General features: G+C 38.5%; 4 protein-coding genes and 1 pseudogene across 4 annotated transcripts; 2 read left to right on the top strand and 3 right to left on the bottom strand.

Annotated features, from left to right (window-relative positions):
- Nucleotides 1-15,868: 15,868 nt before the first annotated feature.
- Nucleotides 15,869-16,258, bottom strand: LOC138908090 (protein MAIN-LIKE 2-like). The gene has a single exon (XM_070198730.1). It carries the CDS (start codon nt 16,256-16,258, stop codon nt 15,869-15,871), a length of 390 nt encoding a protein of 129 aa, XP_070054831.1.
- Nucleotides 16,259-23,947: 7,689 nt separating this feature from the next.
- LOC138908089 (secreted RxLR effector protein 78-like) lies at nt 23,948-24,304 on the top strand. Its single transcript, XM_070198729.1, has one exon. It carries the CDS (start codon nt 23,948-23,950, stop codon nt 24,302-24,304), a length of 357 nt encoding a protein of 118 aa, XP_070054830.1.
- Nucleotides 24,305-24,593: 289 nt separating this feature from the next.
- On the top strand, nt 24,594-25,843 carry LOC117276177 (uncharacterized). The gene is made up of 2 exons (XM_033655505.2): nt 24,594-24,826; nt 25,744-25,843. Exons 1-2 carry the CDS (start codon nt 24,594-24,596, stop codon nt 25,841-25,843), a joined length of 333 nt encoding a protein of 110 aa, XP_033511396.2.
- Nucleotides 25,844-33,022: 7,179 nt separating this feature from the next.
- LOC138908088 (uncharacterized) lies at nt 33,023-35,606 on the bottom strand. Its single transcript, XM_070198728.1, has 5 exons — nt 35,440-35,606; nt 34,818-35,331; nt 34,315-34,420; nt 33,887-34,065; nt 33,023-33,133 (listed from the first exon to the last, which is right to left on the bottom strand). The coding sequence occupies exons 1-5, from the start codon at nt 35,604-35,606 to the stop codon at nt 33,023-33,025; spliced, it is 1,077 nt and encodes a 358-aa protein (XP_070054829.1).
- Nucleotides 35,607-47,700: 12,094 nt separating this feature from the next.
- On the bottom strand, nt 47,701-48,978 carry LOC138908773 (uncharacterized; annotated as a pseudogene).
- Between the last annotated feature and the right edge of the window lie 23,111 nt (nt 48,979-72,089).

The raw sequence follows: 72,089 nt of genomic DNA, 5'->3' as shown, positions 1-72,089 counted from the left end.
CGATTATTGCTCGGCCGGCCGACTGATTTGGAGCACTTCCGTCCCGCTCATGTGCCTCGATATTGTGGATCATCATGCCACAGAGAGGGTACTTCGCCAGTTTGGCCGTCCGCAGTATATACCGAGGGGGCCTATATGGGAGGCCACACATTATCAGCAGGATGATCGTTCCAGGGCGGACGACACATATGTAGCATGGCTAGAGGCGTAGGTCCATACTTGGGACGACCGAGCTGACCTAATTCCGGGCCCCCTTCGCAGATCCAGACGGAGACTATTCAACTCTATATGTCCTGGTACCGCCATGTTACCCGACTTTTTGTCGGGAATCCCATTCATCAAGCTGGCGGTCGGTACGTTCCATACGTCGGGCGGCACGAGGCCCTGGTATGTTTTCTGTTATTATTAATTATATAACTGTAACTTAGTTTTTTGTAGTTTATATTTTATACGTTGTGCAGGCTATTGGCCTACATATAGTCTACCAGATGGGACTGCAGATGTAGCAGCATGCCGGCGAGGGAGCAGGCGCTTTGCACGATTATGGCCGGCAGGTTGCAGAGGTGGCTGCCGGACACTGCAGCGAGCTCGAGAGGATCAGCGCTTGGGACATGACCCTGCTTATGTGGCGCCAGAGCAATACCAGCGAGGTAGGGGTGTCGCACGAGGGAGGGGTGCCCCACGAGGCAGGGCTGCCGCACGGGGTCGTGGTGGGCGGCGAGGAGGTGGTCCCCAACAAGGGGGCGTTGAGGCCCCTATTGATGATGTTAGTGCTGATATGCCGAGTGACCTACATGAGCCGGACGAGTATCCTACCAGCATGTCGTGATACAACCTTGGGATGCAGCTCACTCCAGGGACTTCGCAGGTGACCCCGTCAGGTCCGCTATTGATCACGGGCACGGACCTTACCGGAGAGGATTGGGAAGCATACTTCCCAGGGTCATCGATCGCTGCTGAGGATCGGCCGACCCGAGATTTGGATAGTGGGCGCCGACTGAGTTATGGCTCATCATTACAGGTGCAGGTATGTTTTTATTAGTATTAAATTTAAATTTATTTTTTTCTTTTCTCATTTATTTTCCATAACTTTATTAATTTTCTTATTAAGGTTTCATCCCCGCCCGTCACGGAGGCCCATTTGTGCGATGCTGACATGGCTGCGACTGATGATTATATTCAGGAGCCTGACGAGACCATGGTAAGAGAATTTAAATTGTTATGACTTAATATATACTTTCCTATACTGAGCTGACTTATTCTTCTGTAGGTTTCTACTGGACCAACGGCCCCTTCCACCGATCCTGCCAGCACCACTGATGATTATGCTGCAGTGCATCCTGCTATAAAGAGGCGCCATGATGATGATGATCCTGATAGCATAGCAGGGCGGGATGGGATGCGCCTCAGGCCAGCGGCTGCATTGAAGCACACAGGTTGTGGGACACATTTTTTTTTGTATTTTATGTAAATAATAACAATAAATTTTTATGTTTACATAATATGCACATTATGTTTTTATTTCTCCGGTCCTTCTTTATTTTAATACTACAACACAAACACAAAACATAACAACTTAACATAATTTAAATTCAGTACAACTAATGAAAATACATGACACGGGAAACATAAAGATAAGTAGTAGTACACTCAACACATACATGTCATTGTTTAGTCACTGCCGCCCATTATTCTCTGCTCCAACCACTTAAATTTCTCTTCCATCTTATTTTTTTCTAATTCTGCCTCTTTCAGTTTCTCCTTCAACTCCGCAATTTCTCGTTTATATTCTTTTTTATATTCACATTGTTTTAAGGTCAAATCATGAAGATACTGCAAAGATCGTTTGTAGCATTCCTGCTTACAGGGTTCATCAATTCATACCTCAAAATTGCAAAAAGGTTCGTCGGAAACCCTATAAAACTTGTCCACACACATCCAGTAGCGGCGTCCAACTTTACCATCATCCCAACAGTCATTCATCAAACATTTTTTGCCGCATTGGCACCTTGGTACATAAAGGCATTCAGACATTTGTTAAAGCGTTAAAAAAAACCTTGTTTTTATGGAAAGTTTTGTTATTGGTTATTGTTAAGCGCAGAAAATAACTAGAATGCGCCCGTTATTTATGGGCAAGGCAACACACATAACGTCATATTTAACTGTGCTATATATATATTCACATAACGTAGTATTTAACTGCGCTATGCTTTGCGTGTTAAAGATGATTACGGATACAAAACAACTTTTTTTCAGATGGGTAACTTTTCAGTTCGACAAGACAATACACATAACGTAGTATTTAATCGCGATATATATTCACATAACGTAGTATTTAACCGCGCTATATATATTCACATAACGTAGTATTTAACCGCGCTATGTGTATTCACATATTTATTAGAAATCTACCTTTAACTCAACTATTTTTGAACTATATTTATCAACTATATTTATCAAATGTATTCACATATTTTTCCGTTTTTTAATCCAATACTATTTTTGATTACATGAAAGGGAGGGAGAAATACATTAATTTACTCAACTTAAAAATGTTAAATATCAATAAGATTTAACAACAATGGAAACATAATTTTATTTGATACATCTTGCAACATAAACAAAACATCTACTTATTACAACATAAACTCATTGATAGTTGGGAACATTAGAAGAACACCCACCACGAGCTTGATTACCACCGCCACCCAAACCAGCCGAAGGACATTTTCGACTGTTGTGTCCTGTTTGCGAGCATATACCATATTTGCGCGCATAAACAGTATCGCTAATATCTATTTGGTTCTGTATACGTGTTCTCTTCTGCACCTGTATTCCACGCAAATAGTCCTTGTTACACACCATTTTAAATGGTTCCGGCGGCCAATAATGCTCAGCACCCACTGGCTGCAACTGCCCACTATAGGTGTTTAAGTAAGCAACAATACTATATTATTTATCAACGTAGTTGGTTGGCCATAAAACTGTATGTTGAAAGCACCTGATGGCATGTGAGCATGACATGTGGTAGATGGACCATTTCCCACAAGAGCATAACCTTCTAGATTCATTTATGGTATGTACATTATTCCCCCGATTTTGATGGATAGCGGTGCGAACTTCAAAAATATTTATGTCGTGATCATACTGCAAAAATCAATGCTAATGTGCTCGCCGCCTGCATTTCTCAAATCTCTTCATCGGCAGTGGCATAAATTCAACACCTCTTTCCATCAATGACGTTGCAGCTGCAGTCCTTTCAACAAACCTCTCCGCTATCTGCTTGAACGACATCCGCACCTTGGTAGTGACAGGCAATCCTCTTACCGACTTCAATAACCCGTTGAAAGACTTTGACACGTTTGTAGTCAGAAATCCCCATCTTCTTCCACCATCCGCATGCAAAGTTCACTTCTGAAGCTCATGTCGCATCAACCAATGATAGGCTCTCTTGTCTTCCTGCCTGATAGATTCCATGTGCCTCCGGAATTTATGCTCTTGGTGGTCTGTTGCTGCCATCCACATCAAATCATGCAGATCCTTGTTGGGATGTGCCTTCTGGAAATTGGCCTTAAAGTGCCTCACACAGTAACGATGGTAGGCATAAGGTTCTTGCCATGCAGGCAAGTTATCTACATAAGTTAAGATACCACCATACCGATCAGATATTAGACAAATGTCGGAACACTGTTTGATAACGTGCTCTTTCAAATGGTTCAAAAACAGCATCCATGTCTCTTGGCTTTCATTGGCACAGATAGCAAACGCTAGAGGAAATATTTGTCCATTAGCATCTACTGCAACGGCTATCAATAGCTTGGTATCATACTTTTCCATAGACATGAGTGCCGTCTATGGATATTACCAGCCGGCAATGCGAAAAACCATCAATTGCTGGTTTAAATGCCCAGAACACGTAATTGAATATATATTCTGATTTTCCTGGATTACGCTCAAACTTCCATTCAACAACCGTCCCGGGGTTAAAGTGTTGCAGTGCGGCCATGTACTTGGGTAGAGCTGCAAATGACTTATCCGAGTTACCATAAATAATTTCAAACGCACGTTTGCGCCCGAGAAATGTCTTTCTTTTGGTAATGGTATGACCATATTCCTGGTGGACTGATGTAACGCACTCTTTGATTTTATACCTTATGGACGCTTCAAGGTGTGGAATAAGGACAAGAGAAATCAAGTCAATATCCAAGTTGTAGTGATTCCCATTGAATGTGTCCATTTCACATCTGTGAGTGGGAATATATTTACTCACTTTCCACAGACCTGTATTCTTCTTGCTCGCACGCAACATCCAATGACAACCCGTAAACCATCTGCGACAAACAACCTTGTATACATCCAGACTTAACTCCCATACCGTCATCTCACGACATTCTTTTACGCTGTACATTTTTTCCGCCCTGCTTAGGCGCACTTTATCAGGAAAAAGCATGCCCTTTGCCAGTACCGTTGGTCTAGAATCATCCCACATTACTGTCCGAATTTCATCAAAATCCATTGTGAGAGCATCCACATCCGGCATACTTGGCAAGTTATCAAGGTAGGGAATCTTTCTTGAATGAAATGGCACTTGGGACTCGTACACTCTTGGTCTAATGGGGGGTGGAGCATACTCCCTCGTCAAATCAGGTCATTCATTCTCTTCCTCCTCGTCACCATCCTCACGAGGGAAGGGTGTGTCGTCTTTGGAATCATCGGCATTGTTGTCATAATCACTATTCTCTTCCTCATTCTGTGCATCTGCCATATCCCGATTTAATATGTCGTCTTCGGGCAATTGAGTGAGGACAGGTGGTCCAACTTGCTCGTTTTCACTGCACAAACAATAAAATAATAAGCTACTAAAATTAATAAATACTTTCCATATAGCTGTATCACTTCACTTACAAGTCGTAACGTGTTGACATTCCTTGATGGATATTATCATATTGGTGATGACTCCCGGATGGACCACCACGATCCAGCACACCAGAACTATGCATATTTCAACTGGGTGTGGGTTCATAACTTGTAAAAGTCATATCTGGCCGGTATCCCATATGGAATATATGAGTGTTAATACAAATTCAATACAACAAAAATATACATCGTAACACTAAGAAAAATTGAAGTTTACCACTCGTCTTGTAGATTATGTAAAGCAGGAGAGAAATTATTTCCTCGCTCCTCATTCGCCCGTGGTGATAAGTTTAAATCAGGGCAAATTCTTTCATCCGGAACCTGTCCGGCAAAAACTGCTCCAGAATAACCACCCGATGACTGAGGGTTATCCCAACTATGCGCAACCTCATTATTGCGAACGTCTTCGATCTTGACGCACATTTTCAACATTTTTATCACAAGAAATTCCCGGTATTCATCAGGAGTCCTCAAAAAATCCCTCAAAGTTTCATCATCATCGATGTTAAACTCAGCATAACAAGCGACCCCTTGTGGAGTGACGAAATACGGATATCTTCCGGTTACTTTAAGGTTCACCGAATGTTTCCTCAAACAACGATACCAATCTATCGTACTCTATTGTAAGTGGCAACTTAACATGACACTGTGGAGATAAATTATAGCTCACGGAATTATTCGCCACCACAACCTCACCCCCCAATATAATGAAACCCTTACTTTTCGCTCTTCGGACATTATGAAAAAATGCTTGAGAATTTAACAAGAAGAAAAATTTGAACGAGAGTTAGGAATATTTTTGAATGAATTTTTGTAAAATCCTAACGCTTTTAAATAAGGCAATACCTAGCTCGGTGGGCTGAATTATTTTAGGTATAGCGCTCTTTTAAAGTCTTCATAGCATAAAATATGTAGTTTTAATTATTAAACTAAATCAATTGTATCGGATTTTAAATTTATAAATCAAACCAAACCAACATAATCGGGTTTTTCAATCTCGATTTTTCTCGGGGTTTTCGAGTTTTTTTGGGTTTCTAGGTTTTTAAAGTTTTCATAGCATAAAATATGTAGTTTGTGCTCCAAATATTTCTTAAGTCCTAGTAAAATATAAATATATAATATATTTTCCAAGAAATTAACACAATAATATGAGATAAGTCATAGCATTATACTAAAATATTCAATAACAAAGATAAAATAATAAAATCACATAAAACAAAATATTGCTAAATAATAAACCATAATAAAAATTAACATAATCTAAAAATACGGTATAGGTCATGCTAAAATAAGTATAGCTAATAAGTACTAATATTAATTACATAACTAAGCACCAAAGAAAAAGATAAACTAAGTTATGCATTTTCTTTATAAACCAATGTAAAACTAAATTAATTATCCAACATTATCGTTATTCCTAGTATTGAATTGAATTTTTTTGTTAGCATTAATATTGATTTGAACTTTGTTTGAGTTATTACATTTATGGGTTATAAAATTTATTTACCATTCAAGAATGTTAAGTCTAAACTTGAAATAATACGTTAAGAGATAAAACTGTGAAAAAATGTAAGAAATATTTATAAATTACATTACAATAAATATTTATATGTATAAAATATTTTTAAAAATTGTATAAATGTACTATTGGGTTGGTTTGGTTTCGATTTGACTTTTTTTTAGTTAAAATCAAACCAAATCAAACCAAACCATATTAATTTTTTTTTTTCGATTTGACTCAAATTATCGATTTAGTACGATATATCGGTTTTTTGTACACCGCTGATTGCCACACTCTTTTTACTCTTTCACCCAATATATCTTTTTGTATTTTCTTTTAGCAAAACAATAGAGAGTACAAAGATATATAGTACATGTTAGTACTACATAACAAGAAAATATAAGTGTAACGTCTCAAATTATAAGGGACATCGGCAACAACAAATTATGCTAACAATAAGGCACATCAGCAATAATTGCCAGCCGTTTTTTCCTCTTTATTACACTAGTAGCATTAGTCGATTATTTTGGGAAATTTTTTGTTAATATTAAATTTTCAATAGTAAAATTAGTAAATAAATTATATGAGATCTTTGCAGTATTATTTTCGTAACTGAGCATAGAAACTACTTTATTTTTTTTTTTTGAATTTTTAGGAAAGCCAATATTTTTATGAAAAGTAAGTGGAAATAAACCTTAAAGCTTTGAAGAGTGAAATTAAACTCACCAAGGGAAAACTTGGAGCAATAATGTTATTTTTGTATGATCTACAAGTTGCGAATTCGAGTTGTGAAAACAATCACTAATATTTGTATCAAAATTGACCGTCTATATCACATCTTTAGGAATACGAGTGGATGTGAGATATTTTGCGTCCCAACCTGTTTTTTTATGTGCCCGGCGATGCAAATACTGCACATAAGAAACAGTAATATGTGTGGTTCCCTCAGTACAGCTAGCTTGTAAATATGATGAGATGGTGCTGATGACAAAGCCTGCTTGCTTTTATCACGTAAACAATTGCATAAATGAGACCATAGGACAAAGGTTGTAACTTGCACGTTTAGATATCAAAAAGAAAGATAATGTATTGCAGCACAGTGGGTGATCGTTATCTCCATAAATACGCAAAAAGTGCCATAAACAGAAGCTAAAGATGGATTCTGATATGACTTCGCTCTGTTCTGCTTCTGCACATACAAAAGCTGGCTTCCCTTTTTTTTTCTTTTCTTCCTCTCTCCCCTTTTTAGACTCAAACGATAAAAATAGATGATAAAAAATTAAGTATAATTTTATATATAACGCGGTTATTCACCGCGCTATACCTTAATGGCACGTTTGTCCGTTAAGGTATAACGCGATGAATACCTCCGTTATATTTGAACGTTTCTGCCTAACCAATAATTCATCTGAACTTTACTGACCCACCAATAATTGAGGGTATATGGCATGTATTACACGCGCTACATATATAGCGCCTATTATGCATGCGCTATACCCTCAATTATTGTAACCCGAACTGATTTTTTCTTATTTAAGGAGTTTCAGAATTTGGTAAAAATCCATTCAGGATCCTTCAGGTGTTCCGAAATATTTATTCATTAACTTATTTTGCATTTTGTCACAATGTCCGAAGAACCAAAAAATAGGGTTTCATTATATTGGGGGGTGAGGTTGTGATGGAGAATAACTCAGTACGCTATAGTTGTTCTCCACACTGTCATGTTAAGTTACCATTTACAATGGAGTACGATAGATTGGTATCGTTGTTATGCAAAAAACTGAATGTGAGGAAACGTTCGATTAATATTAAAGTAACCGAAAGATATCCGTATTCTGTTACTCCGCAAATGGTTGCTTGTTATGCTGAGTTTAACATCGAAGACGATAAAACTCTGATAGATTTTTTGAGGATTCCGGATGAACACCGGTAACTTCTTGTAATAACAATAATAACAACAACAACAACCCAGTAAAATTCCACTAATGGGGTCTGGGGAGGGTAGTGTGTATGCAGACCTTACCCCTACCCCGAACGAGTAGAGAGGCTGTTTTCGAAAGACCCTCGGCCAAAAAAAAAAAAGAAGACAAATATTGGAAATGTAATAAAAATATTGGAAATGTACGTCAAGGCGGAAGACGTTCGCAAAATAGGGATATCCCTCAATCATCGGGTGATTTTTTGGAGCAGTTTTATCCGAACAGGTTTCAGGTGAAAGAGTTTGGCCAGATCTAAACTTATCTCCACGGGCGAATGAGGAGTGAGGACATAATTTCTCCCCAAGTTTACATAATCCACAAGTCGAGTGGTAAACTTCAATTTTTTTTTGTGTTACGATATTTATTTTTATGTATTGTATATTTATTAACACTCATATATTTCGCAGGGGGTACCGGCCAGATATAAATTTTACAAGTTATGAACCAACGGACAGTTAGAATATGCATAGTTTTGGTGTGTTGGATCATGATGGTTCATCTAGGAGTCATCAGTAACAGGATAATGTGCATCATAGGATATCAACAGATTATGATTTGTAAGTTAAGTGATAAAGTTTATATGTAATGTTTGGATGAATTTGAGAAACTCATTATTTTATTGGTTGTGCAGTGAAAATGAGCAACTTGAAGGTCTTGTCCTTACTCAATTGCCCGAATACGACATATTAAATAATGATCTGGCAGCAGTTGCGTAGAGTCAGGAAGATGACAGTGATTATGACAACAATGTTGATGAGTCTGGAGATGACACACCCTTCCATGATGATGGGTGATGATGATGAGGACGAGAATGATGAACCTGATTTGATGAGGGAGCATGCTCTACCTCTCGTTAGACCGAGAGTGTACGAGTCACATGTGTCATTTCATTCAAGGGAGATTCCCTACCTTTATCAATTGTCAAGTATGCCGGAAGTGGATGCCCTCACAAGGGATCTTGTCGAAATTCGGACAGCAATGTGGGATAAATCTAGAGCAACGGTGCTGTCAAAGAATATGCTTTTTGTTAATAAAGCGTGCCTAAGCAGGGTGATGCGAATGTACAATATAAAAGAGTGTCGTGAGATCGTGGTTCATGAGTCTTCTCCAAAAGTATACAAGGTTATTTGTCGTAGATGGTTTTAAGGTTGTACATGGATGTTGCGTGCGAGAAAGTTAAAAATAAATATGTAGATTGTGGGAAAATACATTGGCACCCACACTTGTGAAATGGACACATTTAGTGGGAATCATTTTAACTTGAATGTTGACTTGATTTCTCTTGTCTTAATTCCCTACATTGAAGCGTCCATAAGGTACAAGATTAAAGAGTGTATAACATCTGTCCACCAGGTATATAGATATACCATTAACAAAAGAAAGGCATTTCTCGGGCGTAAACGTGCGTTTGAAATTGTTTATGGTAACTAGGATTAGTCCTTTGTCGCTCTACCTAGTTACATGGCTGCATTATAACACTTTAACCCCGGGACTGTTGTTGAATGAAAGTTTGAGCGGAGTTCGGGAATACCAGAATATATATTCAAATATGTGTTCTAGGCATTTAAACCAGCCATTGATGGTTATGTGCATTGTCGGACGGTAATATCCATAGACGACACTCATGCCTATGGAAAGTATGATATTAAGTTGTTCTGTTGCAGTAGATGCTAATGGAAGTATATTTCCCCTAGCATTTGCTATTTATGCCAATGAAACCAAGAGACGTGGACATTTTCTTTGAACCACTTGAAGGAGCACATTGTCAGACAGCGTTCAGATATTTGTCAAATATCTAATTGGCATGGCGGTATTTTAAGTTCGGTACAGAATTAGCGTGCATGGCAGGAACCGTATGCCTACTACCGTTACTATGTTAGGCACTTGAAGGCTAACTTCCAGAGGGCTTATCCGAACAAGGACTTATATGATTTAATGTGAAAGGCAGCAACAGATTACCAAGAGTGTAAATTCATGAGGCGAATGGAATTGATTAGGCAGGAAGACCCAGAAGCCTATCGTTGGTTGATGCGACATGAACTTGACAAGTAGACTTTGCATAAGGATGGTGGTAGAAGATGGGGAATTTTGACTACAAATGTGTCAGAGTTTTTCGACGGGTTATTGAAGTCTGTATGTGGATTCTGTGTCACCGCCATGGTGCGATGTCATTCAAGCAGACAACATAGACGTTTGTTGAAAGATCTAAAGGTGCATCGTCATTGATGAAAGGGGGTATTGAATTTATGCCACAACCAATAAAACGATTTGAGAAATATAGGAAGCGAGCATAATGGCATACATTTTTGCAATATTGCAGCGAACGAAATATTTTTGAAGTTTGTATTGATCTGCATCACACCCACGGGAATAATACACATACCGTAAATGAATCCAGAAGAATATGCTCTAGTGGAAAATAGTCAATCTATCACTTTCCATGCTCACATGCCATGAAGTGCTTTCAACATATAGTTTTCGAAGCAACAAGGTACGTTGATAAAGAATATAGTGTTGCTGCATACTTAAACACCTATAGTGGACAGTTGCATCTAGTGGGTGCATAACATTATTGACCGTCGGAACCATTTAAAATGGTGTGTAACAGGGATTATGTGCGTCAATGGCAAGTGCAAAAAAGGACGCTGATACGGAACTAAATGAATATTGGTGATACTGTTTATTCGCGTAAATATGGCATATGTTCTCAAATAGGACACAACTGCCGTAAATGTCCTTCAGCTGGTTTGGGAAGATGTGGTAATTCATCTATAGGTGGCAGTTCATCGAAGTTGCCCAATTATCAAGGATAAACGTTATATTTTATTGCAGTACTTTTTGTTGTACTAATTGTCTGTAAATGTTCAGTTTGCAAATTTTCTGAAATAAAATTATGCTTCCAATGGGGTTAAATCTGATTGATATTTAGCATTAAAGATTCAATACAACAATTTAACATACACTCCAAGAAATAAATAACAATGTTCATTCGCCATTATAGTCATTGTCTGACACTATTTCATTGTCACTGTCTTCCTCTTTTTCATCAACATCTTTTACGCACCCTCCCGGACCGAGGTCATAGTAATCTAGGCCCCAGTTGACACACGCTTCTTGTATTTCATCACTATTATCAATAAGACCACTTGCTTGATTTCTACAATAATATGGGATTCCTACGTCCAACGTCTGTGGTAGAAACTTAGGTAGTCCTTCCCACTCGACAACTGTTGGAAAAACAGGATAATCATTGTCTCTATGTTATTTTTCATTTTCTAATAAATCCCAATACTGATCCTCCATTCCTTCCAGGTAGTTAAGATAATCCAGTGTATGATGAACGGCTAGTGCCTTTTTTATCTCTAAAATCTCCTTCATCAAATGCCGAATCACTTCTTGTTCATCTTTGTGTACTTTAGTTTGGAAGGTTGCAGATAGTGTTTGTGGTACAACTAGCCCATGCCAGTAACATAGTACTTCATAATCACACCGTTTTGAGTAAAATGGGAACCCATTGTAGTTTTTCGCCCCAAATGCGCATACCTTCAGTCTTTGTAGAATGCGCTCTCAATAATGTGCCCTGCAAATTTGAGATCAGTGTGTATATTTATAGGCTTATTTTCCAAGTGACGTAGAATATTATACCACTTGTCATCAACCTCATCAATATAGCAACCTAGCATATTATTTTCAAAGTATGGATCGATTGTGTTATGACGTGTTCCATGTAGATCTGTTGAACTACCTTCGCCTTTTTGCCTCTTCTTAAACCATTTATTAAATGTTAGTGGCATTTCTGAAATGGATGTTGTAATAGTTCTTCAAATGGTCTTTGGATACTGATCTCTTGGTTCAGCTTAAGAAGAACTAAACTGCACGAACTTGTATATTAAACGTAGCGCATCACCAATATGCGTTATGTGTATTGTCACGTCGACCTGAAAAAGATGTCTACCTGAAAAAGCTGTCGATCATAAAAGCTGGACCCACTTGTACCCTAAAGAATCATTATCACGTGAATTATATTGTGTCACCAATATGTGTTATGTGTATTTTCATGTCGAGCTGAAAAAGTTGTCGACTTGAAAAAGTTGTCGATCTTAAAATATGCATCCACTTGTACCCTAAAGAATTATTATCGCGCGAAACATAGCGCGTCACCAATATGCGTTATGTGTATTGTCATGTCGACCTGAAAAAGCTGTCGATCTGAAAAGTTGCACCCACTTGTACCCTAAAGAATCATTAGCACACGATACTTAGTGCTTCACCAATATGCGTTATGTAACCTAAAATCACTCTTAGCTGCCTATAAAAACCTCACGCATTTTAGTTATTAGTTACGTTGTAAGGAAACGAATAAAACAACTTTCCATTAAATTTTCATTTTCGAGCATTATGACATGTCTGGTCGTAATGACATACCAATGTGTTACTGTGGCAAACGTGCGATTTTGAAGGCATGTTGGTCAAATTGCAATCTGGGGCGTAGACGTTAAATGTGTAAACAAGTTGTAAGTTATTATTTTTTGAAAAAATGTTAGTTAATAGTTTTCATATAACATGTTAATTAATATTCTTGTGTTATCATCCCATTTATAGGACGAAAATCAATGTGGTTTTGAAGAATGGTACGATGAACCCATTAATCAGAAGTACTACAAATCATGTTTGCTAAACATTTAGAATCTGACCGGTGAATACGAATTCTAGATCTTTAAACTACAAGAACTTGCGGCAATGAAGGAGAAACTAAAAGAGGCAGAAGAAGAAAAAAATCGGTTGGAAGAGAAATTTAAGTGGTTGAAGCATAGAATAATGGGCGATAGTGACTAAACAAACACATGGATATGTTTGTGTAGAATTTTATTTTTATGTTGTACGTGTCATGTATTATCTTTATTTGGTAACAAATTTAAATTTATGTTAAGCTTTTTTTTTTGTGTTATATTGTCAAACTAATAAATAACCCTAAAAATAAAAATTACATGCGCAAATTATGTAAAACATAAATAATTTTGCTATTATATATTTAATGTCATATATACAACTAAGAATACATATCAATGAGTCCCACATCCTGTATGCTTTAAAGCATCTGCTGGCCTGAGGCGCATCCCATCCCGCCCGGCTACGCTATCAGGATCATCCTTATCACATCGCCTCTTTATCGGAGGATGCGCTACGTCATGATCGCCAGTAAGGCTGGCAGGCTCGGTAGAAGCGGTCGATGGGCCAGCAGTAACCTACAAAATAAAAAAATATTTTAGTTTATGAAATATAAAATACTAACGTTCGTGTTAACAAGAACTTTTAATGGACATACCATGGTCTCAACGAGCTCGTGAATAAGATAATTCGTCTCCGGCATGTCAATATCGCACAATGTGGCCTACGTGACCGGCGATGATGAAATCTTTTAAAAACATATAAACACTTTAGATATTACTGAATAATCTATAAGGTAAAAACACATTGAAATAATAGTAATACAAATAAACCTGCGCCTGAGTAGAGACACAATGCTCTGTCGGTACATGGCACATAAGTAGCCTCGTATCCTAAGAGCCCATACTCTCGGGCATGTCTCAATGTGTCAGCAGCAAGATCAGTAACCCAACGGCCAAACACGGGCAAAGCTACCGCTCCCTCGTTTGTATGTTATAGCATCTCCAGTCACTACTGGTAGAACTAGTGTAAGCCTATAGCCTGCATAACATATAAAATATTAATTACGGAAGGATAATGTAACGTTATAAGTAAGTATAACAAATAACATATCAATGCCTCATGCCTCCCAGCGTATGGAATGTTCCGACCACCAGCGCGATGAACGAGATTCCCGACGAGAAGTCGGGTAACGCTGCGATACCAACCCATGTACTCATGCTCGCCCTCCATACAGTTAGGTGGAGGGTATGGCGGAATTAGTCCATACCTCATGTCCCAAACCTCAATCTGGGCCTCTATCTAGTCCAAGTATGTCTGTCAACCTTACAACAATCATCCCGTTGGTAATGTGTCCTGTGCCAAGTGGGCGGAATAGGTACAACCTGCGGGCGACCAAAATGGCGAAGGACTCGCTCGGTGGCATGATGCTCGACTATATCGAGACATATCAGTGGAATGGAAAAGCTCCGCATAGCTCGGTCGCGGGAGCAATAATTTGGCAGGAAATGAATGGTGAAAACTTGGCAGAGTGGGTTTTAGCCCTTGAAGGGCGAGGGTACTGGAAAAGAGAGCTCGAATTTGAGCCCTTACACTTGGAAGAAAGAAAAACACCTCCAGCTAAGCCGTCAATTGAAGAGTCACCACAGTTGGAACTAAAACCGTTACCTTCTCACCTCAGGTATGCTTTCTTGGGACCTAAATCCACTTTACCTGTTATTATCTCATCCAGCTGGTTAGATGTGTAGGCAGAATAACTTTTGCAGGTGTTAATGGAGTGCAAGACTACAATTGGCTGGACCATTGTAGATATTAGGGGGATCAGCCCGACATTTTTTATGCATAAGATTCTATTGGAAGATGGGCACAAACCTTCCAGAGAACATCAAAGAAGGCTAAACCCCAACATGAAAAAAGTGGTAAAGAAAGAAGTGATCAAGTGGTTAGATGCGGGAATCATCTTCCCAATCTCTGACAGTAACTGGGTTAGCCCAGTTCAGTGTGTGCCAAATAAGGTTGGAATGACTATAGTTCCCAATGATAATAATGAGTTGATCTCAACTCGTATAGTTACGGGTTGGCAAATTTGTATGGATTATAGAAAACTGAACACAGCCACCCGGAAAGACCATTTTCCTTTACCATTCATTGACCAGATGTTGGATAGACTGGTAGGGAGGTCTGACTTCTGCTTTTTGGATGGATATTCGGGGTACAATCAGATTTTCATAGCCCCTGAGGATAGAGAGAAGACATCATTCACTTGCCCGTATGGCATCTTTGCCTTTCGGATGAGCGCACCGTTGTATGGCCTTCATACGAACTATTTATTAAACACAAGAATCGTGAGTAAACGCAACACATATCAAGCCAGGCCAAGTAAACTTAAGTATATATGTACTTGCGCGCCGTCAAGTAAATCTAACAAATCCCTGTAATAAGGGAGATGATGTCGAGCCTCGACCTCGCGGGCGTAGCCTCGCCTATCAACCCACCTCCAAGCTAAAGGGAGAAACGGTGGAGATGGTGCATCCGAAGCTATCGGTGGCAGAGGTGGCTGGAACCGCTCCCAGGCCCAAACCTAATATAGATTGTGGACGTAAAATTTAAGGCATTTTTACTATGTATGTTATAATCATGAAAAGAATTGACTATGTTTTCACTTACAGCAGCGGTAAAAATTTGGCAACGTCTCTCTAGGTGCCCATGCACGCCAACACATCTGCCTATACAGGTAACCTAGAATAGTTGCACCCTAGCTGTAACCAGATAAATCATCTAGCAGCTCCAGATGATGTAGAAATCACAAGCTGACTAGGTTTTCCGAAGTGTTCGGGAACAGTATACCACCAAACATCAGCATCAACAATAGTCTCGTGTCCCTGTCGATATTCTCTGGCGGTGAATCATCCGTAATCTCCGCGTCCATCGCCATCAGATGCTGCTGAACGGGCTTTAGCTGCAATCGACTGGCACCACTCAATGCAATCGGCCACGCTGGCTGGAAATCGGTGAGCCGCTTCAATATATGAATGTAATCCACTCCCGTATAGTCTCTAAGAGCATGCAGGTAAGATACATGTATACCATCAACTGGCAGCCCGAAAAGAACCTCCATGTCCTCAAGCGTGATGGTAGCCTCGCCGATGGGTAGATGAAACGTGTGCATCTCTGGTCGCCACCGCTCTATCATAGCCGTGATCAACGCCTAGTCGAACTGCAACCGACCGATCTCTATGATCTAGTAGAAACCCGTATCCTGAAAGCGTCTAACTATATGGGGATACAGTGGGTGGTCCCTAATGAACTCCCACATATCGTCTATACGTCTGGGGCGGAATGTCTGGGACAGACATTGCCCATCCCAGATGTGTGAAGACCTATGGTTGCCCTATAATAACAGTAGCTCTCGAGATGCAGGTCCGGGATGCACAGGGGGAACCTCCATGATGATATCTGTAAATTGAACAATATTAATTAAAGTATTTTTCTGTTTAATTGTTTAACATCTTTAAATATATTGCAATATCTTTTATATTAATATTTAGTCGATATGTTTTCTATATTATTACTTAGGTTGGTACATTTTCTATATTATTATTTTATATGTCAGTTTTTATATTATTTTATATATTTATTTCTTACTCAGTTATTTTTGGGTATAATAGAATTAAATAATTAATTTTCATAACTATACATGATATAATTAATATGTATTCATATAAAAAAGTTAGTTTGACAAATTTTCTATATTGTTATTTTTGTGTTATTTTCTTACATTTGTTGACTAAAATTCGAGAGGGTTTGTGTTTGAACTATCATATTTTTTTCAGATATTTTTGGGGTTAACAGAGAATTAAATGATTAATTTTAATAACTAAAAAGATAATTAAGTAATTATTCATATGACAAATACTTAGCATGATAAATGTTCTATATTAATATTTCATATGTTAGTTGGTTTTGTTTGAACTATCATCTTTTTAAAGTTATTTTTGAATTATAACAGAATTATATATTAAAATTTCATAAATAATCAAGATATATTCAATAATTAATTATATAAAAAATACTACAAACTTAATAGTAAATAATATTGAATTTACTTCATTCGTAACGATTTGTTTGTTAATTATCATAGTTTACTCAAATTTCCCGCTAACTGATTATTTTATGATTCCTATCTAATATTTGATAATTATCTACTGATACATTAAATCCATAATTGAGTACTTTATCCGAGTTTGTTATGGAGAGCACGTAGTTTTATTCTACACAGTAGAATCTTAAAAAGCACTAAAGTAACACTACTCTAAATGGCAATAAACAACGTGATCAACTGCCATAAGCTAAAATTTATTTTCAGTTTTGCCACGCTAAAGGGCACTACATAACAATTAAGGGCACAACATAATATTAAAGGGCACTAAACAATAATAAAGTCACATATTAATTTACGTACAACAATAAAATCACATATAACAATAATTATTCATAAAATAACAATATATCTTTTTTACTAGATTTTAGCACATAAATAAACTAATCCGGATAAAAAATAAAAAATTAATTAAATCACAAAATATTCACAAAAAAACATATACCACAGTAAAAAATAACTAATAAGCATTTTATATACATAAGTTTTACCAAAAAGTAAGTCGGAATATCTCGATTTAATATTTTTGAAATGTGAAAATTTGATGATTTGGGAGCCGAAACGAGCAATAGACGAGATCCACTATACGACAATGCCTTAGATACGGTGTTAGCTTACTAAAATACGGAGAAGACACAATTTTTGGGAGAGGGGTGGGCTCCAATGGAGTTTTTTGTTTAAAAAAGGGAGGGGGGGACTATTTTTTGTGTTGATGCTTCTGTCTGGTCGGGGAAGGAGACAAACACGTTTTTTATATAGGTATAGCACACATATATGAGGCGCTATAGTATAGCGCCTTCTGCATATGCGTTATACCTCCCGCCAACTTAAAATTCAAATATAGCGGATTTTTTCACCGCGATATACCTTAACGGACAAACGTGTCGTTAAGGTATAGCGCGGTGAATAACCGCGTTATATATAAAATGTTACTCAATTTTTTAATATTTTTTATCGTTTGAGTTCAAAAAGACCACACTTTGGTTCCGGGCTCCTCTTACCTTTCAATGATCTATTCAACATTAAGAAATCCCCTTTTAAGAAAAGATATCAGTAAAACACTTTGTTATTAAAAATTAAATTATTTGTAGGAAATCAAAGATAATTTTCGTAGAAACTTGTGTGGATTTCCTAGATATTAGACTGCACATGTCACAACCCATCCTTGGGAGGTGCGATCAGCACACGACGCCTGAAGGCCCGAGCAAACCGACGTTCATGTTTAGATCCTGTTAACATAGAACCTGGGCCAATCAATGGCGAAGCAAGAAATTTTTCCAAGGGTGTTCAAATTTTAAAGAAGTAAAAAATATATTATGACAAAGGATATTCAATATATGTTTAATACCTCTTAAACCTAATATTTTACCTATATATACAGTATAATTTTTCGGTAAAGGGTGATCAATTGTCTACCCTTAGGATAATGTGGCTTCGTCCCTGGGCCAACAAGGCCTCAAAGTAATAGTGCAGAATTTAAAATATGCACTTTTGGCTATGGAAGAAACTTTAGAATTGATATATTTATACATACACATATACATCCATTGTCATCAGAGCCGCAACCATCTTTTACACATACCCATCCAGTAGTCTGCAACCCTCTAAGAGTACCAAAGAAAATATACATATACAAAACTTGGTCGGGACAGGGCCCTACCGTACCCAAAATAACGAGAACATACACTTCAGTACCTATCGACTTCTGATCAGTTACTTCGAAGAAGTGGAGTGCAACAATCAACAATTGAGACGTACACCCTACTAGGGAGGGACGTCACCGGGTCTATCGGTACCTGTGGGCATGGACACAGCGCCCAAAAGAAATGGCGTCAGTACGAAAAATATACTGAGTATCTAAAACTGAGAAGGCATGTAAATCAAAGACATAACATAAGAGATGTGAATACATGATTTCAACCTGAATACCGAAGACAAGGCACCAGGGGCATAAACTGTGGAAACCATAAAACTTAAAAGTATGCAAGCTTCATAAAAGGTTAGCCACCCATGGAGACTTATGTACTAAATAAAATATAGTATTGCTCATTCACTCTTTAGGGATATTATTTTATTGTACCCGGCCTCGTGGAGGACTCAGTAAAATTTATATCTTCCATCACATCGTACCCGGCCTCAATAGGTCTCGACCGTACCCGGTCACACAAGAGCTCAGTAGTATTTCATAGAACATCATTTCGTACCTGGCCTCATAGAAAGATTGGCCATACCCTGCATCCTGCACCCAAGGGGCTCGATAATATTTCACATTTTGTATTATCATACCCAATTGATTAGTTGTTTTACAATAAGTGGTGCACCCGGTCGTCTATAGCGCGGCTCGGTAGAGTGAAATAGATACATATGTATAAGTGCAATGTATGGTCCTTTTCAAGAAATACTAAGTGTCACGACCGAAAATTCATTCTAGGTTGTGATGGTGCCTAATGCCGCCGTCATGCAAGCCAACGGTGATTGATCAACTTAATTATTCACTTTTGTTACTTTTGAAATCATAATTTCTATTAATTAAATAGTATAAAATAGAATTTATAGAGTAAAATAATGATATTTACGTGAACTACATTAATGAACCACTAGTAGGAATCCCCAAAACCCGGTGTCACAAGTGCATGAATATCTACTAATCAGTACAATAAAAATACATCGTCCGTATGGAATACAAGTTAGACAAGAGAATATAAATAACTCTGATGGAGACTCTGTATGCTGCGGATCGTAACATGGAATGCAGCTCACCGTGAAGTCCCCGCAATAGCCGCGCTTCGGCATCTAGAGGGCCACCAGAAACATATATAGACCTGCACAATAAGTGCAGCATGAGTACATAAATCAACGCGTACCCAGTAAGTATCTAGCCTAAACCTAGATAAGTAGTGACAAGGGGTCGACATCGACACTTACTAGTGGTCCAATAAATCAAATACAGTAGGAAGTAAACATGTGCGAGGCAAAGTAAGTAAACGAAATAAATAAGTATAAATACGTGGTACAATCTTCCTCTCGGCATTAAACTCAAGCTCTCAACCGGAGCATATATATATATAGTGGACCTCACCAGATAGGTCATCACAATCTAAATCAAGAAAACTCGCAGATACACTGGTTTCTTGTCAAATATTATGCACGATTCCGTATGAGTATTTTTATAGAAATGTCGAGGCGTATGGACCGATCCCATCGTACTGTGTGCACTGCCGAGGGTCGAATGGCATGAACCATAGATGCATCTATTATACTGCCAAGGCAAACAACCCGTTCCCATGAGAGTGTGTGGTACATAATCCTGCCAAGGCGAACGGCCCGATCCCATTAGAATAAAAAGCTTTAACAGGTCAATGACCTCACTCACGATTGATGTGTGGGTTATGAATTTTAAGGAAAACTTTTCGATGAAAACGCATAGCGCGGGAGAAATTCGTAAGAGGAGCATAATTATTCTGCGGCTAATCATGAAGCTCGCCAAATCTCTACAATAGCAAGTCTATCACTCTAGCAAGTCTAGTCTCAAGTTGTAACATAAAGTAAAGGAATTTAATAGGCAAGGAACAACTCAAACAGTACAATTATAGCATGGCGGAAACCTAAGCCTACCCGGACATAACATGAATCTAGCTACGTATGGACTATCGTCATCTTGTGTGTACGTAGCCCCCGAAACAAGTAGCACATATCAAATACATCACCTAGGGGTAGTTCCCATCTCACAGAGTTAGACAGAAGACTTACCTCACTCCGAAGTTCCATAACCGGCTCCAACGACTCTCTAACTCTTCAATTCAATCCAAACAATCCGAAACTAGTCAAACAATGTGTAATTCAATCAAAATATACTCAAATGCTTATAATTAATCAATTTATAACAATTCCCAACTCCGCTTTAAAAGTCAATAAAATTAACCCTCGGGCCCAAGTGACCGGATTCCAAAATAATTCGAAGATAAACTTTATCCGTGACACCACGAACTCAAATATATAATTTATTCAAATTCCATGCCCAATTTCGTGGTCAAAATCCAACAATACCAATTTCTAGATTTTCTACCAAAATCTCAAATTTCTACTAATTTTCATGTTCAAATCCACATATAAACCATGTATTTAACTCACAATATGTGGTAATTATTTACCTTGACATAGATGATGAAAATTCCCACTTGAAGCTCTCCCAAAAGCACCCAAGCCAAGAGAGAATGAAAGCAAATGGGCCAAATCCCGTATAAATATTAAATCTGCCCAATGCTTCCTCGCAACTGCGGAACAGTAGTCGCTTCTGCGGCTCCGCACCTGCGAAAAATCCATCGCAGGTGCGGCTCCATCTCAAACTAAAAACCCTCGCTTCTGCACCCCAAGTAGCGTACCTGTGCGACCTTGTCCGCTTTTGAGGCCCAGGCCTTCTTTGCGATCACTCAAGTGCGGGAATGTCTTCTTACCTACGACCTATGCCCGGTCCCTTCCAGTCGCTTCTGCGATTTATTGCCTCGCTTCTGCGATAAAGCTTCCGCAGAAGCGGTTGCACCAGCAAGCAGAATTCTCTACCTTTTCCTTAAGTCCAAAATCCGATCCGTTAAAAATATGGAATCTACCAGAGGCCCACGAGACCTTGACCAAATATATCAACGTGTCCCAAAACACATTACGAACTTAATCGAGGTCTCAAATCATGCTAAACAACATCGAAATTACGAATCGACGATCAAATCCTTCTTTGAACTTTCAAACTTCGACAAACGTGTCTGAATCATACTTAAACTTTCTGGAATGACACCAAACTTTACGCACAAGTCATAAATAATAATACAAACCTTTTCCAAGGCTCAGAATCCCAAACGGACTTCGATAACACCAAAGTCCACTTCAATTTAAACTTAAGAAATTCTTAAAACCTTCAAAATGCTAATTTCCACAATAAGCGCCGAAATGCTCCCCGGCCACCCGAACATATGCCCAAGCTCGAAATCCTCATACGAACCTATTGGAACCTTCAAATCACGATTCTGATACCGTTTACTCAAAAGTCAAACCTTAGTTAATTCTTCCAACTTAAAGCTTTCGAATTTAGAATTTTCTTTCCAAATCAATTCCGAACTTCCCGAAATTCAATTTTGACCACACGTACAAGTAATAAACCATGAAGTGAAGCTACTCAAGGCCTCAAACCACCAAACGACATGCTAGAGCTCAAAATTACCGGTCGGTTCGTTACACTAAGGTTTCACTCAGACGAATCAGAATTATATTTTTCGACCTCAAGATACTATCTGGAAACATCTCAAACTTTAAAGAAAGCTACCGGTAAGTATGTACAATAATAAGAACAACATTATTAATATGGGCTTGGAACAATCTAATTTCACAACATAGAAATCCTTGAAGGAAAGAGAGAGATGCTCATACCAAATCATGCCAAGAAAGAAAGTTGTCCTATATACCTTTGTAAAGTACTAGCTACACTTCTATGATGGTTAACTCTGCCACCAATGAATCTCCAGAATCAATACAATAAGATAATAGATATTATAGTGATGATTCCAAGCTCCTTCACACAAGATCCTACTAGATTCACCTTCAACCTTGCCCTAGGCTGTTTGGGAATTCAAAAGGCGTGTTAAGAGAATTTTGGGAGAACTAAAGTTGGTGATATCTTCTAGAATGAGTGAGAAAGAGCTACACTGCCTTTTATATTTTTCCAAGTCTAGGAAATTCTGTCATTGTTACATGCAAAATGGGTTGTCTCCCCCCGGTTGCAGCACCCGATGAGACAACTGGCGTTAGCCTAATGAAACGTGTAATCCCATTTTTGACCCCTCTGTCCCCATGCGGGTCACCTGCCGATTGAGCGCGTTAGAGGCCCCACTTATCAATTTTAACTTTATGTGTGGGGAACATTGTGGGTTGTAACAACACAACTTTTTCAATTTAAATTTTGAAGAAAAGAGGATGAATTGGGAATGTTATAAGGATGCAAATAAAGAAGCGAAGTTAGTGGTTACGGCGGCTAAGACTGCTACTTTTGGACGTATATATGCGGAACTTAGGAGCAAAGGAGGAGAAAAGAAGTTGTACAGGATAGCCAAAGTGAGGGAGAGAAAGGCTCGTGACTTGGACCAAGTGAAGTACATCAAAGATGAGGACGTCATAGTATTGATGGAGGACGCTTATATTAGACCAAGATAGCATACATACTTCCACAGACTGTTGAACGAAGAGGAGGACAGAAGCATTGTGATGGGTGAGTTGGAGCACTCCAAGAGACTGTGTGATTTTGGCCATTGTAGGCATATTAAGGTCGATGATGTTATGTGAGCAATGCGTAAGATGAGCAGGCGAAGAGCGACTGTGCCAGACGAGATTCTGATAGAATTCTGGAAGAGTACGGGTCGTGCAGGCGTGGAGTGGCTTACTGGGTTATTTAATGTTATCTTTAAGACGAAGAAGATGTCCGAAGAATGGAGGTGGAGTACGATGATTCCCTTGTACAAAGAAAAGGGTGATATCCAAAACTGCAATAACTATAGGGGTATCAAGCTGCTGAGTCATACTATGAAAATTTGGGAGAGGGTGGTGGAAGTCAGGGTGAGGAATAGTGTGTCTATTTCCTAGAATCAGTTTGGATTCATACCGGGGCGATCGACTACGGAAGCCATTCATCTGGTGAGGAGATTGGTAGAGCAGTATAGGGAAAGAAAGAAGGACATACACATGGTATTTATAAACCTAGAAAAGGCATACGATAAAGTCCCAAAGGAGGTTTTGTGGAGATGTTTGGAGGTTAGCGGCGTTCCGGTAGCTTACACTAGGGTAATCAAGGACATGTATGATGGTGCTAAGACTCGAGTGAGGACAATGAGAGGTGACTCAGATCACTTCCCAGTAGTGATGGGGTTGCACCAGGGATCGGCTCTTAGCCCGTTCTTATTTGCTCTGGCGATAGATGTGTTGACGCGGCACATTCAAGGGGAGGTTCCGCGGTGCATGTTATTTGCCGATGACATAATGTTGATTGATGAGATGAGAAGCGGGGTTAATGCGAGGCTGGAGGCAGACCCTAGAGTCTAAAGATTTCAAGTTGAGCAGGACTAAAACGAAATACTTGGAGTGTAAGTTCAGTGATGAGACTCATGAAGCAGACGTGAATGTGAAGCTTGATACCCAAGTCATCCCGAGGAGGGGTAGTTTCAAGTATCTCGGGTTTATAATCCAAGGTAACTGGGAGATTGATGATGAGGTCTCCTACCGTATCAGTGCGGGGTGGATGAAATGAAGACTCACATCCGGTGTTTTGTGTGATAAAAAGGTGCTACCAAAACTTAAGGGTAAGTTCTACAGAGTAGTGGTTAGACCTACTATGCTGTATGGGGCTGAGTATTGGCCAGTCAAGAACTCTCATGTTCGGGGGATGAAAGTAGCAGAAATGAGGATGCTGAGATGGATATGTGGGCATACCAGGAGAGATAAGATTAAGAACGAAGTTATTCGAGACAAAGCGGGAGTGGCCCCCGTGGAGGAAAAGATGCGGGAGTTGAGGCTGAGATGGTTCGGGTACGTGCAGAGGAGGAGTACGGATGCTCCTGTTAAGAGGTGTGAGAGGCTGGCCGTGGCGGGGCTGAGAAGGGGTAGAGGAAGGGCAAATAAATTTTGGGGAGAGGTGATTAGGCAGGATATGGCGCTACTTTAACTCACTGAGGACATGACCCAGGATAGAAGGGTTTGGAGGTCAAAGGTTAAGGGTAGTTGGCTAGTAGGTAGTTGAGAGTTCCCCATTCTTTTTAGTAGTATTAGTAGCTCCCTTATTTTTTTTGTATTATTTGACCCCTAGTATTTGCTTATTGTTTCGTTCGCTCTGTGTATCGCATTTTCGTGTTTGTTACTATTTGATGTTATTTTATCTTTTACATATTGTTTCGTTGTTGTTGTTGTTGTTGTTACTGTAGTTGTCTTTTTTCCCTTTTTCTTATCGTCCTTTGTCTCCCCATTCTTTCTTTCTTTCTTTCTTTCTTCGTCTTCTTCCTTTCTCTCTTTTCACCTTTTCTTGAGCCGATGGTCTATCGGAAACAACCTCTCTATCTCGCCAGGTAGGGGTAAGGTTTGCGTATACACTACCCTCCCCAAACCCCACTTGTGGGATTACACTGGGTATGTTGTTGTTGTTGTTGTAAATTTGGTACCTTTTTTCTGGGTTTGTAAAGAGAAAAGCAAAAAGTTTTTTTTTTCTAAAAAGAATGGAGAATAAGGACCCGTTTGTTCAAACATTTTTTTTTTCGATTCTTTTTTCAAAAACTTGTTTGTCCATGAAAATTTGTAGCACTTTTTCAAGTTTTTCGGAATTTATTTTTTATCCACTCACAAAATTGTAATATTATTTCAAGTGAAATGCATGTTCAAATATAATTACAAATTTCAAATTTATTTTTTAACTTAATTCCAAATAATATTGTTTTTTAAAATCGCAAATTTTATATCTAAATGTCTACTAAATATTGACAATGTTCCTTCAGGGAAGAAGTGGACTCAGAGATTTTGAAAGGGGCATTTGCTGTGCCAATGAACATGATGCTATCAAAGCAAGTGGAGAGTACTAAACAGGAAGAAAAGTAAGGCATAGGCTTTACAGTGAGGCGCAGAGATTCTTCTCACTTTGGTATGGGGTTTTGGGCCTTTTTGGCTCATCTGACCTTGGCTCAATTATGACGATTTTCTATGATTGATTGATTGACGAACTTTGATATCGGAGCAGTACTGTTTTAAGGATAACAAATGTTGATTAACTTGTACAATAATGGATGAGATATTTCATGAACTTTCGAGTTACAATCTTGAGTAAAGAAATATTTAATATGTTTCACATAATTGGATTATATAAGAAGTAAAATTTGAAATAATCGGATCAATAAATTCAAATACTAAATAATTAAAAAAACACTAATACTAACTTGTACAACCATGGAAAAGTTTCTTATAATCCCTTTTAAATGTAATAGAAGAAAAAACTATTTACTTTTTCTAACAAGTATACATAAATTATATATTAATTGTACATAGCACTATACATATTATACTTGAATTATACATATATTATATATTCACACATTATTATTAGTTTAAGAGATTATGTCAGCGGCTATTTGGGTTAATTCTTCCTTTTCTTTTTGCTTGCCATTGATAATAAATTGCTCTTACTGGAATTATTTGAAACGAAATAATAAAAGAAAATGTGAACATTTCGGCTATTTTATTTTTGAGTTAATCAGGGTTTAATTCAATGATATTAAGTGATAAAAATTGAAATAATAACTAGTGTGCAATGTACCTTCACTTGGATGACCACTAATTAAAATATTTCCAAAGTGGTCATTGTGTACATGTTCGATATTAATATGCCAAGAGTGTATATTGAAAGCCTCTACCTTGACCATTTATGGTTCTAAGGCATCCACATTATGAATTTGTTGGTCTGCATTATCAAAACTTCTCTCTACATTATGTTCCAATAACTACGCAATTGACGTTAACGTTATTCTTCAAAATGCAGGTAGACTGCATAAATGATTAACCATAATACTCTCGCTGCTCCCTGCTTTGCATTGTGACTAGGATTAAATATTAATTCAGTGTTTTCTTGTTTCACTCATTTTTCCTCTTCAGTCTTCAGGCACATTGAATTAAATTTATAACCTTCAATTTTGGAGTGAAAACCGTGTATATACTCTAAGGAAACTTAGGTGATGACCATTAATAATTAACAAGTTATTTTACCAGTAAGATATGGAAAGCTCTTCCGGAAATTGACACAGGGTGATAACATATGATGATTTAACTTTAATACCACACAAGAGGGTGTGATTTGTGTGGTATCCAATTTTTCGATTAAACTGATTATGGAAGGACCTGGTTCTTCTAAGTGTTCCTTAACCTACTATTGTTGAAACAGTAAATGCGGAAACTAAAGAACACAAGTATTTTACGTGAAAAACACCTGGCTCAAAAGGTGAAAAAATAACGACCTACTTCTCAGTAGGATTTTCCCAAACTCTTCTCTAAATCACTGAGCCAAAAACTGCATTTACAAAATACTTTTGTAAACCTAGGATTAATACTAATCCCGTTGTGGCAACCAATCTCTAACTGTTACGACAATTTCAAGTTAACTCTAAGTTGAATACTCTGAGTACCTATTACAATTGCCTCTAGATAAAGCTGAAAGGTACAATATGAAAATACCTACTATAATGGAACTAGAATAAAAGACAGACACTTGGAACTAATTCTTCTATCTGGTTCATGTAGCTTCAGGTTTGCACACTTGAATCACACACGAATTGCTTGCAAAATGCCTTGCTATTTTGCTCTTAATTCACGTTTAACTTTTGCTTTTGCGCATACCTGTAGAATGAGAACATCCTGCAATATATACATTTAGTAGATGAAGAAATAACTAGAGTTCTAATGCTACTCTTCCTTGGTGGAAGAGTTCTAGTTGATCTCAATTTTTAACTCCTCCTTATCTTGGATAGTATTCTCTTTGAGTAAGGAGTCCTTCTCCTTATCAATTATGCAATATTTTCGATCAGGAGATATCAATTATACCAAATTAAGCTTATCTCTTTCTCGTACATCTCACATGCTCGAATCTGTCCGTGTCTATGCACACAAGGGATGGACCTGGTTCATACCTGAGCTTTCTTTGTCAATCTTCAAAACAAACTTTCACTTGGGCCAACAAATTCCCCCTTTTGATGATGACAAACTTTGTGCTTTTTCATAAGCTTAGGCCTTGTTTCTACTTAGCTCAACATCAACACAATGTTAGAAATATTTTTCCTTTTTATCACTTATCATCAATGACCAGGTTCATCAGGTTATAAACATTACTGTTCCAAATGTAAAGCACAACCTTTTCCCCCCCCCCTTTTGGCATCATCGAAAAATTGCATAAATATGTAAGATAACCAGATTTTAAAACTTATTCATGGCCGCTGGGGCTACTTCAAATGCAATTATGGGTTAATCATCATAGATCAAGCTAAGGATATTAACCACCAAAGAAATATAAACAAACAGTTAGATCAAAAAATAGTGAATTTCATTAATGATTGATAAGATCCTACCACAAAGCGTAAGAAGAAATAAAAATACTGGAAACATGAGCAAAATAAGCAAAAAAACCCGAACTGGGTCACTGGTTGATCTACACTAGGTTAGGAGGCTTAAGGCTAGGAAGAACTAGGTGCTTGATTTTTGGCTTGGAGGAGTTTCAGCATATCCTGAAGAATGCCATCATTCTTCTCCTTTTCTCTTGCCAGCTCAGTTCTGAGAGCATCTCTCTCAGTCTCCACCTCTTCCACGCTCTTTTTCAGCCTCTCAATCTCAGCAACCTTAGCCCCACTTACTTGCACCAAGGCTCGCACCTTGCTATTCACTGGTACCTTCTTGGATGAACTCGGTTCTTTAAGAGTGGCATGGACTTCATAGTCACAAGCAATCAAAGTATTTTCCACAAAATGATCCTTACTTGTTCCAACCTCCCACTTCTTTATAGGTACCTTGAAATGTGCAAGCACAACTGTGAGAATGAAGCCATAGGGAATGTCATGAGTTTTGGTACCATTTAGAACCTTATCAAGAAGTTGGATTGTAAATCCAGGCCAATTAATTTGCCTCCCACTGTCTAAACACTCCATAAGGACCAAGTTCATGAAGCTTGCAATGTGCCTCCTTTCCTGCCTTGGCAGAACACATTTGTTGACAAATTTGAACAACACCTTGTAGGGTGGCTTCATCTCACTCTTGTAAACAATCTTGGGCTCAACTTCCTCCTCATTGTCACTGAATTTTCTGGTAATGGTAAGGGCAGTAGGAAGATTTTCTAGGCTTGGCCACTTAAGCTTTGTATATCATTGTACCCCTCAGCAGGTATACCCAGAATTTCTCCCAACTCCTTCATCGAAGGAGACTTGCACTCCTTTCACTGTACTGGTAACCCTTCCATCTTTCACCTCACCATTTTCCATAAACTCAATAATTTCATTCCTGGCCAACTTGCCACCCATCTTAAGGACGATGTCCTTTTAGCCTTGCAACTCCAACTTCTCCAAAAGTAACACCATTCCTTGCTCCTCCAAGTCCCTGAGGAGTCTGCCCTTCAAAATTGTCCTCTTGCCAAACTTGGCCATTTTGTCTTTCTCAGTATCAGAATCATCTTCTTCCTCTCCACTCCATTCATTTTTTTCAATATTTTTCACTTGTTTTGACTTCACAGCAGACCTTGTTCTTTTTGCCAAGGTGGATGGTTCAGCAGACTTTGACTCTGAAACAGACTTCTTAGTGGAAGTCTTGGCTTTTTATCTTTGGGAGTCAGAACCTCCACTTCTTTAGTCTCATCTTCATCTCGAAGTACCAGGTCCATCTCATCAATGTCAACAACCTCAACAGACTCATCCACCTTCTTCTTTCCCTAAGCAACTGCTTTTCTTCTACTTTCTTCTAAGGCTTTCTGCAGTTCTGCCTCATTCTACTTTAGCTAACTTCTTGTGGCTCTTCCTCTCGTGGGAGGAATTTCAATAGTAACAGAAGGGGCAACCTTCATTTTCTTGTTAGTCTTAGCAGTTCCAGGGGTTTTAGCCTTTGAAATTCCTTTCTTCTTTGGATTATAACTCTCAGTCACTCTTTTTAGTAGGTCTGCGAGGGTTTCCTGTTCAGATGAAACAGGTTCGTCTCTATTTTTCCCAAGTTGAACCAGCCCTTCAGCAGTTTTGCCAGACCCACTTCCCCCTGTTTTCTTTACACTCTCCTCTACTTCAGCAGATTTTTCTACCCAAACAACCATTGCACCTGTGTCTTTGGTTAAACAAACAGGAGTGGGTGAAGAATCAACCACTCTTTTACCCTTTCCCCTCACAGCACTCCTAACTCCCTTGCTCTCTTTTCTTTCCCCCTTTTATTTTTACCACCAACTTCTCCAGACTCTGTAGTTTCAACACCTGCTATAGACCCTACCAACACAAACCTATTTTCTAAATTTGTATCAACTTCAGAAATTGTCTCAGGAGTAGCTTTAGGGCCAAAAAAATACCTGTTCAGTTTCAGAAGAAACCGTTTCTTTCCCCTCGGTAGCAGATTTAAATGAGTATTCATATTTCTGAGGTTTTTGGACCCGGCTATCCTTCAATTATTTATCTAATTTCTTGTATAATGCGCTCCCTGCTACAATCTTGCCAGCAAGCATCTTAGTTCTTCCTTTCTTAGACAGAGGAGTGGTTGAAGGTGTGATAGATGGTGTGGGTGTGATTTCCTTGGGTGGGGATGAAGGATTTTCAGGAGTGTTAGCCATTTCTGTGCTTAGGTATGTGAGAGAAGATAATTGGATTGTATTTGGAAGATGAGAGAAGATGGAGAGTATTTGACGGCTTGAAAAGATGGAGTAAAGAAAACAATAATGCTAATCAATTTAAAGAGGAGTAATTAATAGGGTAACGATAACTTTTCAGACTTTTAGAAGTCTAATCAAACTGAATTTCAGTTTTGAAAAGACTTTGGAGTGTATCCCTAGAATCTAGGTACTTTAATTCGGTTAGGAGTCTTTTGAACGGAACTGGTTCACTTGTAATGGATTAGTCCAAAAGAGTTTAGAATTAAGTAGGACTCTGCTCATCATCCAAATATTATTACTTCAAATTATGCAGAGTGTAGAAAATATACCAAGTAATCTTGATGAACCAGGTTCTTCACTGAGAATTATCTTGTGCATGTCTAAATTTTCCAAAATAGAAAACATATCATTAGAGATTAATGAATCATTTTAGCACATGACACAAGAGTATACTATTCAAAGTATGAGACTGAGCAAAATCTAATCTAATTATATACAAAATTTACAGATTTTCTAGCCAAAGTTTTTAATTTTTTTTTTCATTGTGAAATTTTGAACTGGTCCTTTTAGGTGATCTTAATCATCCCTAATTCTAACCCGTTCCTTTCAAAGTGATCTCTACTTAGAGCTTTTGTGAATATGTCAGCTATTTGCTTGTCAGTAGCACAAAATTTCACAGTTATCTACTTATCAGTAGCACAAAATTCCACAGTTATCTACTTGTCAGTAGCACAAAATTCCACAGTTATCAAACCCTTTTCATAGTTATCCCTCAAAAAGTGATACCTAACATCTATGTGCTTAGTTCTCTTGTGATGAACCGGGTTCTTGGTCATACTAAAAGCACTAGTGTTATTACAAAAAATGGGGATACAACCAACATCAATTCCAAAGTCCATTAATTGTTGTTTGATCCACAATAATTGAGCACAACATGAAGCATCAGCAACATACTCAGCTTCAGCAGTAGATAAGACCACTGAATTTTTCTTTTTGGTAGCCCAAGACACAAGACATGAGCCAAGAAAGTGTGCCATACCTGAGGTGATCTTTCTATCCACAAGAAAACCTGCATAATCAGCATCAGCATATCCCACTAGATTGAAATTACTACTTTTTGTATACCATAGACAAAGACCAGTAGTGTCTTTTAGATATCTCAAAATTCTCTTGACAGCAGTCAAGTGAGACTCCTTTGGATTTGCCTGAAATCTTGCACAAAGGCCTACACTAAAAATAATGTCAGGTCTACTAGTAGTGAGATATAACAATGAGCCAATCATTCCCCTATATAACTTCTGAGCAACAGATGAACCGGATTCATCTATATCCAACTTTGTAGCTGTTGTAATAGGCGTGTCAATTTCTTTGGAATCTTCCATTTAAAACCTTTTAAGCAACTATTTTACATATTTCTGCTAATGGATCATAGTTCCATTTGAATTTTGTTTAATTTGTAAGACTAAAAAGAAATTAAGCTCACCTGTCATGCTCATTTCAAATCCACTCCCCATTAGTTTAGCAAATTATTTACTTAACTTATCAGTAGTTGCTCCAAAGATTATATCATTAACATATATTTGAACTACCAAGAGATCTTTACCTTTTTCTTTTAAGAACAAAGTATTGTCAGTTTTACCTCTCTTGTAGTCATGCTCAAGAAAAAACTTTGATAATCTTTCATCCCATGCACTTGGAGCCTGCTTGAGCCCATAAAGTGCTTTTTTAAGTTTGTACATATGATCAGGACTCTCCTTGCTTTCAAACCCCGGAGGTTGCTTGACAAATACTTCTTCCTTTAGATAGACATCGAGGAAGACACTTTTGACAGCGATCTGATAAAGGCTGAATTCCATGTAAGCAGCAAAGGCTATGGGGAGTCTTATTGCTTCCAACCTTGCAACTGGAGCAAAGGTTTCATCATAGTCTATGCCCTCCTCTTGGCTATATCCTTGAACCACCAATCTTGACTTGTTCCTTGTAACTATTCCATCTTCATCAAGTTTGTTTCTGAAGACCCATTTTGTACCAATTACTGATCTGTCCTTGGGTCTTGATACCAGATGCCAAACTTGACTCTTTTCAAATTGGTTGAGCTCATATTGTATTGCATTTACTCAGTTTGTATCCTGCAAAGCCTCAACAACATTTTTAGGTTCAATAAAAGATAAGAAAGCATCAAAAGCACAAAGATTCTTTAATAAAGATCTGCTTTTGATTCCAGAGGTTGGATCAGTAATTATGTTCTCAATGGGATGAGAACTTTGATACTTGTAAGATTTCACAACCAACTGGTTTCCCCTTGATATTCCTTCAGTGTTTTGTTGTTGTGGAACAGGTTCATGGACATGTTCCATTGAGGTTTGAGGATCATTTCCTCTTTGTTCTCCTCCACCAGTCATGTTGCTCTAGGTAGAAGAACCTGTTCCATCACCTGTTTCTTCTTCCAGTGCAGCTTCAGTCTGGGCTGTGGTTTCATTTAAGTTTCTTACCAGCCCAATTTCCTCATCATCATGTTCCTGTCTCTCAGAAAGAATATTAGTTTCATCAAAAATCACATGAACACTTTGTTTAACACACATAATTCTTTTGTTATAGACCTTATAAGCTTTGCTATGTGAAGAATATCCCAAGAATACTCCCTCATCACTTCTAGGATCAAACTTGCCTAGGGAGTCTTTACCATTGTTGTGCACAAAGCACTTGCATCCAAATGCCCTAAGATGGGATATATTTGGTTTTCTCCCTTTAAGTAACTCATAGGGAGTCTTCTCTACAAGAGGTCTAGTCATGCACCTATTTATGATGTAGCATGCTGTATTTACAGCTTCTGCCCAAAAGCTATGGGGCAGTTAACTAGAAAGAAGCATAGTCCTAGCCATATCTTCAAGTGTCCTATTCTTTCTTTCAACTACTCCATTTTGCTGTGGAGTCCTAGGAGCAGAGAAATTATGATCTATGCCATGCTCATCACAAAATTTAGCAAATTTAGCATTCTCAAATTCAGTGCCATGATCAGACCTAATTGATGCAAGTTGGTTACCTAGTTGTTTCTGAGTTTTTCTAACAAAAGAAGCGAACATGTCAAATGCTTCATCTTTAGATGTTAAAAATAATGTCCAAGTAAACCTAGAGTAATCATTAACAAGCACCATCACATATATTTTGCCACCTTCTCTTAATATTCTCATTGGACCACAGAGATCCATATGGACTAGTTCCATCGTCCTGGTAGTGCTTACCACTTTCTTGCATTTAAAAGAGGATCTTACCTGCTTCTCCCTTGCACAAGCCTCACACACTTTGTCTTTCTTGAACTTGATGTTAGGCAACCCTATCACCAGGTCCTTGGAGACTAATTTGTTGAGTTGACTAAGACTTGCATGTCCAAGTCTCTTATTCCAAAGGAGGGGATTATTGTCCAACACACTTAAGTAAGTGAGTTCATTTTCTGAAAGTGTGGACAGATCTAAAATATATATATTGTTCACACTTTTTCCCTGCAAAACAATCTTGTCAGTGATAAGATTAATCACAAAATATTTGGTAGAGGTGAATGCTACCAAGTTACCTCTATCACACAATTGTGATACACTAATTAGACTGTATTTTAGGCCATCTATCAAGTAGACATTCTCAATAGAGTGAGAATCAGTCTTACCTACCTTTCCAACCTTCCAATTTCCAAAGGAGACATTACCTCCTCTGAGGTCCTCAAGTGAAAGGAACTGGTTCTTGCTTCCTGTCATGTGCTTTGAGCAGACACTGTTCATGTACCATATTTGGCTGTTCTCCTTCACTTGGACCTGCAAAAGGAAATCAAGGGTTAGACTTAGGAACCCAAACTAGTTTGGGTCCCTTTCTATAAGCAAAATGATGAATCAGATTCTTTTTAGCCCAACTTGGTAGCCTATTCTTTCCTTGAACAAATTCTTTGTTCTTTTGGCTTGCATTTTCTTTTGCATTGCATTCACTTTTATAGTGACCTGTTTTATCATAGTGAGTACAAATCTTATTCTCAAGAAGTGTAAGGTACTTGATTTTGCAATCCCATTTAGGTAGCGTATTCCCAAAGCCAAGTCCTCTTCTATTGCTACTATGATGTTCCTATAGCCATGAAAGTGCATCGGAGGACCTGTTTCATTTACAAGTTCTGTCTAGTTCATGCTTGACTTTGCCTAGATCCTCATTAAAAATTCAAACCTGCTCATCCTTCTTATACAACTCATCTTTTAGTTTACCTACATTTTTTTCTAGAATGAGTTGTGTGCAATCAGCTGTCTTCTTACTTATTTCTAATTTCAGTTTTAGGTTTTCTGATCTAAGTTCTAGGACATTTGATTCAAATGCATGAACCTGGTTCTTTAATGCGGTATTTTCACTTATAGTCTCACTAACCCTACGTTCTAGGTTCTTACACTTTGCTTTCAAAATCACACATTCCTTAGACAACTGTTCGTTTTCATTGTTTACATCCTCAGATTCATCAATGAAATCTAGATGTAATTCAGATAGCCTTTCTTTAGACAAATAATTAATTTTGTCTTTGAGATGAATTACACTTACCTCAGATTCCACATCAGATTCTCCTATGGCCATAAGTGCTTGTTCATCTCCATCTTCATCATCTAAGCTTTCATCTGAGCTTTCTCCCCAAGCAGCAACCATAGCCTTTGTTAATCCTTTGTTCTTCTTTGGTTGAACCTGTTCCTTCGTCCTGTTTCTTCATTCAGCTCTTTCCTTCTTCCATTCAATTTTCCATTGAGGACAGTTCTTGATGTGATGATCAGTCTTACCACACTTGTATCATCCCTCATTGGTTTGCCTTTCAGGAGTCTTTGGTTTGCTGTAGCTTCCACTTCTTGAAGGACCCTTTCCTCTCTTTAGGTACTTCTTGAAGTCTTTTGTGATCATAGACATTTCATCATCTTCTAGATCAGAACCTTTAGTAATTCTGAGTGCCAGGCTCTTTTCCTTCTTGGGTACATCCATCTTCATAGTTTGCCTTCTAAGTTCATAAGCAGATAGATCTCCAATCAGTTTATCCAACTTAAGAGTGACAATATTTTTTGATTCCTGAATGGCAGTGATTTTGCTCTCCCAAGTAACTGGCAGAACCCTTGTCAAAATCTTCTCAACTCTGTCTTCTTCAGAAATAATCCTTCCAAGAGACTTAAGTTCATTTGTTAGTGTGGTGAACCTTGTATACATCTCTTGGATAGTTTCCCCTTCCTTCATAGTGAAATTCTCATATTGAAAATATAGTAGTGTTCCTCTGGACCTCTTCACTTGAGGTGTTCCTTCATGGGATACTTGCAAAGTGTCCCAGATTTCCTTAGCAGTGGTACAACTTTGGATTCTACTGTACTCATTTGGACCGAGTCCACAAACAAGCCATTTCTTGGCTTTAGCATTCTTCTCCTATTTCCTCAAGTCGTTAGCAGTGCAGTCAGCTCTTGTCTTTGCCACCTCTTCTCCTTTGGCATTTATCTTTATGGTAGTCAGTGGGCCATCTGTGACAATGTCCCATAGCTTATAGTCTTCTCCTATAATGTGATCTCTCATCTTGTTTTTCCACCAAGAGTAATATTGGCCGTTGAAAAGTGGTGGCCTAGCAGTGGATTTTCCTTCCCAGTTTCTAGGTGGTGCACTCATCTTGATCTTCTCCTAAGGTGTTAGCCTCTTTAAGGATAACCTGCTCTGATACCAATTGGTGTTTTAACTTCAATACCATACAAGAGGGGAGGGGGTGATTTGTGTGGTATCCAAGTTTTCGCTTAAACTGATTATGAAAGGACCTGATTCTTCTAAGTGTTCCTTAACCTACTATTGCTAAAATAGTAAATGCAGAAAGTAAAGAACACAAGTATTTTACGTAGAAAATACCTAGCTGAAAAGGTGAAAAGACCACGACCTACTTCTCAGTAGGATTTTCCCAAACTCTCCACTAAATCATTGAGCCAAAAACTGCATTTACAAAAGTGTTTTGTAAATTTAGGATTAACTCTAATCCCGTTGTGGCAACCAACCTCTAACTGCTGTGACAACTTCAAGTTAACTCTAACTTGAATACTCTCAGTACCTATTACAATTGCCTCTAGATAAAGCTGAAATGTACAATATGAAAACACCTACTACAATTGAACTAGAATAAAAGACAGACACCTGGAACTGATACTTTTATCTGGTTCATGTAGCTTCATGTTTGCACACTTGAATCACACACGAATTGCTTGAAAAATGCCTTGCTATTTTGCTCTCAATTCACGTTTAACTTCTGCTTTTGTGCATACATGTAGAATAAGAATATCCTGCAATATATAGAGCTAGTAGATGAAGAAATAACTAGAGTTCTAATGCTACTCTTCCTTGGTGAAAGAGTTCTAGTTGATCTCAACTTCTAACTCCTCCTTATCTTGGATAGTATTCTCTTTGAGTAAGGAGTCCTTCTCCTTATCAATTATGCAACCTTTTCGATTAGGAGATATCAATTATACCAAGTTAAGCTTATCTCCTTCTCGCCCACATGCTCGAATCTGCCCGTGTCTATGCACACAAGAGATGGACCTGGTTCATGCCTGAGCTTCCTTTGTCAATCTTCAAAACAAACCTTCACTTGGGCCAACAACATATAATACGAATTGACAAATTTTTTGCCTTAAATAGGTTTGGCAAAGGCAGCAAAAAAAAAAAAAAATAGCATTATATAGCCAAACCCTCCCCCCCCCCCCCCCCCCCCCAAAAAAAAAAAAAAGAAAAAAAAACTCTACATCCCTATTTGTTCTCTCTCGCGGTAACCCCCTCTTTACCTATCTTGTAATCTCCCTTTCCCTTTCTCTCCCCCATATTTCTTAATTCATCACACACACACTCTCTCTCTCTCTCATGATTTAGGGTAGATTATTGCAAATTATGCATAAAAATATTGCAAATTCTCTTCAAAAATAGCAATTGCCTGTGATGAAAGAATTTTTGGGCTCCCAAAAGTGGGTTTTAAAGAAAATATTTTTACTTTAATTGGTTCTCTTTTCTTTCTTTTGTTTTTCCAGAAAGTGCAATTATCATAGCAGGTCAGGGAAGAAACATTCAAAACTTTGCTAACATTGACATTATAGCAACGTTTTAGTGCCATCAATGGAATAAAAATTTGGTTCTAATTCTTATTTTGTATATTAATGTATCTCTAACATATATATTTGTGTATAGCTATAAAATATTATATATATTATACATTGAGATATATAAAAGAAGAAAATTAAAATTTTTATATACAAAGAGAAAAAATAAAGTTGTGTTATACATTTTGATTTACATACTATTTGATGTATTATATATTGTGATATACAAATAATTTGATTATTTTTGTATTATACACTTGGAATTAGAGACAACCATAGATTATAGTCAAATATATTATAATTTTACATTTTAAACATACGAAGAAAAAAATAAAGTTTTGATGTATATTTTGATATACACAAAAAAGAAAAAGAAATTTTTTATATACACTTTAATATACACATTATTATTGTGATATATATTTATTGGCTACATGATGCTAGTAAATAAAAAATAAATGAATTCTATCCAATTAGTAGGCTGAATTATTACGAACAATTAACTGAATTAGCAGCCCATATTAAATATAAACTTATAATAAATCTAATCTCATTTTATTTCACTTAATAGCCATGCGGTAATTTTACTTCAGATTTATAGCCACCTCCCTAATATGTCAATTTTCTCCTTTTCTTTCCCAAGATTTCTCTTTTGTTTTGTAAAAAAAAAAAAAAAAAAATCTTAGACCTAATCATTCATCTCTCCTCCTCTCTCAAAATCAGCCGTCTCTATCATCTTCTCCACCTTTTCTATTTTTTTGTTCTTATGGCCCACCTCACAAGACAAGAAAAATACCATTTGTTTTCATCTTATTCAAACCAGAATTATAGCAGTCGTTCCTTTTTTTCAGTAGTGATACAAATCGACAATCAAAATCTTTTGTATAATTTGATCTTCATTATGCTCAAGCCTTGATAATTCTTTGTTGATTTCACAACTTTTTCTGAACTTGTGAGTCTAGCAACATGTTCAATTCCCGAAGCAATGGATCAATCCAGCAATAATGGTATTAGAGTCGATAATACATTCCGAAAATTTTTGATAGATAAGAATTTTTACAGCTTGCTCATGAACACGAAGAGAAGGAGACGGAGGGTTAGTGCATAATCACTGTATAATTATTGTATAACTCAGGGTATAATCATTATATAACTCAACATATAATCATTGTATAACTAAGCGTATAATGTATATATGCTGATTGTACCCAGATTTATAGTGATTATACATCAAGCATACACTGCATAATATTTATACATAGTATGTATACATCGAAGAGATGAAATAGCAAAGAAAATGACTACGCCGAGGTTTTTGTGATTTGTGCAGTGAAATTAAGAGAAGCTCCATTATAAGGGTCCTTTGAAATTTTGAAGAAGAGGAAGAAGAAAAAGAGAGAAAGAAAATAAAGGGGGGAGAGAGAGAGAGAAAAGCAAGATTGTTTGCCAAAAAATTCGCTACATCATTTGATCTGGTTACATTATTTTAGGGCTATTTTTTATAAGTTTTTAGGGCTAAGAGGAATTGTAAGACTAATGGGCTGGCTATTTATGTTTTGTTCCCAATTATTACACGGCGCCAAAATTCCAAGTTCTTATTCAGTCAAAAGCATGGCAACTTGGGCTTAGATCCCAAAAGGAGGATATCTAGAATTAGAAAGAAGTGAAAATAGCGTGGGTTAGCCAGTTTTCGGACTGATAATTAAAAAATAGCCAGCGTTTGCATAGTCATTAAAAAATAGGTACTATTTTGCTGCAACACGGAAAGTTCTAGTATAATATACTGGAGATTGGTGTACCTGTGTATGAACTTCCAATGTATTATGCTGGAATTCCAGCACACGGAAAATTTCAGCATAATATACTAGAGATTGCAGCACCTGTGTATGAACTTCTAGCATATTATGCTGGAACTCCAGCACACGAAAAGTTCCAGCATAATATACTGAAGATTGGAGCACCTCTGTATGAACTTCCAACATACGTATATTATGCTGGAACTCCAGTCTATTATGTTGGAAGTTCACATGTAAAAAATTCGAATTTCAGTATAGTATGCTCGAATATTTTTCGCATTTTGAACAATGTTTTCGTTCAGATTTATCTTTATAGGAAAAGTGACTAAATTTCGATTATTTTTAAAACTGTGGTTATTTTTCAATTACCACTTGTAAATCTGGTTATTTTTGAATTTCACACTAGAAGGAAGGGTGGGCCACGTGTAGTTACACGGGATGAAAATAGGAAAAATTACGCGACACATCAAATATTTATACTGTATTTATAATTTGTAGCTATACTTTCAGCAAGTTTACCATTCATAGTTATATTTGAATCTTATAGAAAATTCATGAAATAAGAGATTAATTATTTTGAACTGAAGCAAAAGAGCAACAAGCTCTTGTAGCTCAGTTGGTTAGAGCGCTTGTTTAGTTAGCGAAGGTCTTGAGTTCAACTCTCAACAAGAACTTTTTATTTTTCTGTATTTCTGTATTTCGTTTTAGTTGTATTCATTGTGCGAACAAATACAGTTGATACAAGTTGTATCCATTGTATACACCCTTGTATTTCGCATTGGTTATAGTTGATTTATATTGTATTCGTTGCACGAATGAATATAATTGTGCGAATGAACACAGTTGATACATGTTGTATTCGTTGTGTGAACGACTACAATTGACACAAGCTGTATTCGTTGCACGTTTGAATACAAGTGATACAAGTTATTAACAATTGAATAGTAGGTATGAATGATAATTAGGTAAATTATAGTTACTAGGCTCTAAATTGAGGAATTGCATAGAATTCAACCCTTTGAAGACTCGTTATGAAATATTTCATGATTCTATATCTATTTATGAAACCCCCCCAAAATTTACATAGAATACAATTCTTTGAAGACTTATTTATATTCCCTATAACTGTTTTTACAAAATTACTTTTAGTATAATTTATTTTAAAATCTTACCTTTTTAATTAAATTATGTACAACTTTTTTCATATGCTAAAATCTTTCCCTCGATCTTTTTATGATACAAACCATATATGTAAGTAGCACGTGGTTTTATAGAATAGAACGAATCTACAACACAATCTTGGACTATATATCCACAAGCCCCAAAAGAATAGAACGAATTAAGGGGATTAAAAAAAATTGCACCAAAATCTATACTCTTTAAAATATGAGAACCAAGCTCGGGGGTTAAAATATTGCACTGAAATGTATTACCGTTTCAAAAAATGAGAACCAAGCCCGGGGTTAAAAAATTGCTACCGCTTCAAAAAATAAGAACCAAGAACGGGGGTTAGAAAATTGTACCAAAATTTATACCGCTTCAGAAAATGAAAACCAATCCCGGGGGGTTAGAAAATTACACCAAAACCTATACCGCTTAAATGAGAACTGTAGAATCAACATCCAACATCACTTAGTTGTACATAATTTAATTCATTTATGTATGATATCACTTAGTTCACATAGCTTTTTCAGTATTAATTTGATTTTCCATTTCTTCATATAGTGGTGCTTCAACTATTTTCATGATCTTTTCCAGCCATGAAATAAAAAAATTAGGACTTAATTTCCCTGGGTTACATCCACTTAAGTTCATTGGCGGAGGAATGCATATAAATTTATTCTTCAACTCTCCATCTCCTTTTTGTTATAACATCGAATTATCTTTCGAAGAATGGTTTTACTTTACCACCATATTTATGTATAGTATATTATACATACATATAATATATTATATATACATAAATATAGTTTAGATAATTAAATTTTGTTGGATTTAAATCCGTAAAACAAGATGGACTATATTTTAAATTCAAGTTATACTAGTCCAAATAAATATTATGGGCTAATATAATTGGGTCTAAAAAATATTGGTTGGGCTACAAATAATGAGGCCACTTCATTAGGCCCAATATGTTGTCTTCCTAGATGTCCAGTTTGGTGCCACATATCAAATGACGTGTGTAAAGATTCGACCGGTCGTTTTGAGTATTACAGCCCCGTTCCCTCATTTACTGCTCAATTTATGCTTTACATTTGATATATGACTTGCCGGGGTGATTGGTTCGGGTCCGGTGAGGTTTTGGAATGAATTGGAACACTTAGTTCCAAGGTTTAAAGCTTAAGTTAAAATAGTGACCAGATGTCGACTTATGTGTAAACGACTTCGGAATGGAGTTTTGACGATTTCAATAACCTCGTATGGTAATTTTAGATTTAGGAGCGTGTCCGAAAAAATATTTGAAAGTCCGTAGTGGAATTTGGCTTGAAATGGCGAAAATTAAATTTTTGGAAAGTTTGACCGAGAGTGAACTTTTTGATATCGGGGTCGGATTTCGATTTCGGAAGTTGGAGTAGGTCCGTAATGTCAAATGAGACTTATGTGCAAAATTTGTAGTCAATTCAGATCTATATCATAGCAAGATATCAAGTGAGGGTGAGTAGAGAAGCAAGAAATGAAAAAGAAAACTACTGGGAGCGTGTTAGCGTCCGTGCAACGCGTGGATTGTGGCATGCCAACCCTCTCAGCAACTTTGAAAACTAGTGCATTATAGAGGTTTGGCACTGGATCTGGCACACTACCACCTAAAGATTTTCTTTTAAGTACTTATTTCGGGGGTTCATTTTCCACATTCATCTTGGACGAATTTTGGAATTTTCCTCCACTCTCTCAAGACCACCAACTTCTCTTTTCTTCAAGGTAAGCAATCCCCATTATCTTGGTGTGAAATTCTATCATTTCTATACTAGTATTGATGAAATCTACACATAAAATACTTAGATCTTCAAGAAATTTCTTCAAGAACTCAAGGGAGGGTTTTGCAAGATTTATTCCAAAAAGGTAATTCTACACCCTTAGACTTACATGCACGGATTTATTATGGAAATATGAGTATGAATCAAGTATTAGAACTCATGGTATGGTGATTGGAAGCCATAAATTCTCAATTTAAATGCATAACCATTGTAGAAATTGAAAAGTGATTATTTGATGGAATTATGTTGGTTGGGTGTGAATGGTTGGTCACACATGTGATGTTGAGAGTATAAATTATTAAAGAATGATGGTGGGATAAATTATTGAAAAATGGTGGTAATTGGATGAACTAATTCTATGGTTAAGAGATTTAAAAATTTATGCCTACCAGGTGTTTGATAAATTATCTAAATGGCCTAAACTATGAAATTGTTACAAATGTTGATCCCATGGGATGTTGATATTGTAGATTGAAGTTGCTTAGTGTAATTGATTGTTGTAGCATCTTTAAGGGGGTGCATTTCGGGTGTGTTGGCTAAATTTTCTCTCTTAGAATCGAATTACATAATGTCCCCGTAAGTTTCAAGTATGGTTGTCTTCGGGGTTTTTAATTAAAGATCCGCCCTTTATCATTTGGAATTGATTTCCGATAGCTTGTGTTGATTGTATCGAACTAATTGTGATTAGATTCGAGCCATTCAGAGTTGCAAAATAGAGGAAAAAGTTCTACTATTGGATTGAGATAGCGTGATTGAGGTAAGTAACACTTCTAAACATGGTTCTGAGGCTATGAATCCTCGAATTGGTATTATATAAATTATTTGGAAGTGACGCACACGATAGTTGACGAGCGTGTGGACGTGCACCATTGAAATTGTGACATAAATAAATTCTGTGAAGTTGAAAAATTAAAGAATTATGTTATTATCCGTGTATCCTCCACGTGTTAGAGAAATTGAGATGAGGCTCTTATTAAATATCATGCTTAGGCTACGTGCCGATATTTTGGGACCCATAGGGTCGTGTTGCTATTGAATTAATTGTTTTAAAAATGTACATTTCACACTCAGTCATATTCATCCATTGTGAGGATATTTATGGGATCGAGTTGCGCGCCGCTACAGGTCATATTGGCTTTATATATATTATTATTATTATGGGATCGGGCTGCACGTCGCAGCAGGCCTTATAGGCTTTATTGTTCTGGATCGGGGCTGCACGCCGCAGCAGGCCTTATAGGCTTTATTATTATATAAATCGGGACTGCCCGCCTGCAGTAGGCCTTATAGGCTTTATTATTATATGGATCGGGGTTGCCCGCCTGCAGCAGGCCTTATAGGCTTATTTATTATATGTATTGGGACTGCCCGCCTGCAGTAGGCCATATCGGCTTTATATTACGCTTGGGATGAAGGAACCCCTACGGAGTCTGTACATACCCCTAGTGAGCGTTGATGATTATATATTCGGGATGGACTTCCCAGCGCATGGACTTGCTTTACTTATTTATATATATTGTGATGAAATTTTTCTGGATATGGATCTTGTCCGTATCATTTACATTTGGGGATACATTACCCCGGGGCTGGATTAGCCTTATACGATACTGAGTGACTGACTGTCAGTCGATGTGTATATATATACGGGATGGAATATCCCTAGGCTAGATTGGCCGTAAATAATACTGAGTGACCGAATAATTTGTGACCAGTATTTACCTGAGGTCTTTTCTACTGAGATGTCATATTCCTCATATCATGCAACATTGATCTATTTTACTTGTATTGGGTTTAACTGTTAAACTTGAAAGTATGCCTACATTTTTGTATTATTATTTATACTGGACTGTACCTGCGGAGCTCGTCACTACTTTCAGCCCAGAGGTTAGTCTTGTTACTTATTGAGTTGGTTGTACTCATACTACACTTTGCACCTCGTGTGCAAATTCAGGTGCTTTCGGATACGGCGACTGTTAGATCTCAGAGTGCTATCAGTTGGAGACTATTATTGATACCCAATTTTTTTCTCATGTTTTTCAAATATATATATATATATATATATATACACACTTTCAAAATAGTGCGTATGCATCATCATTTGATTTACAAGCATATACAAGTATTTTCATAATTTTTCATAATTTTTAAAGGCTTTAAATTAATTTATTTCCGTATTTTTATTATATAAATACCCATTAATTACCTTACAAATAATTTTTATGATGATTTTATCATCTAAAATCATCATTTACACCCATATTAGGTTTTAAATATTTTTAGTACATTTGGTATAATTACATTTGCATTTTAAAGGCTAAAATTGCACATATTTACAATAATAGCATATATGTACTTATAATTACTTTGTTTATGCAAAAATAACCTTTTTAAGTTTTTATAATGTTGAATATTTGGTTTCAATCATTTTTATGCACAAATTATATTTTTATTATTTATCTATTATTATTACAAATTATTTTATTGGTTAAATTTGGGTATTTAAAATCTGACCCCATTTTTTAAATTAATTTCGGGCTTAAGACTACCCAAAGCTATCCAAACCAGCCCAAGCCCAATACTCGTAACCCAATTACCCTTACCATTCATTAAAACCCGGCCCCAGTCCGTTTAAATCTCGGCCGTTGATCAAAGATGATCAACGACCCACAAATAACCACCCCCTTTCCTTATATCTCCTTCCTCTCTACCCTAACCCTCATTTCCCTAAACCCGCCGCCCTTATGTCCCCTCTACTAATGAACCATAATTCCGCTGCCTCACCCAAATCCCCCCAAATCCCGTTCCTAATGGGATTCTTTCCCTATTCCCTTGCCATTTCGGTGTTTTCCCCTTATTTGGTGCTATGTTACGGAGTGACTTAGGTACTTGCCTAAACATGGCAAGTACCCCACTTTGATTCTGTCCAAATCTATGTTTGTCTCTTGAATCTGGACAACCTTGAGTCCATGCACGCTATTTTATAACTATTCTCTCATATCTCGTTGATTCGCACTAAACCCTAAAGGTTAGGGTTCCAGATTTTTATTTGATTCGAACCTAAACTGGTTGAAATTCTGATTTCTAGCATTTTTCCTATATTCATTCTATTACTTGTGAATCTGCTTATTTTGTTGATTCCCTTCACTTACCTAATTTAGGGTTTTAGACCCTTTTACTTGAACTAAATCTGGTTTGATTCTAGGTTTCCTTTTGAATAATTTCTTACCTATGTTTATTTTTATATTAATATGTGATTTTTGCCTTTATTTTCTGTCAATTTTGTGGTTTAGCTAACTTAGGGTTTCAAACCCTTTTACTTGAACTAAATCTGGTTTGATTCAGTATTCTTTTTTTATAATAATCTCTTGTCTGTTCATTATATGCCTATGTGATTTTTTGCCTTATTTTTCTGCCGATTTTGTGTATTTTTACCTAAAATTTAGGGTTCAATTCTACCGATTTAAGTACTTGCCTTTAGTATTTAAATTGGCTATTTCTATGCTCTAATCTCTGCACTATTTGAACCCCTCCCCACTCCCCTTTTGAAAAAAAAGAAGATTCAGAGTTCAAAAAAACTTTTTCACTACTATATACCAAAAGATGTGTACTCTTGCTCTCTCTTGAGCATTAATATTCTGTGTTTTGATTCTTGGCCAGCTGAAAGCCAAGGCCAGAAATCTTTTTTGCTTCTGTTTGGTGCTATTTGCTATACTGTTGGATTCCTTTTCCCTGTTCGTCTTAACTGGTGAGTTATTGAATCTTCTGCCCTTTCATTATGATTATTTGCTCAATGTGTTACTGCCATTAGGCCATGTTACCCTAAATACTATTACTTGTAGTTAAGACACGTCGAACTTAGTTTGAATTGATTAATGAAATCTGCCTAATTCTATTTTATTGAGGACTATCATTTAGAGTTAAACATGCTTTCATACCTCTTTAGCCATGTATAGATGTGTGCCTTAACAGATTTATAATGTTTATTTGTTAAACTTGTTATGGCCTGTTTAGTTCTGTTCTCACTATGTTATGATACCTCTACTAGATTGTCTTAATCAGTTCCTACTGCTAATCAATGTGTTTTCTTTCTATGATTTAGCCTGATTTGAAGTCTCTGTTATCACTGTGAATATGTTTATGAACTGGCCTTATTAGCATGTGACTTTGTTAATTCTTAAAAATATGATTAAGTATGCTTAGGTTCAAATATGTTTGCTATTTGTTTGTACATGCTCTATATGTGATTTTGTCCTTAAGTGTATCCCCTAATCCCATCCTACTCTCTTGAATCCTCATTCTTTGCTTGTTGAAAGCCAAAGTTATTTAGGTTATGTCCTCTGGCCTCCCTAGTGTGAGCACTGCTCAGGGTTCATGTGAGACCCTTGTAAAGTCTGACACACTAGGATTTGGTCCTTAGTCTTCCTTGAATTGTTTCTGATCATTTTCTCTAGTGCGAGCACTGCCCTGAGTTCCTGAAGCCCTTGGGAACTCTAACACACTAGAGATTTGGGTTCTGTATGCTTATCCTTGAAATATGGGTGAATCATTCACTATTGGTTATTGTGTATCTATGAACATGGGCTTTTGGAACTACTGTGAGTTGAAAGCCTTGGCCTGTCCAGGTGTATTTGGGCCTGCTATAGGTTCCCTATAGTTTTACTTACCTTGTAATTTATTCATTAAATTATGGTATGTAATAATTATTTGTAATAACAATTCTGGGGTATTAGTAAAAATGAGAAAGGGTTCTTATTTTATACTTGCTATAAAGTGGGGGTAGAAATCCTACCTATAGGGTTAATGCTGTGATGTTGGATGTTATATGTTAGAAATCATGCTTCTAAGTGTCTTATTGTGTTCAGTCATTATGTGTTAGCAACCATGTCCATAGGCTCAATGCTTGGCTCAATTATGTTCCGTTACAAACCATGCCTATAGAAATGGTATGGTCCGATGTGTGTATGAATTCCTGCTTGCATACTGTTTCATTCAAATTGTAGAAATCATGTCTACAGGATTCAAAAACTGTTCAGATTATAGAAATCATGCCTATAGGATTAAAACTGGATCAAGTTATAGAATGGATGCCTGGATCTGTTTAATTGTTGTTTATGCCCGTTTTCTGTGTTGTTACCTTCATTAGAAAATATGCCTATAGGATTACAACAACAACAACAACCACCCAGTATAATCCCTCAAGTGAGGTCTGGGGAGGGCAGGATGTACGCAACCTTACCCCTGCCCCAAGGCAGGGAGACTGTTTCCGATAGACCCTCGGCTAAAGAAGGTGAAGGAAGCCCTGATATCAAGTAATAACAAGACAAATAATTAAAGAACTATATCGAAGATAGCAACAGAGAATATGAAAGGGGTACCGATAACAAGTATTAGCAAGACCGTATAATTAGAGAAATAAATCCAAGGTAGCACACGAGAATATGAACGAAGTACTGCTAGCAAACTATGAAATTACCGATGGCAAGTAGTAACGGAACAAGGCATGCAAATATAGCAAACTAAGGAAAAAAGGGTACTATACTAGCACTAATACTATCGAACTAGAGAAGACAAAGGGAAACGCACAACTACCTACTAACCTTCTACCCTAATCTTCAACCTCCACACCCTTCTATCTAGGGTCATGTCCTCGGTCAGTTCAAGTTGCTCCATGTCCCGCCTGATCACCTCTCCCCAAGACTTCTTTGGCCTACCTCTACCCCTCCTCTCACTTCCCAAGGCCAACCTCTCACATCTCCTGACTGGGGCATCTGTGCTTCTCCTCTTGACATGCCCGAACCATCTCAACCTTGACTCACGCATCTTTGCCTCCACAGGGACCATTCCCACCTTGTCTCGAATAACTTTATTCCTAATTCTATCCAACCTAGTATGCCCACACATCTATCTCAACACCCTCATTTTTGCTACTTTCATCTGCTGGACATGGGACTTTTTAACTGGCCAACACTCTGCCCCATACAACATAGTCGGTCTAACCACTACCTTGTAGAACTCACCCTTAAGTCTCAACGGCACATCCTTATCACACAAGACACGGAAGCGAGCCTCCACTTCATCCACCTTACTCCGATACGCTGTGAGACATCCTCATCTATTTCCCCATTCTTCTGAATTATAGATCCCAGATACTTGAAACTCTCTCTATTGGGAATGACTTGCGTATCGAGTTTCACATCCCCGTCCGCCTCCTGGGTAGCCCCGCTGAACTTGCACTCCAAGTATTCTGTCTTGGTCCTGCTCAACTTGAAACCCTTAGACTCTAGGGTATGTCTCCAGAACTCCAGCCTCTCGTTAATGCCACCTCGCATCTCATCAATCAGGATTATGTTATCCACAAATAACAAGCACCAAGGAACCTCCCCTTGAATGTGACGCGTCAAAGAATCCATCACCAGGGAAAACAAAAACGGGCTAAGTGCTGATCCCTGATGCAACCCCATCTCAATCGGAAAGTAGTCAGTCTCCTCCTGCTGTCCTAACCCGTGTCTTAGCCCCATCATACATGTCCCGAATCACTCTAATATACACTACAGGCACTCCCCTAGCCTCCAAACATCTCCACAGAACCTCTCTCGGGACTTTGTCGTAGGCTTTCTCCAGGTCAACGAACACCATATACAAATCCTTCTTCACCGCCCTATACTTCTCTACCAATCTCCTCACAATGTGAATGGCCTCAGTAGTCGACCATTCCAGCATGAAACCAAACTGGTTCTTGGAAATGGACACACACCTCCTCAACCTCCCTTCAATCACCCTCTCCCACACTTTCATCGTATGGCTTAACAACTTGATACCCCTATAGTTGTTGCAGTTTTGGACATCCCCCTTGTTCTTGTACAACGGGATCATCATACTCTGCCTCCACTCTTAGGGCATCTTCTTCGTCCTAAAAATGACGTTAAACAACCTAGCAAGCCATTCCACGCCCTCCTTACCCATTCTCTTCCAGAATTCCATTGGGATCTCGTACGGCCCAGACGCTCTACCCTTACTCATCTTGTGCATAGCCCCTACAACCTCCCCCATTCGTATGCGTCTACAGTACCCAAAATCTCACTGCCGCTCTGATTACTCCAACTCCCCCAGCACAATACCCCTATCTCCCTCTTCATTCAAGAGCTTATAAAAGTAAGACTGCTATCTCTGCCTAATCTGTGCCCCCTCCAATAAAACTCTTCCCTCCTCTTTTTTATGCATCTCACTTGGTCCCGATCCCGGGCCTTCCGCTCCCTCACCTTCGCTAGCCTGTACAATTTCTTGTCCCCGCCTCTATCCCTAATTTCTTCATATTAGAAAATATGCCTATAGGATTAAAACAAATAATTCTTGGTTTGTTTCTCTGACCTGCCACTATTTACTATCGCACAAAACACCTATATACCATGCTGGTAGGCTTAATTGTATCATGCTAAAATCAGTAGAAAAACTTTGTAGTTCCTAATAATCGCATTAAGAAATTGACTTTATATACGACTATCTGCTCGTTCGACAATATCACATAGATACCTTGCCTATAGGATTTTGCAATTAATAAAACCTGTTAATGCTAATTAGTTTGGCGTGCATTTGATGTCTAAATGCGGAGGGTATCTTGAGCCCATACTTGTTTCTATTTGAAAGTCCTAACTATTTTTTGTATGTCGCCTAGTTTTTTCCTTTTGAGCAACCTAAGTTAAGGTCTAGAACTGCCCTGAAATAGAGGTCTAAATACGTCCTGGACCATAGGCATGGGACGGGTAGTGCACACATATGGTACGACTTAGAATCAAATAAAGCGCTTTAGGTAAACGACTTAAAGATAGTAATCGGGTAGCAGGAGATGATAGTTTGTGCCCGCTGAATAATATGAGTAACACCCCATCTTGAGGGAGTTACAAAGTATTATTTTTGTTGCACGGGGTGATCTTTTAGGCTAAAAAACTTAGGACCCCCTATTCCTGTTAAACTAGTTCTTTCTTTGTCCAAATTGTTTCTTTTCTCTTAGACTAATTCACATGATTTGAGTTCAGCCGGGACTCACCGTTGTGGACCTCGAGGAGTGCCTAACACCTTGTCCTCGAGGTAATTTGAGCCTTACCCGATCTTTGGTGACGCAAACTAGTAAACCTAAGTCATTTGCAAATAGGTGCCCTAACGCACCTTAATCTGTTAGGCGACGACTCTTCTCTTTTAATACATATCCTCCATTTTAAAAGAGCTGTCAACGTCGAAACCCGATTTCATAAGAAAGAGGGGCGCGACAGCATGGCGACTCTGTTGGGGATATCCTTAGGCTCTTACCATAATGAACTTGATCTGTGTGAATTAGTCTCGCTCGATAAGCGTGTCTTTATTATTTTATGCTCAAATTAACCGTTTATTTGCTACATGCACACCCCCTTCTCTATTTTCCCTTTTACATGAATTTACATGCAACTTTTTGTTTAACCTTGTTCGCTAGCTTCAATCTTTATGTCTTTCCCAGTCCCTACCCCTTTTACCGCTTTATTATAATTTTTCCATTATGCGAACTATCTCCTTCTTTGTTTTTCTTTCTTTCCTGTTTTTACATTTATTAAATACCGCATTTATCGTTTTCATCATGCAAAATACATGACAGGGTGTTATTTTATTTTTTACATAATTACATTATCTACATTATATTCCACTCGTGCGCAATTAATACCATAGCAGCACTTGATGAGTGTCCGTGCTCTTCCTATATTACCCTTTTTAAATTTGGAAAGGCTTATTTGCGGTAAAACTAGTCGATCAGCGGTGCAGTCGACAGTTCCGTGCCTTTCCCTCTCAAGTTGTCCGCTTGAGGGTACTGGTCTAGACTTCTAGAGAAAACCCTACTCTGATGTTAACTGTGCATGCATCATGTCCAAACCTAGCATGAGTTAGAATGTTGTCCGCATAATAACTCTCTAAGAAAAGCCTTGTCCAAAGTCCATCGGGATTTCCATAATCCCAATGGGCACTATCATGATATGTGCATTATTTGGAGAAAACGTGCCGATATGCTAATCATTAATGTGTAAGTAGTCAAACCCGGAGGGGGAAAGGGCTAACTTTATTTATTTTGTAGAAATGAGGCACGAAATCCCCAGGTTCGGCATGGTCCGAAGTATCTCACCTCTATTGCTAGACTGGTGGGAAAATCTCTTGCCAAGCGACAAGAACCATGTGAAAAGAATTCTTGGAAATTTACCTTTTTTGCTGGACATTCAGCCAAACAATGTACTGATCGAGGCTGCTACTATGTTCTGGGATGAAAAGAGGGCTGTTTTACGTTTTGGTAACATAGAGATGACTCCTCTTCTTGAGGAAATAAGAGGTTTTGCCGGGCTACCTTGGGATAGCCCTGGTCTGCTGGTACCGAAAAATCGTACTTCTAGGAGATTTCTGAAAATGATGGATCTTAGAAAGAATGACGAGTTAGTCTTCCTGAAGAAGTCCTACATACCTTTCGACTTCCTCTACGAGCGTTATGGGCACAGCACATCCTACCGTATCTATCATGATGAGTTTGCCATCACTTCCCTGGGCTGGCCTCATCATCGGGTTTTTGTGTTCATCGTCTGTTTTCTGGTATGATAGTATTTCCAATTCAAGGAGACAGGATTCACACTCATTTGGCTATGATTACCAAGACCTTAATGGAAGGGATTGAGGGACACACTTACACTATTGTCCCAATGATCGTGGCAGAGATATACCGAGCTTTGGACCTTTGTAAGAAGGGATTCATACATTTTGAGGGTTGTAATTTATTACTGCAAATATGGTTGTTGGAGCATCTTCACAGAGGACAGTATCGTCAGGAATTTCCGTGACGACCATGGAATGACCACATAGCCTTTCACCATCCAAAAAGAATGATTTTCATCCCAGACAGGTTTGCACAACCGGAAAACGCCGTGGATTGGGTACACTTCTTTAGCAATTTGACTGATGACAAGGTCCATTAGATGTTCGAGTGGTTCCCTACTAGCGAGTTCATCATCAGGTCCAGGGATGTTCCTCACTTAGTGCTGACCGGGTTGGGGGGTATCTATCCTTATGCTCCTATCAGGGTCATGAGACAGGCTAGGAGAAAACAAGTCATACTGTGCGTTTCTAAGATGGTTCACTAAAAAGCAGACTTTCAGGATGGTGCCATTCCATTCAAGTATGAGGCCCAACACATGTGGCATCTGAAGATTATTGTGGAAAAGGATACCATCGAACCAGATCGGTACCACGCCGGTCATGTGTATTTCTACCTATCATGGTTGGATGATGACATAGCAGGAGAAGTCGAGCCAGGGATTGATCGAGGAAACATGGTCATAGACGATAATGCTGAAGCACAAGTAAAATACAAGAGGCTGCGCAAGAGAATCCTTGAGTCTGAAGCCAGGCATTTGGAACAACACAAGATAGACATGGAATCAATCAATGAATAGAGGGAAGTTGCTGCAAAATCAACAGAGAGGTTGGAGTACTTAGAGCAGGGTCTGATGGAACTTGAAGGGAAGATGAGGAAAAAGATCATGTATTGTTAGAATGCAGAGGGCAACAAAGGAGGACACCTATCAAGGGCGTATCTGCTGCTGGACATGCGCGACCTGGGGAATCTGATCGATGGGGCCAAGAAGGCCAAGCTTGGAGAGGGTCCCTCCAGGACCAAATAGAATAAAATTGTCGTTTATTTGCTTTTCTAGAGTCGTTTTAGAAATTGATTGTAATAAGGCAAATGCCACTAGCAACTCTTTTAATTATTGTCATTTTAGAGGTTTGATCTATTTATTACATTAATGAAATGAGGCAGTTATCGGCATCAAGTTTCTCCAAATCTATGTGTCGCTAGGCCTACCTCAGGCACAATGAGGTCCCCAAAATTAGGACGCGAATTTATAATTCCGCAATACATGTTTAAATACTGCAAATATCCTTCCAAAATCCCCTACTGACTTGTTTACCTTTTTGCTTTTCTTTGTTTTGATTATTCCCATCCCCTAAGGTTGGTTCTTGCATACTGGCATCATCAGCATATCATACCAGATCCAGAGGCCCTCTACCACCACCTCCTCCTCCAAGTGATCCTAAAAGTAAGGGAAAGGCTAAGATGGATGACATGAGTGGTATCAGGAAAGATAACGCTGCGCATGCGGAAAATGTTGAAACTTCAGATGGTCGGAGTACTCAGGAACAAAATGATTTGGTTTTACGGTTAGAGTAGATAATACTGGAATTGCAAGGGGAACTTGAGCAGGTCCGCAACCTGGCAAACCTTTCCCTCACCTTAAACGTCCCTGATATTAACCAACAGAATGCCCAAAACCCAGCAACTCCTCAAAACACACCAAACCAACATCCACAAAACCCTCCCGCACCTCATCAATACGCCACACCTCCTCAAAATCCTAACCCTCCACCAGTGCCAACTCCTCCTCAACATCAACATCTTCCGACTCAGTATCCATAAACTACTTCCTACCATACTCTTCAAAATGCACCGTAACCTACCCCCGATCCGTAGAAATCAACCAATGATCATCACTACACCCAAATCCCCGGTGTCCACCAAAGTAACCCAATATACGTAGAAACTCTACCTCTCCCCACTCATCAAACCCCATACACATCAGAATCCATCGAGAAGGACCTGATAATCAAGAATATGGCAAAGGAACTTAAGAAGCTCACAAACCGAGTCCAAGGTGTCGAATGGGGTAAAGACATTGAGGTTTTGAACTATGAAGATCTGTGTATTCAGCCAGACGTAGAACTGTAGGAGGGTTTCAAACCTCCCAAGTTCCAGATGTTTGACGGAACAGGTGATCCGAAGGTGCATTTGAGAACATATTGTGACAAGCTTGTCGGAGTTGGCAGGGATGAAAGAATCCGCATGAAGCTGTTCATGAGAAGCCTCACTGGAGACGCCCTGTCTTGGTACATCAGTCAGAACCCAAAGAAATGGGTTAATTGGGTAGGCATGGCATCGAGTTTCATGGATCAGTTCAGGTTTAACACAAAAATGCATCAGACATTTTCTATATTCAAAATCTCAAGAAGAAGCCAACGGAAACTTTCCGCGAGTATGCTACTCGGTGGAGGTTTGAAGCTGCAAAAGTAAGGCCAGTGCTGGAAGAAGAACAGATGAATAAGTTCTTCGTCAGAGGTCAGGATCCGCAATACTACGAAAGATTGATGGTTATTGAAAACCATAAATTTTTTGATATCATCAAGTTGGGAGTGAGAATAGAAGAAGGGATCAAAAGTGGAATGGTGACAAATGTTGAAGCACTCCAAGCCACAAATAAGGCCCTACAGTCAGGAGGTATCTCCAAGAAGAAAGAAGTAGGTGCAGTAATGGTAGCCCAAGGTCCGAAGTATCCTCTCACATACCAAACACCTTCACCCACATATCAGCCTTCACCTCCTAGATACCAACAACCTGCCACCACTTACCATACCTATAACACCCAACCCGCATACTACCACTCACCACCAACCCGCCAAAGCTACCAAAAACCTAGACCAAATTTCGACCGTAGACCACCCAAACAATACACCCCAATTACTGAACCTGTAGACCAATTATACGAGAGACTGAAGGTTGTCGGTTATATCACTCCCATTCCCATCGTCGACATGGAAAGTTCCTCTCAATACGTCAATCCAAATAAGACATGTGCCTATCACTCAAGCATGAAAGGTCATACTATTGATGAGTGTCGTACTTTGAAGGATAAGATTCAGACATTAATTGACACCAAAGTCATACAGACAAATGAGGCTGCACCCAATGTCCATAACAATCCTCTCCCGGATCACAGTGGCGGAGGGGTAAACATGATAGATACCGATGAAGAATGAGATTCAGAGGGGTCAATTGGACTCATTCGAGAAGGGGATAATCCTGAAACATCTCTAATTACTCTCATACCTATCATGGTACAAACTCAGGCACCAATTGAAGTTGAGGTAGCTGCACCAACTTCGTTTGAGGTTGAAGTAACAACACCCTTCACCGTGATGGTAGCACTTACATCATCTTATAAGTCTAAAGCTATACCATAGGATTATGTTGCAGAAGCAAGAAGGAAAGGAAAGAGGAAAATGGAAGAAACTGGTGCATCACAAGGTAAGACCAGAACTGGTAGGGTTTACACACCCGAGCATTTGGTGGGAACAAGTAAAGAAGCCGTTTCCAAGTAGCCCATCTTTGAAACCGGTCCGGATGATCTTTGGAGAAAAGTGCAAGCAAGGGAGTATTCTATGGTTGATCATTTGAACAAAACCCCTGCTCAGATATCCATTCTATCACTACTGCAGAATTCTGAGGCACACAGGAATGCGTTGATGAAAGTGTTGAATGGGGCTTGTGTACCCAACAACATTACCAGTGGAGAGATGGCCAATATGGTAGGACAAGTGTTGCAAAGCCACAAGATCACTTTTCATGAAGTCGAGCTACCACCAGAAAGACTAAGTCACAACAGGGCACTGTATATCACAGTGCAATTTGAGGATAAGTTCATTTCCAGAGTCCTGATAGATGGGGGTTTCGAATCTTAACATATGTCCACTAACTACTCTAAAAAGATTGGGTAAAAGCCTGCACGAGATACGAGCAGGAAGTATGAATGTGAAAGCATTTGATGGGTCTCAAAGGGCCACAATTGGGGAAACCAACCTCAGCCTACAGATGGGCCCAACCTGGTTTGATGTTGAGTTTCAAGTGTTGGACATATCTGCTACCTACAACCTATTATTGGGATGACCTTGGATACATGCCGCTGGGGCCGTAGCTTCTACTCTACATCAGGTCGTGAAGTTTGAGTGGAACCATCAGGAAGTGATCATCCATGGGGACAGAAGTAATCCCATTTACACCAGTCAAACTGTTACGGTCATCGAGAATATAAGGAAATTGGGTGGAGAAACATACCATCGCATCGAGCGCGTCAACGCAATTGAAAAGGACAAATGGTGAAGTAGTAAGATAGAAGGCATATTGGCATGGACAGGGTATGAGCCTGGCAAAGTTCTCGGCAAGAATCTCTAGGGGATCACCAAACCAATACAGCTAAAGCGTCACGACACAAATTTTGGGCTTGGGTATGAATACACCTAGCACGAGTATCAGAATTGGTCGCCACTATGGCATGGTCCTTATTACCCTCTAGAGCAACCAGTACCACATTTGAGCCAGTCATTTCACCAAGATGACATAATGTGGGAGTCCGAAGAAGATGAAGTTCTAGCCGATATAAGGAATCTATTTCTGGATGATGGAGACATGGATTGCAACGCGATAGTTGAGGAGGAAGAAGAGGAAGGCCTCATTGTTCAGACCTTGGAGAAGGGAGCTGTTCTCAAGAACTGGACTGCTGCACCATCAAGGGCCCATCGAGTTCCTGGGTAGCCTAGCAATTAGCATCATTTATTTTTAAAAGCAATTTTTATGAGCATTTAAGACGTTTTCAGCATTTTGTTTTAAGCATATTTTGTTTTGAAATAATTGCTCGGGTCATCGAACCGCACCTGTTTGACGTTTTCAAGATTTATCTAAATGCATTGATGTTTTTAGTATTTATTATTATTCTTTAAGTTTTTTTCTACAGCATTATTATTACCTACCCCGATGAACTTACGACTGTGACATGTAATGAGACAACGCAACATAAGGATAATGATTCAGAGGATCTGAAAGGGGATATAATGCTCGAGGAAATTGTCAGAGAAGTGGAAAACTTTGAAAACAAGCCTAAGTCCAATTTGGATGAGACTGAAACAGTTAATCTAGGAGACTCCGAAACAGTCAAGGAAACACGTGAAAACATTCACCTGTCACCATCAGAGAAAGAAGAATACACTCATTTCCTGAAGGAATATGAGGATATCTTTGCATGGTCCTATGATGATATGACCAGTTTGAGCACATCCATAGTGGATCATAAACTACCTACCAACCCAATGTGTCCGCCAGTAAAGCAAAAACTCAGAAAGTTCAAGCCAGATATGAGTTTGAAAATCAAAGAAGAAGTCACCAAACAGATCAAAGCTAAGGTTATTAGAGTGGTTGAATATCCAACTTGGTTGGCTAACATCGTGCCAGTTTCGAAGATGGATGGGAAAGTCAGAGTATGCGTCGATTATCGGGGACCTAAACAGAGCAAGTCCCAAAGCTGATTTCCCGTTACCCAACATACACATACTAATCGACAATTGAGCCAAGCATGAACTCCAATCCTTTGTGGATTGCTTCGCGAGATATCATTAGATCTGGATAGATGAAGAGGATACCGAAAAGACGGCTTTTATCACACCATGGGGGGTGTACTGCTATAAAATGATGCCGTTCTCTCTGAAGAATGCTGGGGCCAGTTATATGAGGGCCATGATAACTATTTTCCACGACATCATACACAAAGAGATAGAGGTATATGTGGATGATGTCATCATCAAATCCAAGAAGAGTACAGATCATATAACAGACTTGAGGAAAAGTTTTGATCGGCTTGGGAGTTACAATTTGAAATTGAATCCCGCAAAATGTGCCTTCGGGGTCCCCGTAGGAAAGTTATTAGGGTTCATCGTCAGCCGTCGAGGAATTGAGCTAGACCCATCAAAGGTCAAGACTATCCAGGATTTGCCACCTCTAAAGAACAAGAAAGACATGATGAACTTCTTGGGACGTCTTAATTACATCAGCCGCTTCATAGCACAATCAACCGTGATCTGTGAGCCGATTTTCAAAATGTTAAAGAAGGATGCCGCAACCAATTGGACTGAAGACTGCCAGAAAGCTTTTGACAGAATCGAAGAATATTTGTCCACACCGCCAGTCCTGGTCCAGCCAGAACCTGATAGATCACTAATACTCTATCTCTCCGTATTAGATGGGGCTTTTAGTTGTGTCTTGGTACAACACGACGAGACGGGAAGGAAAGAACATGCCATATACTATTTGAGTAAGAAGTTCACACCCTACGAAACACAATATTGTTTGCTGGAACGCACCTGCTGTGCTTTGACCTGGATAGCCCAGAAACTGAAGCACTACTTCTGTGCCTATACCACATATCTCATATCAAGGATGGACCCTCTAAAGTACATCTTCCAGAAACTCATGCCTACAGGGAAGCTGGAAAAATGGCAGATATTGTTGAGTGAATTCAACATTGTCTATGTGACTTAGAAGGCAGTTAAGGGACAAACATTAGCGGATCATCTTGCAAAAAATCCTGTAGGAGGAGAATACGAACCACTAAAAACGTATTTTCCTGATCAAGAAGTATCATTCATAGGAGAAGATATCGCCGAAGCCTACGACAGGTGGAGAATGTTTTTCGATGGAGCCGCAAACTTCAAATGAGTGGGTATTGGAGCCGTCTTGGTGTCAGAAATAGGTCAACATTATCCGGTATCCGTGAAACTCAGATTTTCGTGCACCAATAATATGGCAAAATATGAGGCTTGCATATTGGGGCTCAATTTGGCCATTGATATGAATATCCAGGAATTACTGGTAATTGGCGATTCAGATTTGCTGGTATATCAGGTGCAGGGAGAATGGGCTACAAAGAATACCAAGATATTTCCATATCTATATCATGTGCAAGAGATGATGAAGAGGTTCACGAAGATAGAGTTTAGACATGTCCCAAGAATCCAGAATGAGTTCGCAGACCCATTGGCCACTTTGTCCTCCATGATACAACATCCGGACAAGAACTTCATCGACCCCATTCCGGTAAGGATTCATAATCAGCCGGCTTACATCGCTCATGTTTAAGAAGAAGCATACGGTAATCCATGGTTCCATGATATCAAGGAGTACTTGGCAAAAGAAGAGTACCCGGAGCATGCAAAGCATACTAAAAAATGCACGCTCCAAAGATTGTCCAACCATTTCTTCCAAAGTGGAGAGATTATGTACAAAAGGACTCCAGACTTAGGATTATTACGGTGTGTTGACGCCAAGGAAGCTTCCAAACTGCTCGAAGAGATACACTATGGAATTTACGGACCACACATGAATGGTTTCGCTTTAGCCAAGAAGATACTAAGGGCAGGTTATTTTTGGATGACTATGGAAACAGACTACATCAGGTATGTCCAGAAATGTCATAAGTGCCAAATACACGCAGATATGATATGGGTGCCGCCAAATGAACTCAATGCAACGAGTGCACCTTGGGGAATCGACGTCATTGGACCAATCGAGCCCACCGCTTCAAACGGGCACAAGTTCATTTTAGTGGCCATAGACTACTTCACAAAGTGGGTTGAAGCTGCATCCTACAAAGCTGTAACCAAGAAAGTCGTCGTAGATTTTGTCAGAGTTCGTATTGTTTGCCGATTCGGGGTTCCAGAATCTATCATTACTGACAATGCCGCCAATCTCAACAGTGATCTAATGAAAGCCATGTGCGAGACCTTCAAAATCAAGCACATAAACTCCACAGCATACCGGCCCCAAATGAATGGAGCCGTGGAGGCCGCAAACAAGAATATCAAGAAAATACTGAGGAAGATGGTAGACAACCACAAGCAATGGCACGGGAGGTTACCATTTGCCTTATTGGGGTACCGGACCACAGTCCTCACGTCAACCGGGGCAACTCCTTACCTATTGGTCTACGGTACTGAAGCCGTAATCCCCGCCAAGGTAGAAATTCCTTCTTTGAGAATTATACAAGAAGCTGAACTCAGTGACGTAGAATGGATAAGGAGCCGCTATGAGCAATTAGCCCTTATAGATGGGAAAATAATGAATGCAGTGTGTCATGGTCAACTTTATCAGAATAGAATGTCCAGAGGTTTCAACAAAAGGGTCAAACCTAGACAGTTCGCACCGGGGCAGCTAGTGTTGAAACAGATCTTTCCACATCAGGATGAAGCCAAAGGAAAATTCTCACCCAACTGGAAAGGGCCTTATATGGTTCACAGGGTACTAACAGGAGGAGCACTCATACTCGCAGAAATGGATGGAGAAATTTGGCCAAAGCCTATCAACTCAGATGCAGTCAAAAGATACTATGTTTAAACTGTTTACATTTCTTCTTATGATGTAACTGAACTATGCTTGACCTGATTCCCGTTTAAGAGGGAATACATAGGCAGCCCTGCGGGTTCAGTAACAATTCAATAAAATTTTCATTTTCCCCATAATCGGAAACTGGGCCAGATTTTTGAGGAGGACCCTCAAAATTTCCGGGCAAGCTCAGCCAACGGCACCGTATGCGGAATAGCCAGAAATTCGTCTAGATATCTGGGGAAGAATTTTGAGGAGGACCCTCAAATTTCTATGGCAAGAAGGTCGCAATATCTCTGATAATGTCAAAATTATTGGTTCATCTAATTTATCCGATATTGCATACTAATATCATATGCACGCACATTTTTCAAAAACTTTATTTTTATGAAACAACCAGATGCTACCCGTGGCAACTCAAGCAATACTTCGATACAGAGAAAGCAAAGCAGGAAGGCGGAGGCACGAACCAACCTTCCCCCCGTAAAACTCACGATTGTCCTTTGGATGCGGGAACAGGAAATATTCTTAAATTCGGGCACATCTCGGAGTCACTATCTTCATAACGACAAAGCTGCCAAACGCAAACATAACTCCAGCTAAGAAATACTCTGCTATCACTCATTTCCTTTTCATGCTTAAGGCTAAGCATTGACTTTCTGTGCATAAGTCTAAGCTCTGCCTTTCCTATTGCACGAGACTAAGCATTGTCTCCATCTTGCATGAGGCTAAGCCCTGCCTCCTTAATCGCATGAGACTAAGCATTGTCTCCTATTTTGCATGAGGTTAAGCCCTGCCTCCTCAACTGTATGAGACTAAGCATTGTCTCTTATTGCATGAGACTAAGCATTGTCTCCCATCTTGCATGAGGCTAAGCCCTGCCTTCTCTTGCATAAGACTAACATTGTCTCCCATCTTGCATAAGGCTAAGCAGTGCCTTCCCCCGCACGAGACTAAGCTCTGCCTTCCCATTGCATGGGACTAAGCATTGTCTCAAATCTTGCATGAGGCTAAGCCCTGCCTCCTCAATTGCATAAGGCTAAGCTCTGCCTTCCCATTGCATGAGACTAAGCATTGTCTCAAATCTTGCATGAGGCTAAGCCCTGCCTCCTTAGCTGCATAAGGCTATGCTCTGCCTTTCCTTGCATGACACTAAGCATTGTCTCAAATCTTGTATGTGTCTAAGCCTTTCCTCCTCAATTGCATAAGTCTAAGCTCTGCCTTCCCATTACATGAGACTAAGAATTGTCTCAAATCTTGAATGAGGCTAAGCCCTGCCTCCTTAGCTACATAAGGCTAAGCTCTGCCTTTTTTTGCATGAGACTAAGTATTGTCTCAAATCTTGCATGAGGCTAAGCCCTGCCTCCTCAATTGCATGAGGCTAAGCTCTGCCTTCCCATTGCATGAGACTAAGCATTGTCTCACATCTTGCATGAGGCTAAGCCCTGCCTCCTCAACTGCATAAGGCTAAGCATTAGCTTCCCCTTGCATGAGACCAAGCACTGTCTCCATCTTGCATGAGGCTAAGCCCTGACTCCTCAACTGCACAAGGCTAAGCATTGCCTTCTCATTGCATGAGACTAAGCATTGTCTCTCCTTGCATAACCACAAATGTTGCTCTGCCCCAAACCTTGAATTATTCTCTTCTCTCGGGACTAAGCTCTGCTCCTGACTCTATACAAGACTAAGCTTTGTCTTGTTTTATCTCAAGCATCATATCTCTGCATTACATGGGCTGATACAAAACTAATTTGTCCGAAGGCGTCATAGTCCGAAGGCATCATCCTCAGAGCTGGGAGACACCATGCCATGGCCTGAGGATCTCTTAATCTTGCACATCATTATTCAAAGGCATCATGGTTCAGAGGCACCATCTTCATAGCCCGAGAACATCATTTCATAGCCTGTGAATCCTTTACCGCACAATTCATGGCCCGGGACATCATGGTCTAAGGACGTCATCCTCACCGTCCAAGGACGATCTCCATGGTCCAAAGGGAATTTGCATCATGTTTAAATTTATGCGATAATTTGTATGCATGCATTGTATTCTGAGTTTGCAGGTAATCCGGGAAGTAACCATTCTCATAACGGGAGCAATCTTCGCTATAGTTCCATTCAACGTTCATATCCTTCAATTATTTGAAACGCAACCGACCACCGTCCGTTACTTATTCTCACCTGATGCATACTCAAATATCCGTAACCATTCTCAACCTGTCATATCCAGAATATTCAGTCCGTTCTTACAACAATTCCATCGGTTTATTCCACCGTCAGATCCAGAACTACGCATGGCTTGATTCCTGTATAACTAGGGATACGTAGGCAGCTCAGAGACCAAGGTGCAGCCTATATTTTTAAAAACACCCTATTCGGTCAAAATTGGTCATCATTTCTTTACCCGACAACTCTTTCATCCTTTCCGGGTAAAGAGGGGCAGCTGTTGATACCCAATTTTTCCCTCATATATATATATATATATATATATATATATATATATATATATATATATATATATATATATATATATATATATATATATATATATATATATATATATATATATATATATACACTTTCAAAATAGTGTGTATGACTCATAATTTGATTGACAAGCATATACAAGTATTTTTATAATTTTCCATAATTTTAAAGGCTTAAAATCAATTTATTTTCGCATTTGTATTATATAAATACCCATTAATTACCTTACAAATAATTTTTATGATGCTTTTATCATCTAAACTCATCATTTACACCCATATTAGGTTTTAAATATTTTTAGTAGATTTGTTATAATTACATTTGCATTTTAAAGGCTAAAATTGCATATTTTTCCAATAATAGCCTATATGTACTTATAATTACTTTATTTATGCAAAAATAATATTTTTATAATGTTGAATATTTGTTTTCAATCATTTTATGCACAAATGATATTTTTATTATTTATCTATTATTTTTGCAAATTATTTTATTTGTTAAATTTGGGTATGTAAAATCTGGCCCCATTTTTAAAATTAATTTCGGACCTAAGACTACCAAAAACCACCCAAACCAGCCCAAGCCTAATACTCGTAACCCAATTACCCTTACCCATTCATTAAAACCCGACCCCATTCTGTTTAAATCTCGGCCGTTGATCAAAGATGATCAACGACCCATAAATAACCACCCCCTTTCCTTATATCTCCCTCCTCTCTACCCTAAACCTCATTTCCCTAAACCCGCCACCCTTATTTCCTCTCTACTGATGAACCCTAATTCCGCTGCCTCACCCAAATCCCCCCAAATCCCGTTCCTAATGGGATTCTTTCCCTATTCCCTTGCCATTTCAGTGTTTTTCCCTTATTTGGTGCTATGTTACAGAGTGACTTAGGTACTTGCCTAAACATGGCAAGTACCCCGCTTTGATTCTGTCCAAATCTATGTTTGTCTATTGAATCTGGACAACCTTGAGTCCAAGCACGTTATTTTGTAATAATTCTCTCATATCTCGTTGATTCGCACTAAACCCTAAAGGTTAGAGTTCCAGATTTTTCTTTGATTCGAACCTAAACTGGTTCAAATTCTGATTTCTAGCATTTTTTCGTCTATATTCATTCTATTACTTGTGAATCTGCTTATTTTGTTGATTCCCTTCACTTACCTAATTTAGGGTTTCAGACCCTTTTACTTGAACCAAATCTGGTTCGATTCTAGGTTTCCTTTTGAATAATTTCTTACCTATGTTTATTTTTATGTTAATATGTGATTCTTACCTTTATTTTCTGCCAATTTTGTGGTTTACTTAACTTAGGGTTTCAGATCCTTTTACTTGAACCAAATATGGTTCGATTTAGTATTCTTTTTTTTTTTAATAATAATCTCTTGTCTGTTCATTATATGCCTATATGATTCTTTGCCTTATTTTTCTGCCGATTTTGTGTATTTTTTACCTAAAATTTAAGTACTTGCCTTTAGTATTTAAATTAGCTATTTCTATGTTCTAATCTCTGCACTATTTAAACCCCTCCACTCCCCTTCGAAAAAAAAGAAGATTCAGAGTTCAAAAAAACCTTTTCACTACTATATTCCAAAAGCTGTGTAATCTTGCTCTCTCTTGAGCAATAATATTATGTGTTTTGATTCTTGGCCGACTGAAAGCTATTACCAGAAATCTTTTTTGCTTCCGTTTGGTGATATTTGCTATACTGTTGGATTCCTTTTCTCTGTTCATCTTAACTGGTGAGTTATTGAATCTTCTGCCCTTTCATTATGATTATTTGCTCAATGTGTTACTGCCATTAGGCCATGTTACCCTAAATGCTATTACTTGTAGTTAAGACACGTCGAACTTAGTTTGAATTGATTAATGAAATCTGCCTAATTCTATTTTATTGAGGACTATCATTTAGAGTTAAACATGCTTTCATACCTCTTTAGCCATGTATAGATGTGTGCCTTAACAGATTTATAATGTTTATTTGTTGAACTTGTTACGGCCTGTTTAGTTCTGTTCTCACTATGTTATGATACCTCTACTAGATTGTCTTAATCAGTTCCTACTGCTAATCAATGTGTTTTCTTTCTATGACTTAGCCTGATCTGAAGTCTCTGTTATCACTGTGAATATGTTTATGAACTGGCCTTATTAGCATGTGACTTTGTTAACTCTTAAAAACATGATTAAGTATGCTTAGGTTCAAATATGTTTGCTATTTGTTTGTACATGCTCTATATGTGATTTTGTCCTTAAGTGTATCCCCTAATCCCATCCTACTCTCTTGAATCCTCATTCTTTGCTTGTTGAAAGCCAAAGTTATTTAGGTTATGTCCTCTGGCCTCCCTAGTGTGAGCACTGCTCAGGGTTCATGTGAGACCCTTGTGAACTCTGACATACTAGGATTTGGTCCTTAGTCTTCCTTGAACTGTTTCTGATCATTTTCTCTAGTGCGAGCACTGCCCTGAGTTCCTGAAGCCCTTGGGAACTCTAACACACTAGAGATTTGGGGTTCTGTATGCTTATCCTTGAAATATGGGTGAGTCATTCACTATTGGTTATTGTGTATATATGAACATGGGCTTTTGGAACTACTGTGAGTTGAAAGCCTTGGCCTGTCCAGGTGTATTTGGGCCTGCTGTAGGTTCCCTATAGTTTTACTTACCTTGTAATTCATTCATTAAATTCTGGTATGTAATAATTATTTGTAATAACAATTCTGGGGTATTAGTAAAAATGAGAAATGGTTCTTATTTTATACTTGCTATAAAGTGGGGGTAGAAATCCTGCCTATAGGGTTAATGCTGTGATGTTGGATGTTATATGTTAGAAATCATGCTTCTAAGTGTCTTATTGTGTTCAGTCATTATGTGTTAGCAACCATGTCCATAGGCTCAATGTTTGGCTCAATTATGTTCCGTTACAAACCATGCCTATAGAAATGGTATGGTCCGATGTGTGTGTGAATTCCTGCTTGCATACTGTTTCGTTCAGATTATAGAAATCATGTCTATAGTATTCAAAAACTATTCAAATTGTAGAAATCATGTCTATAGGATTCAAACTGGATCAAGTTATAGAATGCACGTCTGAATCTGTTTAATTGTTGTTTATGCCCGTTTTCTGTGCCGTTACCTTCATTAGAAAACATGCCTATAGGATTAAAGCAAATAATTCTAGGTTTGTTTCTGTGAACTGACACTATTTACTATCGCACAAAACACCTAGATACCATGCTGGTAGGCTTAATTTATCATGCTAAATTCAGTAGGCAAATTTTGTAGTTCCTAATAATCGCATTAAGAAATTGACTTTGTATACGACTGTCTCCTCGTTCGTCAATATTACATAGATATCCTGCCTATAGGATTTTGCAATTAATAAAACCTTTTAATGCTAATCCGTTTGGCATGCATTTGATGTCTAAATACATAGGGTAACTTGAGCCCATACTTGTTTCTATTTGAAAGTCCTAACTGTTTTTTGTATGTCGCCTAGTTTTTTCTTTTTGAGCAACCTAAGTTAAGGTCTAGAACTGCCCTGAAATAGAGGTCCAAATGCCTCTTGGACCATAGGCATGGGACGGGTAGTGCACGCATATGGTACGACTGAGAATCAAATAGAGCTCTTTAGGTAAACAACTTAAAGATAGTAATCGAGCAGCATGAGATGATAGTATGTGCCCGCTGAATAATATGAGTAACACCCCATCTTGAGGGAGTTACGAAGTATTATTTATGTTGCACGGGGTGATCCTTTACGCTAAAAAACTTAGGAACCCCCATTCCTGTTAAAATAGTTCTTTCTTTGTCCAAATTATTTCTTTTCTCTTAGACTAATTCACATGATTTGAGTTTGGCCGGGACCCACCGTTGTGGACCTCGAGGAGTGCCTAACACCTTCTCCTCGAGGTGATTTGAGTCCTTACCCGATCTTTGGTGACACAAACTAGTAAACCTGAGTCATTTGCAAATAGGTGCCCTAACGCACCTTAATCCGTTAGGTGACGACTCTTCTCTTTTAATACCTATCCTCCATTTTAAAAGATTTGTCAACGTCGAAACCTGATTTCGCGAGAAAGAGGGGTGCGACAACTATCAAGGTAGCTTCCTGTAGTCTGCTGACCTTATGTCTCTTTCTTTCAGTTATTGTACTGTTCTATGCTTTCAAACAGTGTTTTATCAGTCAGACTCCATATTTTTATTAGATGCGCAAGTACTCAATGACACCGGGTTTTGAGAGTGTTTTGTATTTGTAATTGTGAGGTTTTCTATTGAATTCAAGTATTATGTTTTCAAACTTAAAAGATATTATGTTTTATTGAGGTTGTTGGATTTTCTAGTATTGAGATAGGTGCCATCACGACAGGTAAGATTTTGGGTCGTGACAAGTTGGTATTAGAGCCTAGATTACATAGGTCTCACGAGTCATGAGTAGGTTTAGTAGAGTCTTGCGGATCGATACAGAGACGTCTTTACTTATCTTCGAGAGGTCGTCGAACCCTTAGGAAAATTTCACTTTCTTGTATTCTATCGTGCAGAATTGATTCAGTTTGAAACATAACTCTTTGAATTCCTTCCACGCATTCGTGTGCACATGTGAGCGCTCGATATCGGTTCTGCATCACTGGCTTGTGTTTCCATGAACGAGATTCATGATATATATTCTGTGTTTTGGTGATGGGCCAGTCTAGAATACTTGAGGCTATGGTTAGGCCGTAACTTAAGATCGATAGTTTCAGTTGTGTAAACTTGTACATTTGGACTCATATATCCGGTAGTATCCCTATGAGTGGAAATCATGGCTCGATGAGCATTTGAATGTCTATATGATAAGTATGATGTGATTGTGGGATGTGTTTAGATAGGTTGAATGTGACGAATAAAGTTACTTGTGACTCAAGAGTTTGCTATTGGGTGCTTGATTTCTGTCTTGATTTGACATATAGTCTTGAATTATGAGTGTATTGAGGAAGCTTTCACGTTGTTAAATTTTGGGACAAATTAAATTTTCATGTCTTGTTAATGAGTCTCAACTCAGAAAGAGTAAGTGATTATGTAGTACTTGTGGTTGGGAAAGGGTATAACAAGATGTCAATTTGAGGCTAAGCAGGTGAGTTATCTTCTGCAGAGTAATCTACATAGGTATGTTCCTTATAATGTTGAGTGGAGAGTTTCTTTTCTACCAGCGGAGTGTATGTGTTGAGATTTGAATTTGAATCTGGTTGAGAAAGTTGACTTGACTGTCACGAGAATGAAAACGAGCTTAGCGGATGAATTAAGGTATTTTGTGGTTTGTGTTACCTGAACTTGTGAAGAATTTTTGTTGAACTGACTGCAGTATTATGGCAGTAATACAGTATGGATATTATGCATTATGGAATGTTTTGTTCTATGGATTCGAGCCAAGTGGGGGAGCCTGCTATTGACGACTTGATTTCATTATTATGTGTTGTGCTGGTTTCGGTTTGAGGCATACATGTGAATCAGTTATGACTTGCAAAGATTGAGATCGAGGATGACTCGAGTAAAGAAATTCCTGAATATGGGTTATATTGCACTTTATGAGTATATGAAAATCATGGGATGATCAAGTTGTTAATGTTGGATGTAGTATGCACGGAGTATGAATTGATTGGTGGTGTTAAGGCAGTGTTAATGTTGTTAAGCTAAGGGAGCACGTGTCTTTCGGCCCGTTTGGGTGGTGCGATTTAGATTTGAGCAGAGTGGATGACTCTCTAGAAGGTTCTAATGGGTTCAAGATTTATATATTGCAATCGAGATTTTTTTTCGGATTCGTGTATGGATAGAATCTGGGATTTTCATTTGATGGTTTCGGGACTTGTGGTAATTTTGTATGACTATGGATTCTATATTCCAGTATAAGAAAGTTAAAAGAACAATTTTAAATTCACATAAGGTATTTTCAGAGTGGGCATTTCAGTTGTGGTACTTATGAGGTTGCTTAAGAAGAATACAATGGCTTATGGGCCTTAGGGCGGTGTGGTTTTATGTTAGGATGTCTTGTAGTGAAATTTGGGTAAGGGTCGTGAAGTTCTGACAGGGAGAAGTGTCAATTTGAGGGTAATTCAGAAGAAACTCAGAAAAAAATAGGACGACTAGGTAGTAGGTTGGACTAGTATGGTATGATCGGTTCTTTGGGTACCTATGAAGTAGTGAGGCTCTACAGATGTTTTAGTGAAAATATTCTTGGGTTGGTGACCTGTGTGGCTTGGCCGAGTTAGAGGAATTCAGTTCTGATAGCTTGGTTATGTGGAAATGGATTTCAAAGTGTTATTGATGGTTTCTACCATGGTTGAACCGGATATGTTCTACCGGTGTGGGGAACGTATTGTGTATTGTGATTTCCTCCGGGAAATAAGCAAGAGAAATGTTTCTAACTAATAGGGTATGTAATTTGCTGGTGACTCAAAGTTGATAATGAGATTCTTGTGCTTGGCACATGATGGCATGATAGATGTGGTGTGTTGTGCGGGATTAAGATGTACATGTACAAGGTGACAGTTCATTCTTGAAGGGAAGGTCACGAATTCTGGACAGAATTATCAGTGTTATATATTTAGATGAATGTTATAATTGCTCGGTAATCCCTGAGAAGGGTGCACATTTCAAAATGGCATTGTGTTTTGATTTACGAATGTTCATTAGTATTGCGGTGCTCACCTGGTTGATAGACTGCTGATATTCAAACTATTGCTATATGGCACGAAAGAATTTTGAAAGTATTCCTAGTGGGAAGATTGTGCATGAAAGATGTGTTAGTCATTTGAGTGCTGGAGTTGGGACCAGTTACGGTGATTCATGTGTTCTATAAAATTGGAGACTGGGAGTTCTCAGAAGCATATTGTTTCGGGGTTGCGACCTGTTTGAGGTGACTATTTTATTTAAAACTCAGTGGAGGCACTAATTGCGCTAATTATTTATGATAGCTACGTGCTATGAGTGCACATATATGTGAGGTTTGAGCCCATGTGCGGGTATCAGGGCAAGTATTCATACTCAGAAGAATGCTTAGGCAAAGATATGCCTAGAGTTGACTGTTAAGCGTAAAGTTATAACGTTTCTCGTATCTGTACTTTTGTTGAGAACTATATGGACTACACTTGAGGTTACAAATGGGCTAATTCCCTGAATAAATTGGGTAGTTACTATTTCTGCGTTAACTTGCCAATTTGAGTAGTGATAGCACACTTTGCACCTGCCTACTCTATGGCGTATTATTTATACCAGTCCAGGAGCATGAGAATCATAATAAATTTATCATATACATGTGTACTTATTTGATTGCTCCTGTATGATATTCTTGGACTGGAGGCCTGTGACCATGCCAGACGGACTATATTATTGGCACGTGAGTTGTCCATGCGAATCCATGTACTGATATTATTAGCACGTGAGTTGTCCGTACGGGTCCAGATATTGATACTATAGCACGTGAGTTATCCATGCGAGTGATGTTAATGTGAGCTCTAGAAGAGCTGGTTACTGTTATTAAATTCGTGTGTCTTGGTTCCACTATATATAATGAGCTTATAGCATTGCAGTTGTGGTGGTGATTGTTGAACTTGCAATACGGTTTTCTACTTTGAGACATCTTCCATTTTGGGTACAAGGTTGCACAGTTGTGGCTTGAGTTGTATTGGTGTGGCATGTCAGTGGGATAGTTATATTTAATAATATATAGTCATTGGACCTAGAATGGGTACTATGAGATTTTATTACGGTATATTGGGAGGATAATATTGAAAGTCATCTTAAAAGGTGATTATGATTCTGGTTGGTGTGAGAAAGCTCCATGACTTGTTGATTTGATAAGGGGTTACGAGATTCCACGTGTTTCTTTCATTATCAGCAGTGTACGAAGGTTTTGGAATGAGGTTTGGCTTGATATGGGGTTTAATACTATTATCGGGTTAGTTTGGAGTAGTTACTGTGATCGAAAATGGTGCTGCGAGCATGCGAGTTGTGTAGTAAGTTACGTGACTATATATGGGGTTATGGTTATGGCTTGATGCAGCTTGTTCAGAATCATACAGTGTGTAGAGGTGAGATTCGAGTCTTGAAAAGAAATTCTGAATGTTGGAAATTGAATTCCAAGGTTTATGGGCTAAGGTTAAAGTAATGATCTTCAATTACGTGGTATTGTCAGGCCTGTGTGGAATAGGGTGGCGTGGGATCAACCTCGAGTATGTGCGTGGTAAGATGGAATAGAGATTTGAAGGTTAGGAAGAACTCTTGGCATATACGAGGACGAACGTATGTTTAAGTGGGGGAGAATGTAACGACCCGATCGGTCGTTTTGAGTATTACAGCCCTGTTCCCCCATTTACTGCTCAATTTATGCTTTACAGTTGATATGACTTACCGGGGTGATTGGTTTGGGTCCGGTAAGGTTTTGGAATGAATTGGAACACTTAGTTCCAAGGTTTAAAGCATAAGTTAAAATAGTGTTCGGATATTGACTTATGTGTAAATAACCCCGGAATGGAGTTTTGACAATTCCAATAGCTCCGTATGGTGATTTTGGACTTAGGAGCGTGTCCGGAAAATTATTTGGAAGTCCGTAGTGGAATTTGGCTTGAAATGGCGAATATTAAATTTTTGGGAAGTTTGACCGGGAGTGGACTTTTTGATATCGGGGCCGGATTTCGATTCCGGAAGTTGGAGTAGGTCCGTAATGTAAAATGAGACTTGTGTGCAAAATTTGTAGTCAATTCGGATCTATATCATAGCAAGGTATCAAGTGAGGTTGAGTAGAGAAGTAAGAAATGGAAAAGAAAACCACTTGGAGCGTGCTAGAATCCGTGCAATGCGTGGATTGTGGCATGCCAGCCCTCTCAGCAACTTTGAAAACCAGTGCGTTATAGAGGTTTGGCACTGGACCTGGCATGCTACCACCTGAAGCTTTTCATTTAAGTACTCATTTCGGGGGTTCATTTCCCCTATTCATCTTGGACGTATTTTGGGGTTTTCCTCCATTCTCTCAAGACCACCAGCTCCTCTCTTCTTCAAGGTAATCAATCCCCATTATCTTGGTGTGAAAT

The sequence above is a fragment of the Nicotiana tomentosiformis genome, chromosome 3 (genome assembly GCF_000390325.3).
Source record: "Nicotiana tomentosiformis chromosome 3, ASM39032v3, whole genome shotgun sequence".
NCBI classification, from domain to species: domain Eukaryota; kingdom Viridiplantae; phylum Streptophyta; class Magnoliopsida; order Solanales; family Solanaceae; genus Nicotiana; species Nicotiana tomentosiformis.
The sequence above is the reverse complement of the archived record's forward strand: the minus strand, read 5'-3'. Positions and strand labels throughout refer to the sequence as shown.

What these genes read in the sequence shown, in the direction of transcription:
- LOC138908090 (XM_070198730.1), bottom strand. Translation starts at nt 16,258, where the DNA reads ATGATAGAGCGGTGGCGACCAGAGATGCACACGTTTCATCTACCCATC.
- LOC138908089 (XM_070198729.1), top strand. Translation starts at nt 23,948, where the DNA reads ATGGTATTTATAAACCTAGAAAAGGCATACGATAAAGTCCCAAAGGAG.
- LOC117276177 (XM_033655505.2), top strand. Translation starts at nt 24,594, where the DNA reads ATGCTGTATGGGGCTGAGTATTGGCCAGTCAAGAACTCTCATGTTCGG. An exon ending in ACGGATGCTCCTGTTAAGAG is followed by an intron (nt 24,827 to 25,743) that starts GTGTGAGAGGCT and finishes ATGTTCCTTCAG; the next exon opens with GGAAGAAGTGGACTCAGAGA.
- LOC138908088 (XM_070198728.1), bottom strand. Translation starts at nt 35,606, where the DNA reads ATGGATGTACCCAAGAAGGAAAAGAGCCTGGCACTCAGAATTACTAAA. An exon ending in TGTATAAGAAGGATGAGCAG is followed by an intron (nt 34,421 to 34,817) that starts GTTTGAATTTTT and finishes TTCCTTTTGCAG; the next exon opens with GTCCAAGTGAAGGAGAACAG. An exon ending in ACTTGAGGACCTCAGAGGAG is followed by an intron (nt 34,066 to 34,314) that starts GTAATGTCTCCT and finishes CCACACTTTCAG; the next exon opens with AAAATGAACTCACTTACTTA.